This window comes from Zingiber officinale, chromosome 6B (assembly GCF_018446385.1).
Source record: "Zingiber officinale cultivar Zhangliang chromosome 6B, Zo_v1.1, whole genome shotgun sequence".
NCBI lineage: Eukaryota > Viridiplantae > Streptophyta > Magnoliopsida > Zingiberales > Zingiberaceae > Zingiber > Zingiber officinale.
Genome location: NC_055996.1, coordinates 125,450,095 through 125,522,183, shown reverse-complemented (window position 1 = coordinate 125,522,183; position 72,089 = coordinate 125,450,095). Strand labels below are relative to the sequence as shown.

General features: G+C 37.5%; 3 protein-coding genes across 12 annotated transcripts in view; all 3 read left to right on the top strand.

The window, feature by feature from the left end:
- Positions 1 to 3,177, top strand: part of LOC121989371 (bax inhibitor 1-like) — a 3,761-nt gene extending 584 nt beyond the window's left edge. Inside the window, exons 1-8 of one of the 3 annotated variants that reach the window (XM_042543378.1) lie at positions 1 to 192; positions 393 to 536; positions 618 to 709; positions 1,606 to 1,797; positions 1,902 to 2,122; positions 2,211 to 2,270; positions 2,370 to 2,437; positions 2,889 to 3,177. The exon at positions 1 to 192 is cut by the window's left edge and continues 584 nt beyond it. In XM_042543378.1, the coding sequence (XP_042399312.1) occupies positions 1 to 192; positions 393 to 536; positions 618 to 709; positions 1,606 to 1,797; positions 1,902 to 1,929 (648 nt within the window). In that variant the 3' untranslated portion in view covers positions 1,930 to 2,122; positions 2,211 to 2,270; positions 2,370 to 2,437; positions 2,889 to 3,177. Of the gene's footprint in view, positions 193 to 392; positions 537 to 617; positions 710 to 1,605; positions 1,798 to 1,901; positions 2,137 to 2,210; positions 2,438 to 2,888 lie in introns of all 3 variants that reach the window. The other 2 variants (XM_042543377.1, XM_042543376.1) reach the window with 2 other exon arrangements.
- Positions 3,178 to 48,726: 45,549 nt separating this feature from the next.
- Positions 48,727 to 58,926, top strand: LOC121989370 (probable phospholipid-transporting ATPase 4). 6 transcript variants are annotated; one of them, XM_042543373.1, is made up of 12 exons: positions 52,727 to 53,021; positions 53,107 to 53,218; positions 53,832 to 55,794; positions 55,892 to 56,002; positions 56,177 to 56,453; positions 56,529 to 56,617; positions 56,712 to 56,796; positions 56,885 to 57,106; positions 57,196 to 57,321; positions 57,450 to 57,548; positions 57,631 to 57,822; positions 58,080 to 58,926. In XM_042543373.1, exons 3-12 carry the CDS (start codon positions 53,978 to 53,980, stop codon positions 58,743 to 58,745), a joined length of 3,684 nt encoding a protein of 1,227 aa, XP_042399307.1. In that variant the 5' UTR covers positions 52,727 to 53,021; positions 53,107 to 53,218; positions 53,832 to 53,977; the 3' UTR covers positions 58,746 to 58,926. The 6 variants fall into 6 exon arrangements, with proteins under 6 accessions (XP_042399309.1, XP_042399307.1, XP_042399304.1 ...); XM_042543370.1 differs by having other exon boundaries at positions 52,741 to 53,021; positions 53,107 to 53,263; XM_042543374.1 differs by having other exon boundaries at positions 52,743 to 53,021; positions 53,107 to 53,232.
- A 2,764-nt stretch (positions 58,927 to 61,690) lies between these two features.
- LOC121989368 (protein indeterminate-domain 7-like) lies at positions 61,691 to 64,710 on the top strand. Of its 3 annotated transcripts, none has more exons than XM_042543367.1 (5): positions 61,691 to 61,781; positions 62,234 to 62,428; positions 62,524 to 62,923; positions 63,041 to 63,811; positions 64,360 to 64,710. In XM_042543367.1, exons 2-4 carry the CDS (start codon positions 62,251 to 62,253, stop codon positions 63,792 to 63,794), a joined length of 1,332 nt encoding a protein of 443 aa, XP_042399301.1. In that variant the 5' UTR covers positions 61,691 to 61,781; positions 62,234 to 62,250; the 3' UTR covers positions 63,795 to 63,811; positions 64,360 to 64,710. The 3 variants fall into 3 exon arrangements, with proteins under 3 accessions (XP_042399301.1, XP_042399302.1, XP_042399300.1); XM_042543368.1 differs by having other exon boundaries at positions 61,717 to 61,949; positions 63,041 to 63,802; XM_042543366.1 differs by having other exon boundaries at positions 61,717 to 61,949.
- Positions 64,711 to 72,089: the final 7,379 nt, after the last annotated feature.

Genomic DNA, 72,089 nt, shown 5'->3' with positions numbered 1-72,089 from the left:
AGGGAGAACACGCCTTCTCTCCTCGCCCGGAGACTTCGATCTGTTTTCATTGTTCGCCGAGAGAGAGATAGAGAAGAGAGAGAGATGGATGCGTTCTTCCAATCCCGATCTCAGTCCCATGGCGGATGGACTCGGAATTCCTTCAAAAATTTCGGTCAGATCCCTTTGAATGTTCAAAATCATATGATGCTGGTACGGATCGACGCCTTTTCCCCTCTTTGTCCCCCTTATTTGATAGTTGTCTTAAAGATCGGTTGTGTGTCTTTCGATATCGAATTAATTTGGTGATTTTCCCCTTTTTTCCCCCCTTTTCTAGTTTCTTAGGGTTTGCTCTAGTTCTTGTGGGAAATTATGATCTGTTTTCTGACTTCTCGATTGGGGTTGTGATCCAGGTTTACTTGACGCTATGTTGCGTGCTTGCGGCATCAGCGGCTGGAGCTTATCTCCACATTTTGATGAACATTGGCGGATTTTTGACGATGATGGGTTGCTTTGGTAGCATCATGTGTCTGCTTTCCATGCCTCCATATGAAGAGGTGAGCTCTTCTTCGTGATCTTCTGAAGAGAAGATAAAATTTTTTTTTTTCCTTTTGTTCATCTGTTCTCTCTTGCAACAGAAGAAGAGGTTTGGGCTTCTGATGGCCGCATCTGCTTTCGAGGGGGCTTCCATTGGCCCTTTGATTGAGCTTGCCATGGAGTTCGACTCCAGGTATTTTTTTTATTTGTTAGTGTATGTAGCCTGATTATTTATTTATTTATTTCCTTTCAAGAAATCCTTTGCTTTGTATGCAGCAAGTTTACTTATATCTGATAAGTTGCTAGACCCGCTCAAGATATCTGATTAGTTGTAAATTATGTGAGTTGTATAAGTTGCTACAGGTTAAATAATGGGTAAAGACATTCAAATGGATTTACCTTCCCTCTTTTTCTTTTTTGGTGCTGTATTACTTGAATGTGGTACATGCAAAGAGTGCCTACTATAATGTTCAAGTTCCCAAAACTGTGTTTGTGCTCATTAGAAGTTTGATAATTTGTAGTAACATTGTTATTATTTGGCTGAATTTAAGTGGTTCACTGATTAAAATTTGGTATTATTGTCCTTGTACCAGACATCTTCAATTCGTCTTTATAGTAGATCCATACAAAAGTTATGTCCTATAAGATTGTACAGAGTAACATTGAACTCCAGTTACCGTTAGCTTGTACTTGAAAAAATTACCAAAGAAAAAAAGGGAAAAAGATTATTTAAAACAAAGAATTATTTGAAATATATATATATATATATATATATGTGTGCCCAAGTTACTGAGGATTCTCGACTTGCACCTTATTAGAATTTTGTAATATATAGTCTATGCTAAGGCTATCTTTTTTGTTTGATACTTGTTCCGAATTGGATAGGGTTGTTGTCTTCTATTACAGAATTTTGGTTTCTTATTCTTAGCATCAACAGTCACACTGTAACTATTTGTCAATGATTGTTATGTTTTATACATATAGAATTCTTCTGAAACCTTTAACAGCAAGTGATTTAGTAGCAACATCTTGAGTTGGGAAAGCCACTGCTAGATTGATACTCATGTTGATATTTCTATTAAACTGTAGGTTGATTATGCTTGCACCCCTGAAGAGGTTCAACAGCATTTTCAGTCGTGTGGTACTGTTAACAGAGTCACCATTCTCACTGACAGAAACGGTCAGCCAAAGGGTTTTGCTTATGTCGAATTCTTGGAAGTTGAGGCAGTCCAAGAAGCCTTTTGGTTGCATGAGTCTGAGCTTCATGGTCGCCCAATCAAGGTTTGTCTATTTAATCTCAAGTATTTTTCTTACCAGCACACTTTTAAATTCTTATTAACAACAACGTTGGTTTTTCTAACAACAAGATGAATGCTTTGTTTCAGGTTGCCGCCAAACGAACCAATGTTCTAGGGCTGAAGCAGTTCCGTCCTCTGCGACATAATCCCTACCCGATGTATTCATATAGCAGGCCTCACATGCCATCCTGATGTTGAGTTTGTGGACAAAGAAGCAGTCGCAGTTACCAGTGTGTCTCGGAAGGCAACTTTCTACAATGGACCAAGCTCTACGGACTTCATAAATGTCCATGACATTTTTCTTGAATGTGATCATGATTCAGTAAGCTTCCATAAGATAATATAGTGTTGTTTGATCAAAGATTTTGATGCATTACTTTTACTGCCTTTGTTTAGATCATATACCTTGGGAAGTCTATTGAACCAACAATATATGATCTTTTGGGTGATCAAGAGGTTTGTAATCTGGACTTTTCTGAAAACTTTGTAATATCTTCTTTCTGCTATGCTTCTTGGTTATTTTGGAATCTTTCTGCCACAATTTTGCAATGCAAGGTTGAAATCTGCTTGTTGAAAAATGGAAAACCATCATGGACGAAGAAGTTTCTTTGCTCCAAAGTCAGGTCTGTCTTCATTGCTGTCACATACAACTCATGCAGAAGTGTGAATTAATTTTTTTTATATTGTGGTTGATATAATTTTCCTGTTCATGTTGGGTTAGGTTATATTTTTCTTTGCCAACCATTTTTTGGACCTCAGAGATATATTGTATATTTTCTATAACAATCTTGCCAAAAGATAAGGGTCCTGGTATAATGAAGCTTGATGTCAATGGGTATTTAGCCAATAAATTAAAAATGTCATAAGATTCAATTCACTTTAAATTTATGCTTGTGTATGGTTGACTCTGATGAGATTTAGCAAATTGATGACTTTTTAAATATCTTTGATATCAGCAGTTTGGTATAACAGCAGTTTAACAATTATACTGCTTGTTTTGGGTGGTATAACAACTTATCGATGTATAGTTGCCTTGATGCATCCTTACTATCTTGATTATATTTGGTTTGTCAGGTTGTTGTGTCTTAAGACTGGCTCGAGGTGACAAAATATGCTGGATTGGTCTGTGCTTAGGCCCGTCAAGAATTAATTCAAGATATGTTAAGGTCTGGCAAGATTCTCAGCAAGAAACTCTTACTGGTGGCATGATAAAGTATGAAAATGCAATCCTACATGACATGAACCACCATCACAAGTTTCTAGTCTTTTGGCTATTGTTCATTAGTTGCAAATGGAGTTTATTTGTTTATTTGTATTGGGATAAATTTTATTTGAATATGAGACATGTTTTTTCTTTTGTGATTGTAATTCTTGTATAAGTAACATTTTGAATGATATTGATGTGGGGAATATTCTTTCTTGATTATGATTCTTTATTATATATTTAAATTGAAATTTGATATATTGGTATTAAAAGATAATAATTCAAAAGACAACAGTTTAAAATTGTTATTGTTGTCTATCACACTCAAAGACAACGGTTAAAAACCGTTGTCGTAGCTCCAAAACCGATTGTAACTGCAGTAAAAATGCTCTAAATAACAACGGTTTTAAACCGTTGTCTTTTCATTCAAAGACAACGGTTTAAAATCGTTGCAAAACTGTTGTCTTTTCACTCAAAGACAACGGTTTAAAACCGTTGTCGTAGCCCCCCACTTTTAACAACACTGCCAATTACAACGGTTTTAAAGGGTCTACGACGACGGTTTTTAACCGTTGTCTTTTAATATTTTTGTTGTAGTGTATGATGCGGAATAGAATTACTAGTTATACCTTTCTTTGTAAGCAACAACCTCTTGATATTCTATCGTATTCCTCTTCTTATCTCGAACATCGTGTGGGCGACGATCTATCAAGATGAGAACCACCCAAGCTTCCTTCTTCTCCAAGCAAGTTTCGGCCACCACAAGAACTCCAAGACAAGATGAGGTTCAGCCACCACCACCAAGCTCCAAGGGATGCTAGAAACAAAGTCTCCTATCTCTCCTTCTTCCTCTAACAAAATCCGGCCACCAACCAAAACCCTTGAGATGAAGATGCCGCCGGCCAAGGAAGAAGAATAGGAGATGGAGAGGAAGAGAGGGGTAGGCCACCAACCAAGGAAGAGAGGAACCAAAGAAGATATCTTGTTATGAGGTGAGACACCTCTACCCTCTCTTTTATATTCCTTGGTCTTGGCAAATAAGAAAAATTTTATTAAAAAAACTTCCTTATTCTCTTTGCCAATGAAAGGAAAGTTTAATAAAATTTCCTTTCAAACTATATATGGCCGGCCACCTTAATCCCTCCAAACAAGGAAAGTTTTAAACACAAAATTAAAACTTCCTAATTTGTTTCCGGAAATTTTTAAATAAAAATTTCTCTTTAAAAAATTCCCTTCATGGTTGGTCATAAAAGGGAACTTTTATAAATTAAAACCTCTCTATTAAAACATGTGGATGATTTACAAAAAGGAAAGTTTTCTCTAAAATTAAAATCTTCCTTTCAATCTACAAATAAGGAAAGATATCAAATCTTTTCTTAATCTTTTGTAGAAACTATAAAAGGAAAGATTTAATTTTAAAACTCTCTTTTAAATCATGAGGATAATTACAAAAAAGGAAAGTTTGATCAAAAATTAAAATCTTCCTTTTAACTACAAATAAGGAAAGATATCAAACCTTTTACTTAATCTTTTGTAGAAAGCTATAAAAGGAAAGATTTAAATGTTAAACTCTCTTTTAAAACCATGGCTTCCACATAAGAAAGATTTTAAAAATTAAAATCCTTTTTAATTTAATGTGGCCGGCCACACCAAACTTGGGTTCAAGGTAGGGCCGACCACCTAATGAAACTAACTCACCTTGGTTTGGCCGGCCCTAGCTTGGACTCCAAGCTAGGCTTGGCTGACCACCTTAAGGTGGGTACGAAGGTGGGTATGGGTGAGTATAATACTTTATAAATAAGAGGTTACGATAGGGATCAAGAGGAGGAATTAGTTTTGGTCTCTTGATGAAATTAACCTTCCCGTGTTCGCCCTGAACACCCAACTAATTTCATCAATAATAATTCATATCACTAAAGATTTATTATTGAACTACCGCACCAATCCCAAATTACATTTTGGGCTCCTTCTTATCATGAGTGTGTTAATCTCCCTGTGTTTAAGATATCGAATGTCCACTAATTAAATGAATTACTGACAACTCACTTAATTAATATCTAGCTCCAAGAGTAGTACCACTCAACCTTATCGTCATGTCGGACTAAGTCCACCTGCAGGGTTTACATGACAATCCTTATGAGCTCCTCTTAGGGACATTATCAACCTAGATTACTAGGACACAGTTTCCTTCTATAATCAACAACACACACTATAAATAATATCATTTCCCAACTTATCGGGCCTCTTGATTTATCGAACTAAATCTCACTCATTGATAAGTCAAAGAAATAAATACTAGATATATGTGTTTGTTATTATATCCAGATTAAGAGCACACACTTCCATAATATCAAAAGGTCTTGTTCTTTTATTCAGTCAGTATAAAAAGAACTTATCTTAAATGGTCCTGCTCAATGCACTCAAAGTGTACTAGTATAATTTTATAGTTAAGATAAACTAATACCAAATTACACTACGACTATTCCAATGGTTTGTTCCTTTCCATCTTAGTCGTGAGCTACTGTTTATAATTTATAAGGAATTGATAACATGATCTTCTGTGTGTGACACCATACACCATGTTATCTACAATATAAAGTAATTGAACAACTACTCTTAGCATACAAATATAGACATTTGACCAATGTGATTTTTTATTTCAAAATAAATATTTACAAAAAGCTAGGTTTTTGTATACACTCTAACAATAAGGACAATATCCTTTTCTTACGATCCCTTATTACTTTGATCCCAAGAATATGTCCATATTCTCCCAAGTCCTTCATATCAAAACACTTGGACAACCATACCCTTACGTCTGACAACACTTTGACATTGTTGCCAATGAGCAAAATGTCATCTACGTATAGTACAAGAAATACCACCAAGTTTCTGTTACTCCTCTTGTATACAAAAGACTCATCCAGTCACAGAATAAATCTATAAGACTGGATTACTTCCATAAATTGGGTGTTCCAAGATCTCTTGCTACATCATATGTCCAGGGATCAAGTTCATGTTCACCAGGGATCAAGTCCAAAGACTCCCCCAAAAACAACCCTCCCACTATGATGAAACATTACTTGTAATTGTACATCATTTGTGACACGTGTTGCAGTTTCTTGTGTTATCTCATCTTGTACCATTGGTACTAAAATAGACGTGTCTTCTCTAATTTCATCAAGAACAATTTTACTCAAGGGCTTGTGGTTTATTATATAGTCCTCTTCTAAAAATCAGGCATTGGTGCTAACAATGACCTTCTGATTTTTTAAGACTATAAAATAAATTTTCTTTCATTCTTTTAGGATAGCCCACAAACAGGTGTACTTCTGTATATGATTCCAACTTATCAGTGTCTCCCTTTAGCACATGTGCTAGATTACCCCATATCTGAATATGTTTCAGACTAGGCTTACGCCCATTCCACAATTCTGTGGGAGTAAAGGGTACTGACTTAGAAGGTACTAAGTTCAGAATGTACACTGTCATTTCCAGAGCATATCCCTAAATCAAATTTTGTTGTATCATGGGAGTTATTGGATTTAGAGTACACAAATTGTCAACCAACGTACCAGAATAGATAACTACTCTATTTTCTTTACTAAAAGAAACAAAATATCCATCCATAATTTTAGAAACTCAAATCAAATTCTTTCTAAAACTTGGTACATAAAGATAATTTCTCAAAAAAAAAATATTTTATTCCTAAATAAACATCTCCCACTGCAACAGCCGCCACTTTCGTAGCATTGCCCATGTAGACGGTAATCTCCCCTTCAAGTAGTCATCGAGTTTCCTGGAACCCCTACAATGATTTGCAGACATGATCAGTGGCTTCCGTATCTACACACCAGGTACCGGTAGATAACACCACTCAACATATTTTCAACTACTAGAGAATAAGATATACCTTTATTGTTCTTCTTTCTAAGAGGACAACCCACCTTCCAATGTCCAAACTACTTGCATGTAAAGCACTTGCCCTTCGGCTTCTTCACACCTGCTTTTGGTCTAGTCCCTAGAGATCGATTCACTTTCTTTGCTTGTTTCTTCTTCTTCTTGCCTTTCAGTTTAGAAGGAGAAACATTCTCAGCAATGTGAATTTGAGAACTTTGACGAAATAGCCCTTCCGCTGCTTGAAGTTCTGTCAGAAGTTCCGTCATCGAATAAACCCTTTTGTTCATGTTATAGTTCAAGCAGAACTGCTCAAAACTTTTAGCCAGTGTTTGGAGAATGATATCGACCTGGGTTTCCCCATCGATTTTTGCTCCAAGGGTTTCTATCTCATTCAAAAGAGCCATCATTTTGAGGATATGATCCCTTACGGGTGTCCCCTCAGACATGGTGATTGTCATTAAATTTCTCATAGCCTCTTGCCTAGCAGCCCGATTCTAGTGTCTGAAGAGTTCCTTGAGATTATATATCATGTTATAGGTAGTAGGCATGGCCTGATGCTGATGTTGCAGCACATTTGACATAGAAGCCAAAATGCAACACTACATCATCTCATCTGCCTTGACCCATTTCTAATGACACTCAATCTCCTCTTCACTAGAATTGCTATTAGGCAAGCTTGGACACACCTCATAAAGCACGAACTTGTATCCTTCAGCAGTTAAGACAATGTCCAGGTTTCATTTCCAATCAATGTAATTGGGACTAGTTCTCTTTCAATATAACAGCAATGAAGGTCATCCTAAGAATCATAAAATATTTGGTTAAGACTTTAGAATTTAATATAATATTGATTCCTCAAACAATATCATTTAAATTCACCAACATCTCAAACATCGTGAATTTTGTATGCCATGTTAGTGTGGACGTATACAAAAACAAACATTTGTAAGAGGAGGGTTTTACCCATTAATTATCTTGTCAACATAACTTTATGACAAATAAAATTACCTCAAACACCGTGAATTTTGTATGTCACGTTAGTGTGGACGTATACAAATTCAAACATTTGTAAGAGGAGGTTTTACCCATTAATTTTATTATCTTGTCAACCTAACTTTATGACAAATTAATAGTTGATTTTTTTTCGGTCACACAAATAATTGCAGTGACTCCGATGGGGAGGATACTATTAAATGTACCTAAGTGTATACCATTACTTGATACTTAGTCCATTAAATAGGATTGTGCCCCTTCAGTTGGAGAAGATCACACACTCCTAAATAATTTCCTATAACCATCCAGTAAGGAAGTTTGATCTAGTGATCCGCAAACAAACTCATCCATTGTGGAGGAAGGCACTCAGAGCCAACACGCAAGTTTGAATGCATCACTTATAAACCAGTAATGGAGACCATGAAATTTAAATAAAATTCCTCTCCCACTTAGTTATTTAGAGACGAGGAATTTTAACATGCACACAAGCACATAAACTCAGCACATCATAACATAAAAGGCAATAAATAAGAAAAATAATTTTCCAACTATTATGGCCTCATCCAATGCTGCCCTCCGTATGCCACCAACCCTAGCCACCGCAAAAGGGTTTACGTCGTCGCATCCATCATGCTTCCTTTTCCGCTGCGCCTCCGGTGCTCAATTAGTACCACACCTCGCAAGGATACGATCCGCAACAAAAATAAAATTTTACATTTATCGATCCTATATTCCATGAAGGAATGCACATGTAATCTAGATCGAACAGAATGTAAAATCCTAATAACTAATACAGCTCCTGCTATATTTAATAATTACAATCATGCACACATATAAAATACCATCGACATGTCCGAGGGTCCAATCACACACAATCACAATAGGCCATAATAGTTGGAGCCTGCAACCATAGAGTTAATCTATTTGCACATCCTACTATTATTCTGCCTAAACTTATGTATAAAAAGTACATAATTAACTGAAAACCAAACACACAGAGGCATAAACTTAGCTCTGATACCAATTGTTGGTTGCTACTCGGAACACCGTTCTGTTTCCCCTGTACAAAAATTTGTACAAGCACAAAATTTAACCTAGCTACCCATGTGCTCTACTAAAGTTAAACTTGGGTTGCAAACAATGCTTAACATTATTAATCCAAGTTGCTCTTCAGAAGTCAAACTTGGATTGGAAATGATACTTAACATTTTTACTCCAAGTTTAACCGATGTGATCTTCCTAAGTTAAACCATATTACAGAAGTTGATTAAATATCTATTTCAAAGATTAGATTCCAGGTTAAACATGGCGAGGTACTAGGCCTTCTTGGTTATGGGATCATCCACTACTTCCTAGACAAAGTCTTTCAAAGAAATTGGATATTTAACTTCTTACAGTAACCTTATGTTTAACTACAGAGACCACAATAGAAACACAAGATCGAAACGCAAAATCGAAATACAAAATCGATAGCACAAAATCGAAATATAAAATCGTTAGCCTCTTATGTTGGTGTTTTAAAATCCATGCAAAGAAAACTAACTAATTAATTCGAAGCGGAAACCATTAATTAGTTATACCTTTCTTTGTAGCTAATGACCTCTTGATCTTCTATTGTATTTCTCTCCTCCTCTTGGACGTCGTGTGGGCGACGATCTACCAAGATAACTCCACCCGAACCATTTCTTTGCCTCCAAGAAACTTGAGCCACCAAGGGATGCCAAAATAGGAAATTTCCTTCTTCTTCTTCTTCTTCTTCCCCTCTAAACAACCGGCCACCAAGGATCTCTTCTTTTCTTTTCAAGTTTCAGCCACCAAGATAAGATAGGTGCCGACCTTAGAAAGAAGAAAGGGAAGAGAAGAAGATGGTGCCGCTGGCCTAAGAGAAGAAACAAAGTGAGAAGAGGAAGAGAGAGGGCCGACAACAAGGAAGAGAAGAGAGGAGGCAAGGCTTAGGTTGTGTATCTCATGAGACACCCTCTCCTTCTCTTTTATAATCCTTGGTCATGGCAAAAAAGGAAAGTTTTAAACATAAATAAAACTTCCTTATTTATGGCCTCCCATTAAAAAAGGAAATTTTAACAACAATTAAAATCTTTCTCTTTTAAATTTCCTATTGTACATGGAAATAAAAGAAAAGTTTTAAAATTAATCTCTCTTTTAAAACATGTAGACAACTACAAAAAAGGAAAGATTAATTAAAACTTCTCTTTTTAAATCATGGTTAAAAAAGGAAAGTTTTATCAAAAATTAAAATCTCTCTTTTAAATAACTACAAATAAGGAAAGATTTTAACAAAATTAAAATTTCTCTTTAATCCTTTATAGATAGTTAAAAGAAAAGATTTTAAAATTTTAAAACTCTCTTTTAAAACCATGAGGATGGCTATAAAAGGAAATTTTTAACACAAAATTAAAAACTCCTTTTATTCTTCATGTGGCCGCTAAAAAGGAAAGTTTTAAACAAAAAATAAAACTTCCTTTTAACTTATGTGGTCGGCCACATCTTGGACACCAAGATGTGCTTGGGGCCAGCCACCTCTTGGGCTCCAAATAATGCTTGGCCGACCCCCCTTGCTCCAAGCAAGGATGCGTCTAGCCCATTACTTGGGTAAAAAGTGGACTTTGTGGATACAAGGCTTTATAGAGGCTACAACAGGGGTCGAGAGGAGAAATTGGTTTTGGTCTCCCGATGAGCTTGAGCTTCCTGTGTTCACTCCGAATACCCAAGTCAAGTTCATCAATAATAACTCATACCACTAAAGAGTTATTATTGAACTATCGCACCAATCCCAAATTACATTATGGGCTCCTTCTTATCATGAGTGCATTAATCTCCCTGTGTTTAAGATATCGAATGTCTACTAATTAAATGAGTTACTAACAACTCACTTAATTAATATCTAGCTCCAAGAGTAGTACCACTCAACTTTATTATCATGTAGGACTAAGTCCACCTGCAGGATTTACATGATAATCCTTATGAGCTCCTCAAAGGGACATCATCAACCTAGATTACTAGGACATAATTTGCGAAGGATCGGGAGGAAGGGGCAGCAATGGTCGGCTGGTAATCGAAACAAGAAGGGCTTGCGGTGACACGAAGTAACCCCAAAGCTAGGGCATGACTCCGGATCAGGCGAGAGCTAGCCTTCTTCCCTGTCGAAGCCACAACTAGAGTCGGTGGGCGTGGAGATCAGTGGTGGCACAGAGAGGATCAGCCAAACCGGGGCAGTGTCTCGCTGGATCGGGAGAAGGTCTCAGTCGTTGGCTCATCGCAATCGGCGGTGATGCGACGTCTTTGGTGCTGGCATGAGGAGAGCCGGCGGCTATGGCTCGAGGGAGAAGAGGAGAGTCGGTGGCTGCTGGGGTGCGCGCGCGCAAGGAAGAGAGCAGATCGTGAAAGGAAGAGGGCTCGGGGAAAGAGAGGTCGGCGTGGGAAGGAGATTAGGGCACGGTAAAATTTTCTTTTATAACTTAAGGATTTGTAAATTGAAACCTAGATCAATTCGTCAATCAACTCCCACCTCCGGGTATTCTAAACAGGCTTTTCTCGAGTCCAAAAGTGTATCCACTCTAAATATGTCGTACGAGCTCCAATTAATTCCAGAAAATTTTCTAAAAATTCCTAAAAATTCCAATAAGAATATTTTCCTAAATAACCTTATTATTTTATTACTATTTTGTTCAGTATTTTACACAATTTCCTTCTATAATCAACAACACACCATATAAATAATATCATTTCTCAACTTATTGGGCCTATTGATTTAACAAACTAAATTTCACCCATTGATAAATCAAAAAAAATAAATACTAAGTATACGTGCTTGTCATTATATCGAGATTAAGAGTACATACATCCATAATAACAGAGGTTTTGTTCTTTTATGTAGTCAGTATAAAATGAAACAACCTCAAATGGTCCTGCTCAATACACACATAGTGTACTAGTGTAATTTTATAGTTAAGATAAACTAATACCAAATTACACTATAACCACTCCAATGATTTGTCCCATTCCATCTTGGTTGTGAGCTACTATTTATAATTTATAAGGAACCGATAACATGATCTTCTGTGTCACACCAAACACCATGTTATCTACAATATAAATTAAATGGACAACTACATCTAACATAAATGTAGACATTTGACCAATGTGATTCTTATTTCAAAATAAATGTTTACAAAAAGCTAGGCTTTTAGTATACATCCTAACACTCTTCACCCACCCGATAAGATTGTAGCTTTGATTCTAATTGGCCTACTTTGCCTCTGAGATCGTCTTACTCTATTTTAGCCTACTCCAAATCCTTGGTAAGGAAATCTACCTGAGAGTCTTGAACTTTTAACTTCTCTTGTAATTGTAATAAACCAAAGTCTCAAGAGGCTAATTCTTGAGCTACGTCCGAAGATTTTGAATAAGAAGTTTGAAAATTTTCCAGCAAAGAAGATCTGAGAGTGGCATCTGCAATAGCCTTATCCTTTAGGATTGCTTCAATGTTCAATTTAGAATTCAAATCCTTTATCTATAATTCCAGTGTCCTCTTTTCTCCTTCTTGGACTTGTAGTAGCTGACGATGATTTTGTATATCTTTCTCCAAAAGGACCACATGTTGAGCTTGCGAGCTCATCTACTCTCGTAGTTGAATGGTCTCGTTGCTGGGGGAGGGGGAGATGCCCTTAAAGCTATTATTTGATTCTTCAAGGCATTGTTTTCCCTCTCTAATTCAGCGGCCAGGTGACCCATATGTAGGCTTGAGGCAAAAAAACTAAATATGATAATAATACATTTATAGTCTAAAACCACTAGCTGAGAAAATTAAGAAAAATAAGAAAACACATTCTGAATACTTACAACGGCGGCTTGACGATTGTGGTCATCAGCTCGATTAATAATGTCTTTTCCTTTCATAAAAGCCTGACATTGTAGCCAAGACTCAACTAAGGGACCTTTCAATTGGAGGAGCCCATAAGAAATAGGAGTAGGATATGGTTATCCTAACAAAGAAGGTAATCCTTGAGCTTGTTTAAAAAGAACATGAGGAGGGACAGAGGTTGAAGGCCTCACAGAAGGGGTAGACAAAGGTTCAAGAAGAGGGGGTGAGGTCCTAACACTAGATGTAGTAGGAATATTATGTACAGGAGGAGTAGGGATTGGAGGTGATAAAGCAGGAGGTAGGAAGCCAGGATTTGGTTTAATAGAAATACCCTGGGAAGTAGATGTTGGAGTGTATACTGAAAGCCTAAGCTTTTGTAAACATTTGTTTTGAATAAAGAATCACATTTGGTCAAATTATCTACATTTGTTCAATTAATTTATATTGTAGATAACATAGCATTTGGTGTCACATGCAGAAGATAATGTTATCAGTACCTTATAAATTATAAACAGTAGCTCACGACCAAAATGGAAAGGAACAAATCATTAGAAGGTCATAGTGTAATTAGGTATCAGTTTATCTTGACTGTATAATTACACTAGTACACTTAGAGTGTATTGAGTAGGACCATTTGAGGTCGTTTCTTTTATACTGACTTTATAAAGGAACAAAAACCTCAGTTATTATGGAAGTGTGTGCTTTTAATCCTAATATAATAACAAGCATATATATTTGATATTTATTTCTTTAATTTATCAATGGGTGAGATTTAGTTCGATGAATCAATAAGCCCGATAAGTTGGGAAATGATATCACTTATAGTGTGTGTTATTGATTATAGAAGAAAACTGTGTCCTATACATACTAGGTTGATAATGTCCCCAAGAGGAGCTCATAAGGATTGTCATGTTAAACCCTGCAGGTGGACTTAGTCCGACATGACGATAAGGTTGAGTGGTACTACTCTTGGACTTAGATATTAATTAAATGAGTTGTCAGTAACTCACTTAATTAGTGGACATTCGATATCTTAAACACAGGGAGACTAACACGCTCATAATAAGAAGGAGCCCAAAAATGTAATTTGGGATTGGTGCGGTAGTTCAATAATAGTTCTCTAGTGGAATGAATTATTATTGATAAAATTAAGTTGTGTGTCGGGGCGAACACGGGATGCTTAATTTTATCGGGAGACCAAAACCAATTCCTCCTCTCGGTCCCTATCGTAGCCTCTTATTTATAGAGTTCTATACCCACCTATACCCACCTTCTATACCCACCAATAGGGGGTCGGCCAAGCTAGCTTGGGAACCAAGCTAGGGCCGGCCTAGGTATAAATTGGGGTGGCCGGCCCTAGCTTGAACCCAAGCTAGTGGGGGCCGGCCAAATTAAATTAAAAAGGGATTTTAATTTTAATTTTTATTATGTGGAAGAAATAATTTATTAAGGAGAATTAAAATTAAAATATCTCTCTTGTAAAAGATCTACAAAAGATTAAAGAAAGAGATTAGATCTCTTTCCTTATTTGTAGATTGGTGAGATATTTTATTTTCTCTTTAAAATTATCCACATGTTGATAAAATTAAAATTATAGAAATTTCCTTTTATCAACCATGAAGAGATTTTTAAAGAGAAATTTTATTTTTAAAATTTCCGGAAACAAATTAGGAAGTTTTAATTGTTGATTAAAACTTGTCTAATTTTTTCCTTCATTGATGTGGCCGGCCATTGGAGTTTGATTTGGAAAATTTTATTTTATTTTTCTCAATTAAATCATGTCAAGGAAATTAAGGAAATTTTATTGTAATTAAATTTCCTAATTTGCCTAGGCCAAGGAATATAAAAGAAGGGGTAGGGGTGCCTTCATGAGATACAACCTCTATTATTTTCTCTCCCTCTTTTGTTCCTTGGTGTGGCCGGCCATCATCTCCCTCTCTTCCTCTTGTGGTGGCCGAACCTCTCTCAAAGGCTTGGAGCTCTTGTGGTGGCCGGATACTACTTGGAGAAGAAGAAGAAGAAGGAGAGGAAGCTAGCATCTCTTGGAGCTTGGTTAGTGTTTTGATTTTCTTCCTTGGTGAAGCTTCTTTCTTTGTGGCTGAACCTAGCTAGGAGGAGAAGAAGGTGGTTGGTGATTTCTCATCTCGGAAGATCGTTGCCCATACAACGTCCGAGGTTAGAAGAGGAATATGATAGAAGATCAAGAGGTTTTTCTACAAGGTATAACTAGTAATTTTTCTTTCCGCATCATGCTAGTTATTTATGGAAATAATACCAAATACAAGAGGCTTACATTCTAGAATTTCGAATATGTTTTTCGATGTTGTGTTCTTTTATTTTTTTCTTTTCCTTGTGATTTGATTGTTCTTTTTGGTTAACCTAAAGTTATTTTAGGAAATTAAATATTAGATTTCTGTAAAAGGTTTTGTCTAGTCGGTGGTGGTTGCTCCCATATCCAAGAAGGTCGTGTGCCTCGCCACGTCAGTACTGGGAACCAATTATGGAAATTAATATTTAATGGAATTAATAACTTAAGGTGATTTGGGTCGAACGTATTAAGTTCCGCAGGAGATCCAAGTCAAAACCTAAAAGAACAAATAGATTAAGTTTTGGATCAAACGTGTTAAGTTCCGCAGGCGATCCAAAATTTAATTTAAAAGAACACATAGTAGCTAGGAAAAGGTTCAGATCTTTGTACAAAATTTTTGTACAGTGGAACCTCTAGGTTTTCCGAGTAGCAACCAACAATTGGTATCAGAGCTAGGGTTTTGCCTCTGTGTATTTGGTATTAGGTTAATTATGCACATGTCATACATAATTTAGGCAGGTTAATAGTAGGATGTGCTAACTTTGTGGATGCAGGATCTAACTATTATGGCTTTTAGTTATTATGTGTGTGATTGGACCCTTGGACATGTCAAGGGCATTTATATGTGTGTGCATGATTGTATTAAAATACAGGAGTCGTATTTAGTTTTATTAGGATTTTATTTTTGATCTAGATACATGTACATTCCTTTTATGGAATATAGGATCAAAATGTAAAATTCTATTTATGTCGCGGATCGAATCTTGCAAAGCGTGGAACCTTCTAAGGACCAGAGGCGCAGCGGAACAAGGAGCAAGATGGATGCGACAGCTAGACCCGGTGGCGGTGGCCAAATATGGCAGCAGCTTGGGATGACAACACACGGAGGACAACTAGAGATAAAAGCCATAATAGTTGAAATTAGATTTTCTATTTATTGCTTTTATATTGTGCTGTGTGTGCATGTTAGTTTACAAGTTTAGTAGGCTAGCATAGTTAAAATTCCTCATTTATAAATAACTAAGTGGGAGAGGGATTTTTAAATAAATCCCATGGTCTCCATTACTGGTTTGTAAGTGATGCAAACAAGCTTGCGCGTTGGCTCTGAGTGCCTTCCTCCATAACGGATGAGCTTGTTTGTGGATCACTAGAACAGACTTCCATTTTTGGATGACTATAGGAAGTTAATTAAGAGCGTGTGATCTTCCCCAACGGAAGGGGCATAATCTTATTAATGGACTTAGTGTCAAGTAATGGTATACACTTAGACACATCTAATAGTATCCTTCCCATCGGAGTCACTGCTATTATTTGTGTGACCAAATGATACCAACTATTAATTTTATTTGTCAAAAAGTTAGGTTGACAAGATAATAAAATTAATGGGTTAAAACCCTCCTTTTACAAATGTTGAATTTGTATACGTCCACACTAACGTGGCATACAAAATTCACGGTGTTATGAGGTGTTGGTTAATTTAAAATAGTATTGTTTGAGGAATCAATATTATTTTAAATTTAGAGTTCTGACCAAAAGTTATTTGTGATTCTTAGGATGACTTTCAACCCACTGTCCATCATACTTCAACAGAATAGACTTACTGGACCTAATTACATAGATTGGAAAAGAAACCTAGACATTGTTCTTACTGCTGAAAGCTATAAATTTGTACTGGCCCTGAAGCACCTACTTGTGAATCTACCCAAGAGGAGATTGAATATCATAGGAAATGGGTAAAAGTAGATGAGATGGCGCGGTGTTACATTTTGACTTCAATGTCAAATGTATTGCAACATTAGCATCAAGATTTACCAACAACCTATGATATTATGAACAATCTCAAGGAACTCTTTGGTCATCAGGATAGGGCTTCTAGGCAAGAAGCCATGAGAAAGATAATGACAGCCACCATGCAAGAGGGTACTCCTGTGAGGGATCATATCCTAAAGATGATGGCTTATCTGAACGAGATACAGATCCTTGGAGGAGAAATTGATGGGGAAACCCAGATCGATATGATCCTCCAAACGCTACCTAGAAGTTTTGAGCAGTTCCGCCTGAACTATAATATGAATAAGAGGATTTATTCATTAGAGGAACTACTGACAGAACTTCAAGCAGCAGAAGGATTATTTCGTTACAATGCTCAAATTCACTATGCTGAAAATAGTTCTACTTCTAAACCGAGAGGAAAGAAGAAGAAGAAACAAGCTGGTTCAGCAAAGAAAGTGAATAAATCTCAGAGTACGGGATTTAAAGCTGGAGTGAAGAAGCCGAAGGGCAAGTGCTTCATCTGCAAGCAGGCAGGACATTGGAAGGCGGACTGTCCTCGTAAGAACCAAAACAAAGGTATATCTCATGCTCTAGTTGTTGAAACATGTTTAGCGGTGTTATCTACCAGCACCTGGTGTGTAGATACGGGAGCCACTGATCATGTCTGCAATTCCTTGCAGGGGTTCCAGGAAACCCGACGACTATCTGAAGGAGAGATTACCGTCTACATGGGCAATGCTACTAAGGTGGCAGCTGTTGCAGTGGGAGACGTCTACTTATCTTTTAGTAGAAATAGAAATTTGATTTTAAGAAATTATCTTTATGTACCCAGTTTTAGAAAGAATTTAATTTCAGTTTCTAAACTATTTTTAGATGGATATTCAGTTTCCTTTAGTAACGATGTAGTTATTAAAAGAAATAAAGTGATTATCTGTTCTGGTGCATTAGTTGGCAATTTGTATACTTTAAATCCAATTTCTTCCACAAAGCAAAACATGGAAATTTATAACTCATCTTCTAATTCTAATAAGAGAAAAGAACCTTCGGAAATGAACCAAGCATATCTTTGGCATCTAAGGCTTGGTCATATTAACTTAAGTAGGATTCAGAGGCTTATAGCCGATGGACTTTTGAGTTCATTAGAGTTGGAAAATTTTCCAACTTGTGAATCTTGCTTAGAAGGTAAAATGACCAAGAGGTCGTTCAAGGCAAAGGGGTATAGAGCCAAAGAAGTGTTAGAATTGGTTCATTCTGATTTGTGTGGTCCTATGTCTGTCCAAGCAAGAGGTGGTTTTGAATATTTTGTCTCTTTTATAGATGATTATTCAAGATACGGATACATTTACCTAATGCGCCGTAAGTCCGAGTGCTTTGATAAGTTCAAAGAATACAAGGCTGATGTGGAGAAACGACTAGGTAAAAGTATCAAGACACTACGGTCTGATCGTGGTGGCGAATACCTCTTAGGAGAGTTTATGAATTACTTATCAGAGGCCGGGATTCAATCCCAATTGTCTGCACCTGGAACACCCCAACAGAATGGTGTAGCAGAACGAAGGAACATGACTCTTATGGAGATGGTTAGATCGATGATGAGTTATTCAGAATTACCAAATTCGTTTTGGGGATATGCTCTGGAAATAGCAGTATACGTTCTGAACTTAGTACCTTCTAAATCAGTTTCTTCTACTCCCAAAGAATTGTGGAATGGGCGAAAACCCAGTCTAAGACATATTCGGATTTGGGGTAGTCCAGCACATGTGCTGAAACCAGATGCTGATAAGTTAGAATCCCGTACAGAAGTTCGCGTGTTTGTAGGATATCCCAAAGGAACGAAAGGTGGTTTATTTTATAGTCCTAAAGACCAGAAGGTCATTGTTAGCACCAATGCCCAGTTTTTAGAAGAAAACTATATAATGGATCACAAGCCCAGTAGCAAAGTTGTTTTAGAAGAACTTAGAGAGGACACGTCTACTTCAGTACCAACAGTACAAGATGAAGTACCACAAGAGACTGCAACACGTGTCACACATGATACACAACCACAGACAGTGCCTCGTCGTAGTGGGAGGGTTGTAAGACAGCCTGAAAGATTCATGTTTTTAGGAGAGTCTTCGGACTTGATCTCGGATAAACATGAACCTGATCCACGAACATATGACGAAGCACTCCAAGATATAGATGCAACATCTTGGCAAAAGGCAATGAATTCTGAAATAGAGTCTATGTACTCTAATAAGGTCTGGGAGCTTGTAGAATCACCTGATGGTGTAAAAGCCGTTGGATGCAAGTGGATCTACAAAAGGAAAAGAGGGACAGACGGGAAGGTAGAAACCTTCAAAGCTAGGCTTGTTGCGAAAGGGTACACTCAGAAAGAGGGAATCGATTATGAGGAGACCTTTTCACCGGTGGCCATGCTTAAGTCTATCCGGATACTCTTATCCATTGCTGCTCATATGGATTATGAGATTTGACAAATGGATGTCAAGACAGCTTTCCTTAATGGAAGTCTTGAAGAGAACATCCATATGAAGCAACCAGAAGGGTTCATTGAAAAAGGCAAAGAGCATCTAGTGTGCAAGCTCAATCGGTCCATTTATGGACTAAAGCAAGCTTCAAGATCTTGGAACATCCGGTTTAATGAAGTAATCCATATGGATTTATTCAAAGTCCGGATGAGTCTTGTGTATATAAGAAGTGTAACGGAAATGTGGTGGTATTTCTTGTACTATACGTAGATGATATTTTGTTAATTGGCAACAATGTCAAGGTATTATCATACGTAAGGGTATGGTTGTCCAAACAATTTAATATGAAGGACTTAGGAGATTGTGCACACATTCTTGGGATCAAAGTTATAAGGGATCGTAAGAAAAGAATGTTGTGTCTGTCCCAAGCTTCATATATAGATACAATCCTTGCTCGTTTTAGCATGCAGGATTCCAAGAAAGGTTTCTTACCTTTTAGACATGGAGTAGCTCTATCTAAAGAGATGTCTCCAAAGACATCGAAAGAGATAGAGGACATGAAAGCAGTTCCTTATGCTTCGGCTGTAGGAAGCCTAATGTATGCAATGCTATGTACGAGACCTGATATCTGTTTTGTCGTGGGCATGGTCAGCAGATATCAGAGTAACCCTGGACAAGGACATTGGACTGCGGTAAAGCATATATTAAAGTACCTGAGAAGGACTAGAGATTATATGCTAGTTTACTAAGCGACGATCCTGCTCCATGGGTTACACTTGATTGATTTCCAATCGATAGGGATAACAGAAGTCTACATCAGCTATGTGTTTACTTTAGAGGTGGAGCCATTTCATGGAGGAGTGTTAAGCGAAAATCGTTTCGGACTCAACCATGGAAGTCGAGTATATAGCAGCCTAAGAAGCAGTATGACTCGGGAACTTTCTAATGGACTTAGATGTGATTCTGGTTTGCCCAAAATCATCACAATTTATTGTGATAATAGCGCTTGCAAACTCGAAGGAACCACGAGCTCATAAGGCAAGTAAACATATAGAGCGCAAGTACCACCTGATACGAGATATCGTGAAGCGAGGAGAAGTTGTCATCGCCAAGATTGCATCAGCAGATAACCTGGCAGATCCTTTCACTAAGGCCCTTCCGGTAAAAGCTTTTGATCGGCATGTGGAGAGAATGGGAATCAGATGTATGGTAGAAGATATGGCAGCTTAGTCATTAGTATAAGTGGGAGATTGTTGGAGTGTATACTGAAAGCCTAAACTTTTGTAAACATTTGTTTTGAATAAAGAATCACATTTGGTCAAATTATCTACATTTGTTCAATTAATTTATATTGTAGATAACATAGCATGTGGTGTCACATGCAGAAAATAATGTTATCAGTACCTTATAAATTATAAACAGTAGCTCACGACCAAAATGGAAAGGAACAAATCATTAGAAGGTCGTAGTGTAATTAGGTATCAGTTTATCTTGACTGTATAATTACACTAGTACACTTAGAGTGTATTGAGTAGGACCATTTGAGGTCGTTTCTTTTATACTGACTTTATAAAGGAATAAAAACCTCAGTTATTATGGAAGTGTGTGCTTTTAATCCTAATATAATAACAAGCATATATATTTGATATTTATTTCTTTAATTTATCAATGGGTGAGATTTAGTTCGATGAATCAATAAGCCCAATAAGTTGGGAAATGATATCACTTATAGTGTGTGTTGTTGATTATAGAAGGAAACTGTGTCCTAGAGATACTAGGTTGATAATGTCCCCAAGAGGAGCTCATAAGGATTGCCATGTTAAACCCTGCAGGTGGACTTAGTCCGACATGACGATAAGGTTGAGTGGTACTACTCTTGGACTTAGATATTAATTAAATGAGTTGTCAGTAACTCACTTAATTAGTGGGCATTCGATATCTTAAACACAAGGAGACTAACACGCTCATAATAAGAAGGAGCCCAAAAATGTAATTTGGGATTGGTGCGGTAGTTCAATAATAGTTCTCTAGTGGAATGAATTATTATTGATAAAATTAAGTTGTGTGTTCGGGGCGAACACGAGATGCTTAATTTTATCGGGAGACCAAAACCAATTCCTCCTCTCGGTCCCTATCGTAGCCTCTTATTTATAGAGTTCTATACCCACCTATATCCACCTTCTATATCCACCAATTGGGGGCCGGCCAAGCTAGCTTGGGAACCAAGCTAGGGCCGACCTAGGTATAAAATTAGGTGGCCGGCCCTAGATTGAACCCAAGCTAGTAGGGGCCGGCCAAATTAAATTAAAAAGGGATTTTAATTTTAATTTTTATTATGTGGAAGAAATAATTTATTAAGGAGAATTAAAATTAAAATATCTATCTTGTAAAAGATCTACAAAAGATTAAAGAAAGAGATTAGATCTCTTTCCTTATTTGTAGATTGGTGAGATATTTTATTTTCTCTTTAAAATTATCCACATGTTGTTAAAATTAAAATTATAGAAATTTCTTTTATCAACCATGAAGAGATTTTTAAAGAAAAATTTTATTTTTAAAATTTCCGGAAACAAATTAGGAAGTTTTAATTGTTGATTAAAACTTGTCTAATTTTTTCCTTCATTGATGTGGCCGGCCATTGGAGTTTGATTTGGAAAATTTTATTTTATTTTTCTCAATTAAATCATGTCAAGAAAATTAAGGAAATTTTATTGTAATTAAATTTCCTAATTTGTCTAGGCCAAGGAATATAAAAGAAGGGATAGGGGTGCCTTCATGAGATACAACCTCTATTATTTTCTCTCCCTCTTTTGTTCCTTGGTGTGGTCGGCCATCATCATTATCTCCCTCTCTTCCTCTTGTGGTGGCCGAACCTCTCTCAAAGGTTTGGAGCTCTTGTGGTGGCCGGATACTACTTGGAGAAGAAGAAGAAGAAGGAGAGGAAGCTAGCATCTCTTGGAGCTTGATTAGTGTTTTGATTTTCTTCCTTGGTGAAGCTTCTTTCTTTGTGGCCGAACCTAGCTAGGAGGAGAAGAAGGTGGTTGGTGATTTCTCATCTCGGAAGATCGTTGCCCACACAACATCCGAGGTTAGAAGAGGAATACGATAGAAGATCAAGAGGTTTTTTTACAAGGTATAACTAGTAATTTTTCTTTCCGCATCATGCTAGTTATTTATGGAAATAATACCAAATACAAGAGGCTTACATTCTAGAATTTCGAATATGTTTTTCGATGTTGTGTTCTTTTATTTTTTTCTTTTCCTTGTGATTTGATTGTTCTTTTTGGTTAACCTAAAGTTATTTTAGGAAATTAAATATTAGATTTCTATAAAAGGTTTTGTCTAGTTGGTGGTGGTTACTCCCATATCCAAGAAGGCCGTGTGCCTCGCCACGTCAGTACTGGGAACCAATTATGGAAATTAATATTTAATGGAATTAATAACTTAAAGTGATTTGGGTCGAACGTGTTAAGTTCTGCAGGAGATCCTAGTCAAAACCTAAAAGAACAAATAGATTAAGTTTTGGATCAAACGTGTTAAGTTTCGCAGGCGATCCAAAATTTAATTTAAAAGAACACATGGTAGCTAGGAAAAGGTTCAGATCTTTATACAAAATTTTTGTACAGTGGAACCTCTAGGTTTTCCGAGTAGCAACCAACAGTAGAGCCAGAAGATCTCCTAAAAAGGGGTTCTCTTAGCTCTTGCTCTGGAAGAAGAAGAGGGAAGAGCTTTGGAAAGTGGGGAGGAACGAGCACATTCGAAATCGTCCCAAGAGTAGGGATAACTGGGAGAACGATAGAAATAAGTAAGCCGGATTGCATCATATTAAGGGATAAATTATAACAAATGTGAGTATAAGGTATAGGCTCCTTATCTCTCTCATAAGAAATCTCAGAAGGGACAATGGGGATTTGTTCAAGTGTGGGGATGGTAAGCTCAAGAGGAGTGTGTTTGTCAATATTTGGTCTTTTCCTCTGGGTGATGAAGGGGCAGTTTTCCTCAGAAGATTCAGAATTCTCTGCAGACACTTCATTAGGAGGAAGTAGTCCAAGGGTGGAAGGAACACGATTAAGGCGACGATTTTTTAACAAGTCCTCTCCCAACTTCGTCAGAAATGATCTATTCAATTTTGCATTTTTGTACATGAGGTCTGGGAGAACGACGTCAGTTGAAAGAAGCAAAAAATCATGAATTTATGAAAGAACCAATTAAACATGAGAAAAAACATTTAACTTACTGAAAGAAACATCTAATTCTGTATCAACAGAACTTATTCCAAAGGCAAATAGTAGACCTTCAGCAATTAACGCCAGTAAACTAAATTTGGCACCCTTTAGTTTTAACATTGAAGCATGGAAGGTCGGATCAGTAGATATATCTTTTGGATTAGGGAGGGTAGGAAGATCTCGTTGTTAGGTTATAGGATATGGAGGAGGGGAAGGAAGACGTAAAAAGAAGAATTTATGTCTTCATTTTTCTTGTGTTGGGATTCTATTAAACAAAATAGCCTTAGGACAACTCTGAAATTTGAAAAGACTATCTTCCACTTGGCGAAGAGTGAAAAAATGGTAGAATAAGTGAGGACACAATGGAAAGTTTAGCAATCAAGAGACAACAATGAAACTAGCTAGGATAGAGAAAGATTGAGGGATAAGCTGATTTAGAGGTATGTTGAAATACACGCTAACCTTAACAATAAAGGGATGAAGAGGGAACTGGAAGCCAGACAAATCTTGTTCCCAGAAAATAGCAACACTTCCTGGAGGCGGAAGATGAGGATGATCCGCTAGGGTAGGAAGAGCCAAGTATGAAGGGAAGCCATAGTTTTGTCGAAGTTCATAAGCTTTCGGTTCGTTGAAGTCAGAGGAGTAACAAGTGAACCATTCGATAGAGAAGGAAGAAGCCATTATGAGGAGGAGGGTTAAGAGAAGAGGAAGAATCGCGAATCGAACAGGGAGAAGAAAAATCTCTAAGAGCAAGAAGACGATAAAGTAAAACCCCTAGTTGCCCCTTTTTCCCTTTTTCTAAAACCCTTACACGATTATTGAGGAAGATAACATAGAAGATGACGTTCCCGAGGAAGGAGTTAAGTTCAAAAAAAAAAATTAAGGAATCCTGAGGAGGAGGATCATCACAAACTCTCAATAAAACCCGGTCAGCCAAACCCGATAAACCGAGTATATAGAATAAAGAAGGCGTACGGGTATCAGTAAGCACACTCGGATATTGAAGACTGAGTGAGTATATAACACAAAGGAATTCTGCTTGGCTTTTGTGGACCAAGCAGATGTACATATAAAAGAAATAAATTTGGCCGGTTACTATTAGAGGAATAAATTCGATTGGTCATTAAGGGCCGAACGAATATTTAGCTCATACGAGAGTACAGAAAATTCTCAGGTGATTAAGGATCGAGAGAGCATATAACTCAAGGTAACTCTGCTCGACCCTTATGGATCGAAGGGATATTTAGGTTAGATGAATAAACCCCACCAATCAATATAAATAAATCAAATACTTAGACCTTACAAAAATACATGACCGACTCGATCAACCCAGTCAGGTCGACCGAACAAGTTCGCCCTCTCTGCATAGGTTGGTCGAGCATAAAAAAAAATAGACTAATTAAATAATTAAGCTTGTTCTAAGGGTATAAATTAAGCGAACAATGTTGCATAATAAGCACACCCAAGCCTCATAAGTAAGAGGAATATCTAAAAAGAACTAAAACATATATATATATATATATATATATATATATATATATATATATATATATATATATATATATATATATATATATATATATATATATATATATATATATATAAGCGCCAAGTCGTCCAGCCATCATAGACTGAATGAATACTCGCATTATATAGAGATTGGTGAAGTGACCGATCGGTCATTATAAACCAAGCAGGTAACTTGAACTATGTGAAGATCCATAGTAATTCATTCAACTCTTATAAAGTGGATACATGTATATAGGGAAAGCAAGAAAAACATATATATATATATTCACTTGCTTATTTTGAAGCAAATAACTATTGAAGAAAAGTAGAAGTATAAAATAGAGTTACCTATTCTTTATAGACTGCTCAAGCAATCAGAGTTAACGTAAAAAATATATAAGGAAAACATAATTAATGACAGGTCGAGTCATGTAAAGTCGAGAAGGGATGAACATAAATTCCTCACAAATAGTTACAGTAACAACACCGAGTCTAAAAAACACCAATTTATTCTTGATTATGGTAGCTTAGGGAATAGATCCGGGGGTCGATTTTTCATTAGTTTCCTCCAGTCAGGAAAGCTAGCTGGAGGATCAGAAAACAATAATTCTAACTCCTTTAGTTGTTCCGCCCCACCATCAACTCCATAATTAAGAGCCTACAAGAAAGAATGCGCCATAGGATTATGAAAAGTGGGAGATTCAAGGTATGCCTTTTTTTGTTGCTCAAAACAGGCATCCTCGTTAGCTTTATAATCCACTAGTTCTTCTTGAGAAGCTTTTAAAGCAACCTCTTTAAGGTTCAGAGTCGATAGTTGGTCTGCTAATTCAGTTGCATGAGTATCTTTCAGTGATTGCAATCAGGAAGACAATTGATTGATCTAAGAAGCTTGCTTCTCCAATTTAGAGGATAACTCATTATTGCGGGCATTTTCTGACTATAAAAAAGATTGAAGGCTTTCTATATTAGCCTTATATTGGTTCGATTGCTCAGTCTTAGCTTGTAGTGATTAACGAGCTTCTTGTAGTTGGGCAGATAGACTATCTATTTTTCCAGTAGCCTGGGCAGAGGATAACTCTGAAATTTGCCTCCTTAATGCCCCATTCTCTTGGACTAAATTATACAATAATTGAGCTATGCTCATATTATTTATCCAACGCTGCAGAAACAACAATAATTAAAAAGACACTCAAGGAAAGATAAATATAAACATAAATGGGTTTACCTTAGTCTCATCAATAGAAAATCTATCGACTAGTTCAGAAGGATTAAGCCCCTCAATTAATTGACGGGTTTCTTCCCAAGATGTGGTAAAAGACCCCCCCCCCCCCCCCCCTCAACAATATAGGAAGGGTAGGAGTGGAGGAAGAAGTAGAAGATGTTGGTGCGGGAAGCATCCAATGATCGAACCCGAGTTTTGATAATGACAAAGGATTCAAAGTTAAGTTATTTTGTTATCTGATATGTTGATTGAGATTGCAGGTAAGTCCTAAGGTCACTTAGGCAAAAGCCCTAGCTACGGTTAGGCAAAGAAAAATCCTAGGGGGTAGTAACCCTAGGCGGAAAGTCTTAACGGGTCGGAGCTTTAGGCAAAATCTTAGGGGGAGGTAACCCTAGGTTGAAATCCTGGTATCGCAAACCAGGTAGAAGTTTGGACTGGTCGTGGACCGGACGTCCAACATGAAGACTGGAAGCATCGGGCGCTGAGCAAAAGTCCAGTCGATCTGGAGGATAGAATTGGCAAAAGGTAACTTCTCCTGAGTGGAGTAGGTAAGGACGCGTTCCCCGGAAGAGGGAACAGTAGGCGTTGGTTCGACCTAGGGTTTCCGGACGAAAATCCAAAGTCAGAACCGAACAGTTCGAAGACTATCAAACTTAAGTTTCTAATATATTTTGTTTAGTTCTAACTCTGTTTTGCAGGAAACTAACAGTTTTATGCAGGGGTAGAATTGACCGGGATCGGTCGACCGAACGTATGGATCGATCGACCGAACCCCCAAGCCAGCAGATCAGATTTCTAGAGATTAGACCAGGCTCGACCAGAGGATCGGTCAACCAAACCAAGGATCAATGACGACTGGATAAGGCCAGGTTGATTGGGTCTGAGAGGCGGATCGGTTGATCGAACAGCGGGATCAGTCGACTGAACCGGGAATAAGGCTTGACTAGATCGAAGCGGAGCGAGCGAATCGGGTGGATCGGATGAGGAGGAGATCGCTTGATCGGTCGACCGAACCGGGGATCGATCGACCGATCCGCCTTGGGTCAAAGCTGATCTCGGACTTCAAGGATCTGGATCAGATCCATAAAAGCTATAAAAGGGGCCTTGGGCTGTAGCTTCAAGACAACTCTCAAACCAGAACTCAAGTGATCTTCCAAAGCTGTGCACTGCTTCGAAGCATCTCGACACTCCGACGGACAACAACTCGCTTCTACATCTTTTTGTACTGTCGGTATAAGTTTATTATTCAATACTTGTATTGCATAATTGTAAAAAGATTTTTCGGATTGATAGTGATTGCCCACCGAAAGCGATCTACGATCGCGGGCCTTGTAGTAAGAGTCGCCCTAGGCTCCGAACCAAGTAAAACCTTAGTGTCCTTTGTGTGTGCTTATTTCGTTTATCATTTCCGCTGCTTTAACTCGAACTATTTACAAATACGAAAATTGTGAAAGCCACGAGCGCTATTCACCGCCCCCCCTCTAGCGCATCTCGATCCAAGAATTGGTATCAGAGCAAGGTCGCTTCGATTTGGTGCAACCACCAGTCAAGCAATTTTTCCGTGGTTTTTCCAATTTTACGGAGTCGATCTGAATTAGTATAATTGCTATATTTCAATCAGTTTTCTCGTTCGAATCAATTTTTTCTCGAAATCGGTCCAACACCACTCGAGAACGCAATTTATTCTTATTTCCACACCGCACTGCTAATCCAAGACCAAGTCTTGGAATAGATTTTTTTTTTCCTCTCTTTGTGTGCAGGTTTTAAAATGGCCCTTCAAGAAGGTTATAGCACCGCTCGACCACCGCTCTTCACCAGAGACGATTTCGGGTACTGGAAGGGTCGGATGGAGGCATATCTCCAGACTCATTTTGAAGTCTGGATGATCGTCAAAACCAGACTCCAACTACCAACTGACGGCGCCGGCAAGCAACTACCATACGAGGACTGGGACACAACACTAATCAAGAAAGTGGAAGCAAATGCCAGAGCAACTTGCACCCTCTAGTGTGGTCTATCGAAGGAGGAACTGAACCGTGTCGGCCCCTTCACCAACGCTAAGGAGTTATGGGAGAAGCTAATCGAACTTCATGAAGGAAAATCTGGCACCAAAGTAAGTAAAAGGGACCTAATATTTAATAAATTATATAACATTAAGTTGCAGGATGGTGAGACGGCTACACAACTCCACGCCCGGATACAAGATCTACTCAACGGGCTTCATGCGATCGGGCAGAAGGTAAATAACCGGGACATCATCAGGTATTCCTTGAATGCCTTTCCGAGGAATACCTTGTGGGCATCCATAGTAGATGCCTACAAGGTTTCTAAGGATCTTTCTTCTATTAAATTAGATGAGTTGTTTATTGAGTTCGAGCTTCATGAATAGATTAACTCACGTCCGATCGAGAAAGGTTTAGCTTTGATTGCAGGTACAACCAGAACCAGGGAAGCTAAAGAACAGCGCAAAACCAAACCCAAGTCCAAAGACGAATTGGACTCAGAGGATGACGACGAGATTGTTACCGAGCTATTAAGGCTCGTACGAAAGATCTGCAGAAACAAAAAAACAACTCAAACAAACACGAAAGACAAGACTAGAGTCACCTGCTACGGCTGTAACCAGAAAGGGCACTACAAGCCAGATTGTCCAAATAAGAAGCAACAAAGAAAGAAAGCATTGAAGGCAACTTGGTCCGAGTCGTCAGATGAATCCAAGTCAGACAAAGAAGAACCGGCAAGCTTCCTCGCGTTACCAGTGCAAGCAAACATCATCGAAACCGATTCCGAGTTCGAGTTTGAAAGCGAGAGTGAGTCAGAAATCGAGTCCGAGCGAAGCCACGGATCTGCATCTGTTTCCGAAGGACCGAACCCCACTGTAAGTTCTCTACTCGCCGAAACTCAATTAGATGAATTAAAGAATTTAGTTCCTTATTTATTAAAGAAGTTGGCTAAATCCAACGTCCGGGTCAAGTCACTCCTAAAGGAGGTAACGACCCTTAAGGAAGCGACTGACTCGAGTTCCTTAATTGAGCCAGTTCAAATTGGAAACTCAACTCAAGTCCAACAACTTGAGGAAGAGAATTCTAATTTGAAAACTCAAATTAAAGAATTCAAGGACACATTGGAACGGTTCACCCTGGGTTCCAAGAATCTTGATCTAATTCTTGGAGAACAGCGAGCTGTTTTCAACAAATCCGAACTTGGGTTTAAAACCAAAACAAAATACAAAGCATATTTATCCTTAGTAAATAGAAAAAATAGAAACATAGTTCAAGCATGGGTCCCCAAGTCAAACTTGGTTAATCAAGTTGGACTTTGACTATATTGGGACCCCAAGAATCAGATCTACTACCTTGATAGACCATATCGAGGCTATGATCCAGGGGGAGCCAATAGAAAAACTATTTTAATAAATAGATAAAATTAATTGATGATTGTTTATTTATTTTCCTTGTATTATGCATGTTTAGATTAGGATAGATTAAGGACCTATGCGTAATTTACACTTGTTTAGTTAAACCTAGGGTTTTCAAAAAGAAAATTAAATATATAATTTCCTTGAGTAGTTCTGTCTAGGAAGTGGTGGATGATCCCATACCCAAGAAGGTCAAGTGCATCGCCATGACCTGGAACCAATATTTGAAATACATATTTAATTGACTAATTGGAAAACCTAAGTTTAACTCAAATGTAAATTAATCCTTAGAAATAACCTAAATTAAAGATATCATCTCACAAAAATTAATTAAGATTACCTGATTGATAACGTAGAATCGGGTGAGATGGGTCTAAGTTGAACTTAGTCTAAATATAAAATAGATTTAAATCAAATTAACTCTATAATCAAATGATTTTTTAGTTCTTTAAGAAAAATTATTTAAAATTCTTGGAAAATTCTTGAAAAATTCTTTAAAATTCTTTAAAAATTCTTTTAAAATTATTTAAAAATTAGTTGAAAAATTCTTTAAAAATTATTTGAAAAATTCTTTAAAAATTATTTAAAAATTCTTTTAAAATACTTTAAAAATTAGTTGAAAAATTCTTTAAAAATTATTTGAAAAATTCTTGAAAGATTATTTGAAAATTTCTTTAAAAATTCTTGAAAAATTATTTAAAATTCTTTAAAAATTATTTGAAAATTTCATTAAAAATTATTTGAAAATTTCATTAAAAATTATTTTAAAAATTCTTTAAAAAATTATTTGAAAATTCTTTAAAAATTATTTGAAGAATTATTTGAAAAATTCTTTAAAAAATTATTGAAAAATTATTTAAAAATTATTTGAAAAATTATTTAAAAATTATTTGAAAAATTATTCTTTAAAATCAATTTAAAAATTATTTTAAAAATCTTTAAAAAATATTTTAAAAATCCTTTGGATTGATTTGAAAATTAATTTAAAAATTATTTTAAAAATTCTTTGAAAATCAATTTAAAAAACTATTTTAAAAATCCTTTGAAAATAAATTTAAAAATTATTTTAAAAATCATTTGAAAGTCATACTTAAACTTATGTAAAATATCAATTTAAAATAAAGATAATTTCATCTCACACTTACTCATAAGTTGAACATGCTTGATAACCTAAAATGGGTGAGATGGAAAATTAGGAAAATATAAAATACCTATTATGTTTTTATATATTACATACTTGGACTCTAGGACCCTAGGGATTTATTTTGGCATTAGTTAAGGGGGAGTCAGTGGAGTCAAGCCAAGTTTTTTTTGATTTAACAATTAAACTCTTTGAAAAGTTAAACCAAATATAATTATTCTTATCCAGAAAAATAAATTTTTAAGTTTTAAACTGTTTATTATCTTAACTAAATTTTTATCAATATCTTTTTAAAGCCAAGTTGTCTTTCAAATTTAACTAAGTATTTCAAAAAGGCTCTTTCAAAATTTAGCTAAGTATTTTTTCAAAAAGGCTTCTTCGAATTTAACTAAGTTTTTCTTCAAAATTTACTAAGTATCTCTTCAAAAACCTGTCAAAGTTTACTAAGTAATTTTTCAAAACTATTTCAAAATTAGCTAAGTTACTCTTCAAAATCAAAAATAGTTTTTCTTAATCCTTTTTCAACAATTTTTCCCTTTACACATGTAATGAATCTTCTAATTTAAAAGTTTATTTTCTAAACTTTTCATCTATCTTGTTAAAGTTGTTATGGATAAAAATTATTATTTCTCAAAACAAGCTAAGCCTTATACTCAACTTATCTTTTACTCTTTCGTTTATTTTTTATATATGGCAAAGGGGGAGAGTATAAAAAATTCAAAGAAAGTCAAAGAAAATTTAAGATTTGAAATTTTTTAATTCAAGGGGAGTCTTTATTAAGGAGGAGTTTTGTAAGCTTCTTTTAAAGGGGGAGCTTTTTACAAAATTTATGAATTTATGCTTATGCTAAGTAACATTTCTTTATGGTATCCTTCTTTTGCTTAACTTTGAATTTTGGTTGTCATAATCAAAAAGGGGAAGATTGTTGGTGTGGGAAGCATCCGACGATCGAACCCGAGTTTTGATAATGGCAAAGGATTCAAAGTTAAGTTGTTTTGTTATCTGATATGTTGATTGAGATTGCAAGTAAGTCCTAAGGTCACTTAGGCAAAAGCTCTAGCTGCAGTTAGGCAAAGGAAAATCCTAGGGGGTGGTAACCCTAGGCGAAAAGTCTTAGCCAGATGGAGCTTCGGGCAAAATCCAAGGGGGAGGTAACCCTAGGTTAAAATCCTAGTATCGCAAACCGGGTAGAAGTCTGGACGGGTCGTGGACCGGACGTCCAACATGAAGACCGGAAGCATCGAGCGCTGAGCAAAAGTTCAGTCAGTCTGGAGGATCGAACTGGCAAAAGGTAACTTCTCCTGAGTGGAATAGGTGAGGGCGCGTTCCCCGGAAGAGGGAATAGTAGGCGTCGGTTCGACCAAGGGTTTCCGGACGAAAATCCAAAGTCAGAACTGAACAGTTCGAAGACTATCAAACTTAAGTTTCTAATATATTTTGTTTAGTTCTAACTCTGTTTTGTAGGAAACTAACAGTTTTGTGCAAGGGTAGAATTGACCGGGATCGGTCGATCGAACGTCTAGATCGGTCGACCGAACCCCCAAGCCAGCAGATCAGATTTCCAAAGATTGGACCAGGCTCGACTAGAGGATCGGTCGACCGAACATTGGGATCGGTCGACCGAACAAAGGATCAACGATGATTGGATAAGGCCAGGTTGATCGGGTCAGAGAAGTGGATCGGTCGACCGAACGGCGGGATCAGTCGACCGAACAGGGAATAAGGCTTAACCACATCGAAGCGGAGTGAGCGGATCGGGCGGATCGGATGAGGAGGAGATCGCCTGATCGGTCGATCGAACCGGGGATCGGTCGACTGATCCGCCTCGGGTTAAAGCTAATCCCGGACTTCGGGGAGCTGGATCAGATCCATAAAAGCTATAAAAGGGGTCTCGGGCTGTAGCTTCAAGACAACTCTTAAACCAGAACTCAAGTGATCTTCCAAAGTTGTGCACTGTGCCGAAGCATCTCGATACTCCGACGGACAACAACTCGCTTCTACATCTTTTTGTACTATCGGTATAAGTTTATTATTCAATACTTGTATTGCATAATTGTAAAAAGATTTTTCGGATTGATAGTGATTGCCCACTGAAAGCGATCTACGATCCTGGGCCTTGGAGTAGGAGTCGCCCTAGGCTCCGAACCAAGTAAAACCTTGCTGTCCTTTGTGTGTGCTTATTTTGTTTATCATTTCTGCTGCTTTAACTCGAACTATTTATGAATACGAAAATTGTGAAAGCCACGAGCGCTATTCACCCCCCCTCTAGCGTATCTCGATCCAACAGAAGATAAAGTAGTTTGGGTTGAAGGGGGGCAAAAAATCAAAAAGGGTGAGTCCTGGCCTTTTTCTCCTCGAGCAGATAAGACCATTTGTTAAGAGAACGTCATAACAAAAGCAGTGGGAGAGCTGTCACTACAAGTAGGCAAGTTCGTGGAGGAAGAAGAAGTAGGAGTAGGATAAAGAGTAGAGAGAGAAATATCAGGAGAAGTAAGAATAATACCCATAAGATGGGTGTCTTCAGAGAAGGAGATAGTTTTTTTCTTAGGGGAGGGGGCAAGAGTTAATTTGCGTCGTTTCTTAGTAGGGTCCTCCTCAGAGGATTTCTCCGAACCTACTGGAGAGGTAAGCTCGATGATTGGAGGAAGATCAATGAAAGTTCCTTCTGGGGTTGCCTCATGGGAACTGGAGGCAACCCCTGTGGAAACAAGAACTTCCACTAAAGAAGGTTCTCCCAATTCAGCACGAAGTTCCTTCTCCTTGGCACGAATTTCCTCCTCTTCCAAACATAGCTTCTCATCAATTGCAGCCTCAAACAGAGCATCCACTACATAAAACAAAAAATATTTTAGTTAATAAAAAAGGATTTAAATAGATAAACTATAACTTACCAAGAGAGCCGTGAAGCTCTATCTTAACAGGGCTCAAACCAAAAAGATAGAGAAGGTCATTGCATATTCATTTATGGATAAATAGGTGGCAACCTGATAATCTTTTTGAATAAGTAGTGAAAGAAGAATGTCGATGTAGTTCTTTTACATCTGGAAGAGTAGGAAGGGAGGATTGCCAGGAAGAAGACCAAGGGACAGACGCAGGAAATTTCATAAAAAAGAAATGTGATTTCCAGCCCTTGATGGAAGTGACCATTTCTTCAAAAAAAGGTCATCTTAGGCCTAGATTGAAATAGAAAGACACCAGGGTCCAACCTCTTAGGGTATAAAAATATGAAGAAATTTTAGGGAGTTGGGGGGATGTCAAAAAGGTGAAATATCATGAACAAACCACATAGATAACGGAATACATTAGGAGTGAATTGTTACAAGGGAATATTGAAGTATCTGCTTATTTCTATCAAAAAAGGGGGAATGGAAAAATGTAGGTCAGCTATTAGTTGATCTTTGAAAAAAGTAACATAAGCGTCAGGGGGAAGATGAGGGCGAGCATCAGAAGTAGGAATCACAATGCTATATTCTTTAGAAATCCCATATTACGAACGAAGGGAGGTCCTATCGATCTTACGAAAAGTGGAAGGTGTTTGAGCATACCAGCGGTAAAAGACTCTTCAGCCATGGAATAATGTAAGAACACAAGAGAGACGACTTACTGAAGCCTTAGAAAGGGTGAACGAAAAGAGGAAGCTAGGAAAGAAGAAGGGTTAGCAAAGGATGAAGAACGTTAGACAACAACACCAACAAAGAGCACAAGGGAGAAGATGAAAAAGGTAAGAAGATAAAGGGTTTAGGGTATTTTGAAGAATATTATTGATAGTGATAGCCGTTGGATATGGAGAACCCTCACAAGGGGAGTCGTTGATTTGTTAAGAGAAAAGTGTGATAGGACGTTACTAAGAAAGCGTGCGAACCATTACGTCAGAAAGAAGAAAGAGGCAACACGTGTCAGGAATCCATAAATGGGCATTTATGATAGACATAACAGATTAAATCATGCTCGGGTTAGCACTGTAGTATCGTACACCTCCAACATTCTCTTTTTGTTGAAGAATCAATCAACAACGAGAAAGGTGTTCGATTTCCTAGGTGCAATAAAGGGAAGAATGAGGAGAAAATATAAAATGACAATAATAAATTATGGTTGGGTCTAGCTCAAAGTATTCGGATCAACCATAATCCTAATTGGATTTGCAGATAGAACGGAGCCCAGAAACCTAACTGGGTTAATATTCGCTTAAGCCTATGCATAAAATCTTTTGCTCAATTACTTCTTGCATAGTCGGTCGCCTATTTTTATATATATCCTTCTCAAACATAAACATGGAATTCTAACATCAATATCAATAATTTTACAACCATAACTCTCGAGCTTCCATAAACAGATACAACAAATAAACCTAGAGACACTAGATCACTCTATTCCTCTCAAGTAAGAGAGCAAGATAGAATAACAACCTGGACAAAGTTTGAAACAAAGAGAACAAACAAGCTGACTCATTATCACGTTCTGTGGGATGAAAACAAATTTTACCCGGTATTATTACCGATCAGAAAATCTATCATCCAACGGAATTCAATTCTTATTTGGAACCACCCGATTGTTCATCCCACCCTAAATGGGGGCAGGTAATAGAGGGATAGCCCAAACAAAAGGGGGAGGCTCGTCCTGTCCTCTAGTGCTTGTATGATTCCCCCTCACAACCATGTGATTGAAAGGTCATCTCTGACCTAATCTGATCCAACTCGTCTTGTAGAAGATCCACCTTAGCCTTCTGCTGGTTAAGGCTTGTTGTTGTTAAGATATTAATAAACTATCTACATGAACTTTTCTGGTTAGAATGGTTATGTCTGAAGTATGTTGGGTTCTTACATCATCTAACTCCTCAGTCTTTTGCTTCAACTTTGAATAGGCTTTGTTCCTCAAAGACACTTCTAATTGGACCTACGATTGAGCTGCTAATAGACGTATCTCTAGTTCTCTTTGGTGTGAACGATGTATATCCAAAGCTCGCATGGCCTCAACTAAAGATTTTTCCTTCTCATGTAGCAATTGATCCCAGGAAGGAAGATCTGAAGTCATGACTATTGATAAAATCTTTAGAGAGGAAGTAGCACAAGAAGGAACAAAGTTGGATGTTGTATAAGGTGGGATCACACACTTATTTAAATTACTAGAGTTATCACGAGATCATTGTAGTAGGGGTCACAGGATCATTATATTAGGAATCACAGGAGCATTGTAGCAGGGGTCACGAGATCACTGTCATTAATATAAAGAATTCAGGAAAAATCAATATTTAGCAAAAAGATAAAAATAAACTTAGGTCTAGTCAGTCGGACACACCATCTTCGACTAGAATTGAGGGAGAGGCTAGTGATATGGGTTATAAGGAGTGAATCCCGTACAATAATGTGAAAGGGGATATAAGTATAAGAGAAAAGAAGTAGAGAAACACGGGTGAGGTAAATGCGCTCAGTCAGAAAACCTCGGCCAAGAATGTAGGACCGACCGGGGTACAACTGACTGAGTGCACGGCGCAGGTAGATATGCTTGGCAGGCAAAGCTCGGCCGAGTATATAGCGTCGGACGAACCAAAATGAGTGAAATATTAACACGCACCTACGCCCGGTAGGAAAGCTTCGGTCGAGCAGGAAATCACGACCGATAATATAAGCTCGACCAAGAATACAAAGTCCGGCCAAGCTTAAAGGCGTGCATTCCTAAGCTATCTCTACAGCTAGTCAAATGAAGACCGATTGCATATCATAAGGCTCAATACGACTCAATATATGAAGCCCGATTGGACATAAACACAATATAAGTATAGTATGCTTGATAGTAGAAGCCCGGTCGAGCATAACCCGCTCGGTAATATAATCTCGGGTGATCAAGCAGACATACAAACTAAGATTGTCAGAAGGGGCTCAGCTTGGAAATATCCGGTCAAACATAGGCATAATATGATCGGTAGTAGAAGCCCGGTCGAGCATGAACATAACCCACTCGTTAATATAATCTCATGCGATCAAGCAGACATACAAACTAAGATTGTCAGAAGGGGTTCGGCTTGGAAATATCCGGTCAAACGTAGGCATAATATGCTCGGTAGCAGAAGCCCGGTCAAGCATGAACATAACCCGCTCGGTAATATAATCTCGGGCGATCAAGCAGATATATAAACTAAGATTGTCAGAAGGGGCTCAGCTTGAAAATATCCAGTTAAACATAGGCATAATATGCTTAGTAATATAATCCCAGGCAGGTATATAAACACACACTTTTATAAGGCTATTAGTATAAGATCGACCTGACAAAATCTGGTCGGGCATAAAGACACTTACACTTACTAAATCTCGTAAATATAGCCAATAGGGATTAGTATAACTAAATATATGGGATATATGAACAATATGAGAATAATAGATGACCGTATGGCAATTTGGTTACATTAGCAGGAAACAGTTTCCAGAAACTTCTGTAGGTGTGCTAGATGATAAAGAAGGTGAATCTGGGGTACAAAAAAGATTCCTTAAACTATTATTGTAGGTGCTTACGTCATCTCATAACAAACTCTAACAAATTGGGGTCTACCTCATGATCGCGGAGGTTATATAAGGTGGTATAAAAAGGGGAATCCTCTCTGTTGGTAAGGTACGTGCAACATCACCACTGAAACCCTAGTTCCACTTCAGTTTTATTGAACTTCTTCTTCTTCCCGGCGAGAATAGAAGAGACAAACTTAAGCGTCGGAGGGCCTAGACGGGAATTCTCACCCCAGTCTTAAATCACTAACGCTTTGTTGGTTGGTTTCATAGTGCGCAAGAGGGAAAACATCGGAGGCATTCTTCATCGAAGTCCTCGTAGATCTTCTTGTTAGGATGTATACTAAAAGCCTAGCTTTTGGTATAAACATTTATCTAGAAATAAGAATCACATTGGTCAAATGTCTACATTTATGATAAATGTAATTGTTCAATTAATTTATATTGTAGATAACATGGTGTGTGGTGTCACACACAGAAGATCATGTTATCGGTTCCTTATAAATTATAAATAGTAGCTCACGACCAAGATGGAAAGGAACAAACCATTGGAAGGTCGTAGTGTAATTAGGTATTAGTTTATCTTAACTATATAATTACACTAGTACACTTAGAGTGTATTGAGTAGGATCATTTGAGGTCGTTTCTTTTATACTGACTTTATAAAGGAACAAAGACCTCAGTTATTATAGAAGTGTGTGCTCTTAATCCTAATATAATAACAAGCACATATATTTGATATTTATTTCTTTAATTTATCAATGGGTGAGATTTAGTTCGATAAATCAATAAGCCCGATAAGTTGGGAAATGATATCACTTATAGTGTGTGTTGTTGATTATAAAAGGAAACTGTGTCCTAGTGATCTAGGTTGAGAATGTCCCCAAGAGAAGCTCATAAGGATTGTCATGTTAAACCCTACAGGTGGACTTAGTCCGACATGACGATGAAGTTGAGTGGTACTACTCTTGGAGCTAGATATTAATTAAGTGAGTTGTCAGTAACTTACTTAATTAATGAGCATTCGACATCTTAAACACAGGGAGACTAACACACTCATAATAAGAAGGAGCCCAAAATATAATTTGGGATTGGTGCGGTAGTTCAATAATAGTTCTCTAGTGAAATGAATTATTATTGATAAAATTAAGTTGTGTGTTAAGGGTGAATACGGGATGCTTAATTTTATCGGGAGACCAAAACCAATTCCTCCTCTTGGTCCCTATCGTAGCCTCTTAATTATAGAGTACTATACCCACCTTCTTACCCATCCCATAGGGGCCGGCCAAGCTAGCTTGGAGACCAAGCTAGGGCCGGCCAAAGTTTGGTTCATGGGTGCTTCAAGGTGGCCGGCCCTAGCTTGGGTTCAAGCTTGGTGTGGCCGGCCCAAATTTAAATAAAAGGATTTTTATTTTTTAAATTTTTCTTATGTGGATAACATGATTTAAAAGAGAGTTTAAAAAATTTAAATCTTTCCTTTTATAAGATTCTACAAAAGATTAAGAGAAGAGCTAAATCTTTTTCTTTATTTGTAGAATAAAAGGTTGATTTTAATTTTGGTAAAAACTTTCCTATTAATCATGTTTATTATTTAAAAGAAAGTTTAAAAATTAAAAATTCTCTTTTATTAGTTTCTACAAAAGATTAAGAAAAGATTTAATATCTTTCCTTATTTGTAGATTAAAAGAGATTTTAATTTTTAGAGATAACTTTCTTTTTATCCACATGTTAAAAGAGAGATTTTAATTTATAAAATTTCCTTTTTATTAACCAATCATGAAGGGAAAAATTATTGGAGAAATTTTTTATAATTTCCGGAAGCAAATAAGGAAGTTTTAATTTGTGTTTAAAATTTTATTTGCTTGGAAATTTTATGGTGTGGCCGGCCATTGTAAATTGAAAAGAAAAATTATTTTTAATTAAATAAATTTTCCTTTTCAATGGCAAAAGAATTAAGGAAGTTTTTATTAAATTTTCCTTATTTGCCAAGACCAAGGATTATAAAAGAGGGTGTAGAGAAGGCTTCATGGCGAACAACTCTATTATATTTCCTCCCTCTTTTTCTTCCTTGGTGTGGCCGGCCATCCTCTCCTCCTCTCTTCTCTTTGATGGCCGAACCTCATCCTTCTTGTGGAGACTCAGATGGTGGTCGGATCAAGTTTAGAGAAGAAGAAGAAGAAGGAGAGAAAGAAAGTTTTGTTTCTAGCATCCCTTGGAGCATGGTGGTGGTGGCCGAACCTCTTCATCCTAGGAGAAGTTTTGATGGCCGAAACTTGTAAGGAAGAAGAAGGTGCTTGGTGGTTCTCATCTCGGAATATCGTTGCCCACACAACGTCCGAGGTTAGAAGAGGAATACGGTAGAAGATCAAGAGGTCTTTCTAAAAGGTATAACTAGTATTTTTCCTTTCCGCATCATACTAGTTATTTTTGGAAATAATACCAAATACAAGAGGCATGCGATTCTAGTATTTCGAATTTGTTTTCGATGTTGTGTTCTTTTTTTTTCTTTTCCTTGTGATTTGATTGTTCTTTTCGGTTGACCTAAAGTTATTTAAGGAAATTAAATATTAACTTTCCTTAAAGGCTTTGTCTAGTCGGTGGTGGTTGTTACCATATCCAAGAAGGTCATGTGCCTCGCCACGTTAGTACTAGAAGCCAATTTTGGAAACTAATATTTAATGAAATTAATAACTTAGGTGATTTGGATCGAACGTGTTAAGTTCCGCAGGAGATCCGAGTCTAAACCTAAAAGAACAAATAGATTAAACTTTGGATCAAACGTGTTAAGTTCCGCAGGCAATCCAAGTTTAATTTAAAAGAACACATGGTAGCTAGGAAAAGGTTCAGACCTTTGTACAAAATTTTTTGTACAGTGGGACCCTTAAGTTTTCCGAGTAGCAACCAACAATTGGTATCAGAGCTAGGGTTTTGCCTCTGTGTATTTGGTATTAGTTTAATTATGCACATGTCATACATAATTTAGGCAGGTTAATAGTAGGATGTGCTAACTTTGTGGATGCAGGATCCAACTATTATGGCTTATAGTTATTATGTGTGTGATTGGACCCTTGGACATGTCAAGGGCATTTTTATTGTGTGTGCATGATTGTATTATAAAATACAGCAGGAGCTGTATTTAGTTTTATTAGGATTTTATTTTTTGATCTAGTTACATGTACATTCCTTTTATGGAATATAGGATCGATTGATGTAAATTTTATTTTATGTTCGATCTAGTTTACATGTACATTCCTTCGAGGAATATACAATCGAAAAATGTAAAATTCTATTTATGTCGCGGATCGAATCTTGCAAGGTGTGGAACCTTTTGAGGATCAGAGGCGCAGCGGAACATGGAGCAAGATGGATGCGACAACTAGACCCGGTGGCGGTGGCCAAAGATGGCAGTAGCTAGGGTTGCCGACACAGGGAGGACAGCAATAGATAAAAGCCATAATAGTTGAAAATTAGTTTTTCTATTTATTGCTTTTTATGCTGTGTTGTGTGTGTTTGTTAGTATACATGCTAAGTAGGCTAGCATAGTCAAAATTCCTCACTTTAAATAACTAAGTGGGAGAGGGATTTATTTTAAATAAATTCCACGGTCTCCATTACTGGTTTATAAGTGATGCAACAAGCTTGCACGTTGGCTCTGAGTGCCTTCCTCCATATCGGATGAGCTTGTTTGCGGATCACTAGCTTAAACTTCCATTTTGGATGACTATAGGAAGTTAATTAAGAGCGTGTGATCTTCCCCATCGGAAGGGACACAATCTTATTAACGGACTTAGTGTCAAGTAATGGTGTACACTTAGGCACGTCTAATAGTATCCTCCCCAACGAAGTCACTGCTATTATTTGTGTGACCGAAGAAAACCAACTATTGATTTGTCAAATAAATAAGTTGACAAGATAATAAAATTAAAAACCCCTCTTACAAATGTTTGATTTTGTATACGTCCACACTATCGTGGCATACAAAATTCACGGTGTTTGAGGTAATTTTATTTGTCATAAAGATTTATTGACAAGATAATTAATGGGTAAACCCCTCCTCTTACAAATGTTTAAATTTTGTATACGTCCACACTATCGTGGCATGCAAAATTCACGGTGTTTGAGGTGTTGATGAATTTAAATAATATTGTTTGAGGAATCAATGTTATTTTAAATTCAAAAAGTTTTGACCAAATATTTGATCAAAGACAGATCAACTATTAATTTTATTCGTCATAAAGTAAAGTTGACGAGATAATAAAATTAATGGATAAAATCTCTTTTTTGATTTTGTATACGTCCACACTATCGTGGCATACAAAATTCATAGGGATTTTAAAAGAATTGATCTTGATCAAATATTTTTGTGATTCTTAGGATTTAAAATGTTTGTCAATCCCCTAGTTGTTATACTATAGAAAAGACTTAGTAGTCCCAATTGTAATGATTGGAAATAGGACTTGGACATTAAGGAAGACTGTCTTCTTAGAACTAAGAATAATTTAGGTGTATTTAATTCATTAGTTAAAACATGTCTAGTAGTGTTATCTACCAGAACCTGGAGTGTAGATACAGATGCCATTAATCATGACTGCAATTCATTGCAGGGTTCCAAGAAACCCGACAACTAAATGAAAATAAAAACACCGTCCACATGGGCATTACTGTAAAAATAGCAGCTGTTGCAGTGGGAGAGGTTTATTCTCTAATAGGAATAAAATATGGATTATTAGAAATTGTCTTTACATACTAAGTTTAGAAAGAACCTGATTTCAGTTTCTAAACTATTATAGAATAGATATTGTGTCTATTTTGATAACAAAGTTGTTATCAAGAAAAATAGGGAAGTTATCTATTCTGGTATGTTGGTTGACAATTTATAATCCAATAACTCCTACGATGCAACAAATGGAAATTAGTAACACATCTTCTAACTTTAAGAGAAAGCAACCTTCGGAAATGAACCAATTATATCTTTGGCATCTAAAGCTAGGTTATATTAACTTAAGTAGGATTCATTGGTAGCTGATGAACTTTTGGGTTCATTAGTAGTGGAAATCTTTCCAACCTGCGAGTCTTACTTGGAAGGAAAAATAACCAAGAAGCTTTTAAGTCAAAGGGGTATGGAGCCAAAGATATGTTGGAGTTAGTTCATTCTGATTTGTGTGATCCTATGACTATCCAGGTAAGAGGTAGTATCAGATATTTCATCTATTTTATAGATAACTATTCAAGATACAAATACATTTACTTAATGTGCCGCAAGACTAAGTACTTTGATTAGTTCAAAGAGTACAAGGCTGATGCGGAGAAACGTCAAAGTAAAAGTATCAAGACACTACGGTGAGATCGTAGTGGCAAGTACCTCTTGGGAGAATTTAGGAGTCACTTATCAAAAGTAGGGATTCAATCCCAACTAACTGCACCTAGTACACTCCAACAGAATGGTGTAGAAAAATGAAGGTATAGGACTCTTATAGAAATAAGTAGATTGATGATGAGTTATTTGAAAAATTACCAAATTCATTTTAAGGATGTACTCTGGAAACGGAAGTGAACATAGTACCTTCCAAAGTCAGAACTTTCTACTCATATAGAATTGTTGAATAAGCGTAAGCCTATTTTGAAGCATATTTGGATTCGGGTAGTCCAGCACATATGCTGAAGAGAGATAATGATAAGTTGGACAGGAATTCACTTGTTTGTGGGTTATCCTAGAGAAATGAAAGTAGGATTATAGTCTTAAAAATCAGAAGGTCATTGTTAGCATCAATGACCGATTTTTAGAAAAGGACTATGTAATAAATCACGTGTCCATAAGTAAATTTGTTCTTAAGGAAATAATAAAGGATATGTCTAACCTAGTACCAACTGTACAAGATAAAATATCACAAGAAACTACAACATGTATCACAAATGATACACAATTGCAGAAAGTGCCTCGTCGTAGTGGGAGTGTTGTTAGGCAACCTAAAAAGATTCATGTTTTGGGAGAGTTTTTGGACTCGATCCCTGGAGGACATGAACCTGATCTCCGGACATATGACAAAGCACTCCAAGATAAAGATGCAGCATCTTGGCAAAGAGTAATGAATAACAAAATTAGAATATATGTATTCTAATAAAATCTGGAAGCTTGTAGAACCACCAAATGGTGTAAAAGCCTTTGGGTATAAAAAGGTCTATAATAGGAAAAGAGGGATAGACAGGAAGGTAGAAACTTTCAAAGCAAGGCTTGATGAAAAAGGAAACTTTTTCATTGGTAGTCATGCTTAAGTCTATCTGGATTCTTTTATCTATTTGGCAAGGGGATGTCAAGACAGCATTCCTTAATGGAAGTCTTGAAGAAAGCATCCATATAAAGCAACCAGAAGGGTTCATTGCAAAGGGCTAAGAGCATCTTGTGTGCAAGCTCAATCAGTCTATGGACTGAGACAAAGCTTCAAAGGTCTTGGAACATCCGGTTTATCAAAGTTATCCAGACCTATGGATTTGTTTAGTAACCGGATAAGTCTTGTGTATACAAAAGGTGTGATGGAAACGTGGTGGTATTTCTTGTACTATACGTAGATTACATTTTTGATAGTTGGAAACAATATCAAGGTGTTATCGGAAGTAAGGGTATGGTTGTCCAAGCAATTCGTTATAAAGGACTTAGGAAAATAAGCACATATTCTTGGGAACAAGGTTCACAAGAAAAGAATGTTGTGCTTATCTCAAGCTTTATATAACAAGCTCATTTTAGCATGCAAAACTCCAAGACAGGTTTTCTACCTTTTAAGCATGGAGTGTCTTTATCTAAAGAGATGTCTCCGATGACATCAAAGGAGATTGAGGACATGTAGGCAGTTCATTATGCTTCGAAAGATAGATAGCCTAATGTATGCTATACACGAGATCAGAAACCTGTTTTGCCAAGGGCATAGTTAACAGATATCAAAGTAACCCTAGACAAGGACATTGGACTGCAGTAAAGCATATATTAAAGTACCTTAGAGGCACTAGAGATTATATGTTAGCTTACAAGGCAGTTAATTTGGTCCCTGTGGGTTGCACGAATTTTGACTTCAAATCAGATAGGGACAATAATAAGTCAACCTCGGGGTTTTGTGTTTACTTTAGGAGGAAAAGTCATAACTATGGAAGAGTGATAAGCATAGGTGTTTTTCTGGACTCCACCATAGAAGCTGAGTATATGGCAAGCCTCTGAGATAGCCATAAAAGCTAAATGACTCAATAACCTCAAGATGGACTTAGATATGATTTCTGGTTTGTCCAAAGATTATTACAATTCATTGTAATGATATTGGTGCAGTAACAAACTCGAATAAACCATAAGTCTATAAGGCAGGTAAACACAATAGAGTGCAAGTACCACCCAATACGAGAAATCGTATAAACGAGGAGAAGTTGTTGCTGCCTAGATTACATTAGATGATGACCTATAGATCTTTTCACTAAGGCCTTTAAGGCAAGAGCTTTTGATGAGCATGTTGAAGAGTTGGGAATCAGATGTATGGCAGCAGATATAGCAGCTTAGTCTTTTAGTATAAGTGGGAGATTGTTAGGATGTATACTAAAAGCCTAGCTTTTGGTATAAATATTTATCTATAAATAAGAATCACATTGGTCAAATGTCTACATTTATGATAAATGTAATTGTTCAATTAATTTATATTGTAGATAACATGGTGTGTGGTGTCACACACAGAAGATCATGTTATCGGTTCCTTATAAATTATAAACAGTAGCTCACGACCAAGATGGAAAGGAACAAACCATTGGAAGGTCGTAGTGTAATTAGGTATTAGTTTATCTTAACTATATAATTACACTAGTACACTTAGAGTGTATTGAGTAGGACCATTTGAGGTCGTTTCTTTTATACTGACTTTATAAAGGAATAAAGACCTCAGTTATTATGGAAGTGTGTGCTCTTAATCCTAATATAATAACAAGCACATATATTTGATATTTATTTCTTTAATTTATCAATGGGTGAGATTTAGTTCGATAAATCAATAAGCCCGATAAGTTGGGAAATGATATCACTTATAGTGTGTGCTGTTGATTATAGAAGGAAACTGTGTCCTAGTGATCTAGGTTGAGAATGTCCTCAAGAGGAACTCATAAGGATTGTCATGTTAAACCCTGCAGGTGGACTTAGTCCGACATGACGATGAAGTTGAGTGGTACTACTCTTGGAGCTAGATATTAATTAAGTGAGTTGTCAGTAACTTACTTAAGTAGTGGGCATTCGACATCTTAAACACAGGGAGACTAACACACTCATAATAAGAAGGAGCCCAAAATATAATTTGGGATTGGTGCGGTAGTTCAATAATAGTTCTCTAGTGGAATGAATTATTATTGATAAAATTAAGTTGTGTGTTCGGGGCGAACATGGGATGTTTAATTTTATCGGGAGACCAAAACTAATTCCTCCTCTCGGTCCCTATCGTAGCCTCTTAATTATAGAGTACTATACCCACCTATACCCACCTTCTTACCCATCCCATAGGGGCCGGCCAAGCTAGCTTGGAGACCAAGCTAGGGCCGGCCAAAGTTTGGTTCATGGGTGCTTTAAGGTGGCCAGCCCTAGCTTGGGTTCAAGCTTGGTGTGGCCGGCCCAAATTTAAATAAAAGGATTTTTATTTTTAAAATTTTTCTTATGTGGATAACATGATTTAAAAGAGAGTTTAAAAAATTTAAATCTTTCCTTTTATAAGATTCTACAAAAGATTAAGAGAAGAGCTAAATCTTTTTCCTTATTTGTAGATTAAAAGGTTGATTTTAATTTTGGTAAAAACTTTCCTATTAATCATGTTTATTATTTAAAAGAAAGTTTAAAAATTAAAAATTCTCTTTTATTAGTTTCTACAAAAGATTAAGAAAAGATTTAATATCTTTCCTTATTTGTAGATTAAAAGAGATTTTAATTTTTAGAGATAACTTTCTTTTTATCCACATGTTAAAAGAGAGATTTTAATTTATAAAATTTCCCTTTTATTAACCAATCATGAAGGGAAAAATTATTGGAGAAATATTTTATAAATTTCCGGAAGCAAATAAGGAAGTTTTAATTTGTGTTTAAAATTTTATTTGCTTGGAAATTTTATGGTGTGGCCGGCCATTGTAAATTGAAAAGAAAAATTATTTTTAATTAAATAAATTTTCCTTTTCAATGGCAAAAGAATTAAGGAAGTTTTTATTAAATTTTTCTTATTTGCCAAGACCAAGGATTATAAAAGAGGGGGTAGAGAAGGCTTCATGGCGAACAACTCTATTCTATTTTCTCCCTCTTTTTCTTCCTTGGTGTGGCCGACCATCCTCTCCTCCTCTATTCTCTTTGATGGTCAAACCTCATCCTTCTTGTGGAGACTCAGATGGTGGCCGGATCAAGTTTAGAGAAGAAGAAGAAGAAGGAGAGAAAGAAAGTTTTGTTTCTAGCATCCCTTGGAGCATGGTGGTGGTGGCCGAACCTCTTCATCCTAGGAGAAGTTTTGATGGCCGAAACTTGTAAGGAAGAAGAAGGTGCTTGGTGGTTCTCATCTCGGAAGATCGTTGCCCACACAACGTCCGAGGTTAGAAGAGGAATACGGTAGAAGATCAAGAGGTCTTTCTAAAAGGTATAACTAGTATTTTTCCTTTCTGCATCATACTAGTTATTTTTGGAAATAATACCAAATACAAGAAGCATGCGATTCTAGTATTTCGAATTTATTTTCGATGTTGTGTTCTTTTGTTTTTTTTTCTTTTCCTTGTGATTTGATTGTTCTTTTCGGTTGACCTAAAGTTATTTAAGGAAATTAATATTAACTTTCCTTAAAAGGCTTTGTCTAGTCGGTGGTGGTTGTTCTCATATCCAAGAAGGTCATGTGCCTCGCCACGTCAGTACTGGAAGCCAATTTTGGAAACTAATATTTAATGAAATTAATAACTTAGGTGATTTATCGAACGTGTTAAGTTCTGCAGGAGATCCGAGTCTAAACCTAAAAGAACAAATAGATTAAACTTTGGATCAAACGTGTTAAGTTCCGCAGGCGATCCAAGTTTAATTTAAAAGAACACATGGTAGCTAGGAAAAGGTTCAGACCTTTGTAAAAAAATTTTTGTACAGTGGAACCGTTAGGTTTTCCGAGTAGCAACCAACACTTCTTTGGTCTTCTCAGATCTAGCTTCAACCTGCTATTTTCTTCATTGGGAGGTATTCTTTACTGGGCTTCTTTAGGATCTACTTTGGTTTTCTCAGATCCCTCATTATTCATCTTCCCCGGAGTCATCACCTATCTTTTCCCCGAAGTCATCGCCTGTCGTTCCCAGCTCTTCATCTCGTCAAGCTTTCAAACATGATCAGATGACTTGAAGTTGACCACCATGGCACTATAGTTAGTAGATCACTCTTGTAGATACCCAATGGATATCATTGAGGATGTGCTGGTGGAAGTAAAGAACTTTATTGTCTCTACGGACTTTGTGATCTTAGATATGGAAGAAGACCCAAAGATTCCTATTATTCTAGGAAGGTCTTTCCTTGCTATAGCGGGAGCTGTCATAGATGTTGAAAATCATAAACTTTTGTTGGTAATTGGCGAGGAGAAACTAGAGTTTGATTTATCTAAGGCCACTAATTCTTTTTTAGCTGTTAAAATTATTTATTTCAGGTTGGACAAAGTCCAACGAGAAGAAAGTAAACCTCACCCTGACAAGAGACTATTGGACATAGCACTAACTCTTGCAAGCAAGGAGACGAGACCCAGAAAGAAAAATAATAAATATATCATCCTAGCACGAGCCCGGATGAGGGAAGGGTCAAAGGCAACTTGCCATGTTAGAGGGGAACATCTCCCCTTTAAGGCAAATGATTCAAGTTAAGATAGATCAGGGGTCAAGCTCGTGACCTTAAATGAGAGCTTCTTGGGAAGCAACCCAAGGATTTATTATTTTCTTTTTAGTTGTTGTTTTCATTATCTTATTCTATTTCTTATTTAGTTTTATTTTTGCAATTTCTAGGGTTGCTAACCTCTGCAAGTTGACCATGGTCATTACCACGGACATGGAGCATTTTCGAAGAAGGAAGGAAGGTAGGCCATGTCTTTTGACACGATTGTGTCTCATTGGGAGCAGAGGATGTGACAACCAGTGCCAAAGGCAGATTAGATTATGGTACGACCGTGTCTTTTGATACAATTGTGCTAGAATCACTTAGCAAAATATGCTGAGGTCGTGTTAAATGACAAGGTTGTATCTCTACCCTAGAATATTTTATGTCATGGCCATGTCAAAAGACACAGTCGTGCCCCTCTTTAGCCACAAAAAAATATGGCACATAAAGGATTATTCCCAGGCTGTGTTGAAAGACATGACCATGTGGCATCACGACCAGGGGCAATTAAATGCCCTAGACATAATCTTATTCCCCATCTACATGGCTTTGTCTTTCTCTCTTCTCCCCTCTTCTTTACCAATTCTCCTTCTTCCTTAAAAATTTCCACCTCTTCTCTTTGGATCTCCTCTTCAAAACTTAAATTTATCCTTCTACTCTCCCAAAGCAAGATCCCTTCCTTCTCCTTCTCAATTATCCCCAAGAAGAAATTCTTCTCCTTTCCCCTCTTTCATTTCTCAAATCAATCTTCAAGAACTCTTCTTGATCTAGATCCAACTTGGATCCAAGATCCCTCTTCTTCCTCGAGATTTCTTTCTTCTTTTGTCCTCAATTTCTCTTCTTAACTGATTTCTCAACTCCTACTTGAGATGTTGCAATATGCTGAAGAGATTGCAAAAATTGGACGGATCTAGAGGAGGCGACGACTTTGACAAAGGGAAGGGGAAGACTCCCGACAAAGGGAAGGGGAAGGCTACCGACAAGGGCAAACATCAAGCATGCGACGAGGGTAACGAAACCTATCTTGGAATTATTTTTAGAAATGATGAATAAAAATCTACATTTGATATTCTTGTTGCCTGAAAATTAATTTGTACAAGATATCTTGACCCTCATAATATGAATGCTTTAGGAATTAGAGATGATATTGATTGGTTAATTAGAAACTTAGATTAGAATGACTTAATGTATATGAATCATCCAACCTATCACTGCATTACCCTTGAATTCTTAAGTTTGTTAGAGACTTGTTTTCTTCGGATGATGATCATGATAGTAAGATTAGCTTTCGTTTGATGAATCATGATTACAAATGGTCTCTTTACAACTTTAATAATTGCTTTGGTTTGCCCACTAGGAGATCTCGTAGGTTTGATTACTCTTTCAATAACAATTTCTTTGAAATGAAATAACCGATCTAAATGAACCTTATGACCCATCTCATTCCAAAGCTTCCTCTCTTTAAAATCTTATCGCTATCTCTACTGTGTCATAAGTAAGACCATTTTTGGTTAAGGTAAGAGTGACGGGATGGTTAGAAAAGTTAAGCTTTATTATTTTTGGGCTACGTTGAACAAATTTGAATTTGATTCGGGGGTCCACTTCCTTCAAACCCTAGCAAGATCTGACAAGACTACTACGAATATAATTATTTTTGATGGGTTAATCATCAAATTACTAAACACTTAGAGTATGAATTATTTAGTTTAGATATTATTCACGGTTGATTTCATAATCCTCATTTGTTGTTCATGTAGGTGACAATCTCAATTTATCCGACGTGATCTTTTGGAACTATGCCAGTGTATCCGTCCTAACACGACGGCTTCAATATTGAAGAATCGCTTTCTTACGAAGGCTCCTGTCACGAGATGTCTCACAGTTTTTGAGTTATCTTCCTTATTGTGTGACATCATATTGAGATGCACCCATTAAGTTCTATGAAAGGCTAGAGAATCTTCATGGTAACCCGGCCTACTTTCGTGGCTAACCCCTCACGTCTCAGTATTCTATGAGTCAGAGGATTGAGATCACCTTTCGATCCTTCTCCGCATCCCATGGGATACAAAATCATGCTTTTGGGTCAAGTTCGTGTAAGCACAATAGAACCAGACCACAAAAAATCAATTCACATAATACTAAATGCAAATAAATAATGGAAAATTTCATCTACATATCAAAAGAGCTACTCCTTAGTCCTAGAATCAATTGTATTACTCCATGGATATGAATTTATAGAAAGAGGACATGTTTAAGTAAGCTTTTACAACTCCAAAATCAAAGATAAAGAGACAAAAACTTATTCATAGAAGTGAAGGACGGCTTCTCCAACTCCAAACATGGACGAGAATTCCCCATGCTCCTTGGAACAACTCTTCTAGGGCTTCTTGTCACTAGCCGACTCCTCTCCCCTTGGCTACGAGACTTGGGGATCCTTTTAAAGCCTTCCATCTTCTTCAGATTTGGAATTAACTTCCAAAAAATAATGAAGTTAGCAATTCTGCGTTAGTGCGTCATGGCTGTGTGGATTTGCAAAGCCTGGCTATGCGAAAATTTAAGCTCTTGTTGAGATGGTGCACGACCATGTGAAAACACATGACTGGGCCATGTAAATCTATGTGATCTCCAGGAGAATTGGCACACGACCATGTGAAAACACACGATTAGGCCATGTGAGGTTTTGTGATCTCCGTGGCTTCTCTGTTTCCGTTCTTCTTTATCTTAAGGAATACGCCCATGTCTTGGAACATGGCAAAAGCATATTCCTTGCTTAATGTCTTCGTTCCAAGGTTCTTTTAACTTCGTTTTAGCTCCTATTCTTTGTCCTATCAATGAAAAAGCACAAGAACATACATTCAAACAATACTAAAATAGAATAAATCATACAAAATATGCTTTTAGAATATCACAAAATGAGTGCAAAATACTACTAACAACTCTATATGAAATACAATAATTAAATACTAAGTAAAATCTCAAAATTGAGCATGTGAAGTCATGTTTGAATCAATGTTTTCACTAGGTATTCAAAAGATGGGCATGAGATCAAGATGAGAAGTGATCGGAACTATTCACCTTCCGCTAACTCGTACGGATTCTAACCGTTACCTCATGCTAGATGACATTTATGCCTTTTGGACCTTCATTCTCATAGTCTCTTCATCTCTATCGTTATTTACCTAGCATCTAGCTTTCTTAACCCGTTGTAACTTTCATCTTATCAAGATCTTTCTTGAACTCCATGTTTAACATATGACCTCCCTACCCTATTAGGATTTCCATACCTAACATTTGCTTCTTGGCTAACTAGGATTTTTATCCTGTCCAGTTTTTTTTTTTTTTTTCTAAACTTCTATGCTTAGTATTTAGCTTCCCTACCTATCGAGCTATTTGCATTTGCATGTTTAACATATCATATCAAATTACTATAAAATTCTTAATTTAACTTACCGTTCAAATATCAAAACTCTTACAATTTCAGATACTCGATTGTGATTACATTCAAAGTCGTTCCATCAAATAATTTAAACAAATTAAATTTAAATTATATCAACTTATTTAAAGATAGATCTAAATGAGTCAATCCACTTGGGTCGTAATTCACACGGATTAGCTTGGGGCGGACTTGGATTGGCCTGCAAATCAAGAAAAAAATAATTATATGCATATTATCCTGAAATTGTGATCTAGAAAGCATTAATAATAAATTAACTAGTACGTGAATTAGGAAAAATCATGAAAAAAAATTTGAGTTTGCACCTAATTTAATAAATACGATTTATACAGTGAGTAAACATTTAGAATATAAAGCTAAAATAAAGAAGTAAATGCTCGACTAATTTTCATTTCTAGAATCAACTCGTCTATAAAATCGGATAGTAAGTATAATTAGATTTTCAAATTCGAGATTGAAAGTAACTTAAAATCAAAGGTACATAAAAGAAAATAAATTTCTCATTTGAACATATTTGGTTGGATTTAAAATAATTAGATTTTAATCTTTTATATATATATTTTTTATTTCTTTAGTGGGTTTCTAGATTAGATCCGTCTAATTCGTAACACCTTTGAGTTAGATTGGATTGATAATTTTCTAATCAACGGATCGAGTAGTCCCGTCCCACCAAATGGATGGCTCCCACCACGGATAGAACTATTTGATAGGTCTAATTGCATTGATAGAAAGTTTATTTTTTTTTTTAAATAATTTGATAGATGGTAAGAGCTGTCCAGTAGCTTTAGAAGTTTTCAAAAACAGAAACAAAGAATAATCACGAGCCCATATTCCCCAAGTTAAAGATTAACTATACACTTTTGATCCATAATCAATACATGCCGCTCGAACTCAATCAGCACCCGATACAATTTGACCAAAGTGAGCGCAATTCTGGCCGAGCTACTACATTGGCGGAAAGAAGAAATAATTCAATTAAAACAAACATGGGCAATGAGATTATTTGCCACGCCATTTATAATATTTTAACCGGGGTTCAAAATTCAGTTTGGTGGCGAGAAACAACAATATGTTGGCATTTGTACGACTAAGACTTGCCAATTAATCATTTTGCCTACGAGAAGAACCCAAGATTCTCACCTGCAACGCAAAGTAAGTACCATGTCTTAGACTCTTGCGATGTGGATTACACGTGGACTACGGCACAGAATCCAGTTCTCCCTTCCTGGACTTTTCTCTGACTCCAAAAGTATTTCCATCACGATACGCGAGGAAAGGAGTGCCCAGCCTGGACCCTGCTGGAGACCAGACATGTAATCGTGGAGTCCTAGAGGTGTCCCGTTTACTTCTAGTGGCCGGTCAAATTAGAACTTAATTAGGGTTTCCAAATTCACTGATACGTTTTTGTAACTGAACAGCAACCGGCTGTGAATGGTCTCGACGTCCCGTTGCCGTCGCGTTGGAGTGCTTGGGGAATGCGATTCGTGCCTTGACTCCGATCTCCGTCTCTCGCCATTGTTAGTCGCTGGAGTAGGTTCCGACGCGTACGCCCTTTTCTCCTTTTCCAGCCTAAAGGTGCTGCTTTTTGCGCTCGATTGCAGATGCTTTACTTCGCCCTTTTCTTCGAGCTGAATCCGTTTGCCTTTAGTCGGTTTCCTTCCGTGGCGATCGGGCTTTGCTTCTTGGAAGTTTCGCCTTTTTCTGTTTGCTTTTAGTTTTTTTGGCCGAATGGGAAAGTACTGTACAGAGCCGATATTTTGAGCCCGTGTATCTGAGATCTTGTTGAACCTTTTTCTGCTTGTTGAGCGTCGTTCTCCCTGACCTAGAATGGAGCTGATTCTATTGTACTTCCGCGAAATCTTTTAGATTTTTAGCTGTAACGCTCAGCCCTTTCAGTTTTACTTATTTTTTCTGCTTTCCGCCTGTTCCATCTTGTTTTGGAGTTTATGGGAGTAGAATTATTGGTAGGTGTCGCCTGATCGACATTGTATAAGTCTCTCTTTCTCTGCCATTTTTCGTCGTCGGCATCAGTCGCTTTGAATGCATATTTGTGAGTTAAATTTGAGGTCAAGTTCTTTCCTTTTGCATTTACAATGTTCCAAATTTCATCATAGTGAATATCGTGATGCGCTTTAATTTACAGCCAGATTTCTGATAGCGAGAACATTCTATAAGAGTGGTGGACAGCGCCAAAGTTTACAGTTGGGAAATAAAAGAGAAAACAATTAACCTTAGATGACGGAAACCTTTTATGTTTAATTGGGAAATAATAACCCTAGCCAAAAAGAGATGGCAAGGGGAGGAGGGAGGCAGGATAAGCTTCGATGGAGCAAGCTCTACACTTTTTCTTGTATCCGTCCCCAAGTATTGTTAGACGATGAGCAATCTCATTCCCTTCAAGGTCCTGGATACTCCCGAGTTGTTCATTGTAACCAGCCCAAGTTACACCGAAAGAAACCTCTGAGGTACCCTACTAACCATATCAGCACTACCAAGTACAACATCATCAGTTTCCTCCCAAAAGCCATCTTTGAGCAATTCCGTCGTGTTGCCAATCTCTACTTTCTCCTTGCTGCTATCCTCTCTCTCACCCCTGTGACACCCTTCTCTGCTGTGAGTATGATTGCTCCATTAGCATTTGTTGTTGGGCTCAGTATGGCTAAGGAGGCATTAGAAGATTGGCGAAGGTTTATGCAGGATGTGAAGATCAATAGCCGTAAGGTCAACATCCATAGGGGAGAGGGGCATTTTGGTTACAGACATTGGCAGAAGCTTTGTGTTGGAGATATTGTGAAGGTAGAGAAGGATCAGTTCTTCCCTGCTGACTTGCTCCTGTTGTCTTCGAGCTATGAAGATGGAATATGCTATGTGGAGACTATGAATTTGGATGGGGAAACAAACTTGAAGGTTAAAAGATCATTAGAAGCAACTCTGCCTCTAGATGATGATTTGGTTTTCAAGAACTTTTCAGCCAAGATTCGGTGTGAGGACCCAAATCCTAATCTCTACACCTTTGTAGGTAACTTCGAGTACAAGCAGCAGGTCTATGCACTTGACCCTAGTCAGATCCTTCTCAGAGATTCAAAGCTTAGGAATACAACTTATGTCTATGGGGTGGTTATCTTTACTGGTCATGATAGCAAAGTTATGCAGAATGCAACACGTTCGCCATCAAAGAGAAGTAAAATTGAAAAGAAAATGGATAAAATTATCTATATTCTCTTTACCTTTCTTCTATTGATTTCATTGTTCAGTTCAGTTGGCTATGCTGCCAAGACAAAAATTGGGATGCCACACTGGTGGTATTTGCAACCCAATAAGACTTCGTATATCTACAATGCTTCAAAGCCTGCTTTATCTGGTTTCTACCATCTCGTCACTGCTCTTATTCTTTATGGATACTTGATACCTATCTCCCTTTATGTTTCAATAGAGGTTGTGAAGGTCTTGCAGGCAAAATTCATTAACCATGATGTTCACATGTGTGATGAGGAGACAGGGAAACCAGCACAAGCACGGACATCAAATTTGAATGAAGAGCTAGGGCAAGTTGACACTATTTTATCAGATAAAACTGGCACCTTAACTTGCAATCAGATGGAATTTTTGAAGTGTTCCATTGCTGGAGTGTCATATGGTGTTGGTTCTAGTGAAGTGGAAATTGCTGCTGCAAAGCACTTTGCATCAGAGGCATCAGTTACGTCTGAGCAGCACATGAATGCCCAAGATTTTTGGGAGGATACTTGGGGTGGTTTTGGTTCTTCAGAAATTGAATTGGAGGATGGGAGGAGCTGCTGGGTTAAGAAGCAAAGAAGGCCTGCAATCAAAGGTTTTAGCTTTGAGGATGATCGTTTAATGCATGGAAATTGGGTAAAGGAGCCTAATGTGAGTACTGTTCACATATTTTTCCGTATACTTGCTATCTGTCACACAGCAATACCCGAGTCAAATGAAAAAACTGGTGGTTTTACATATGAAGCCGAATCACCAGATGAAGCAGCTTTCCTTGTTGCAGCCAGAGAATTTGGATTGGAATTCTGTAAGAGGACTCAATCAAGTGTCTTCGTAAGGGAGAAATATTCTTCTTTTGAGGATCCCATAGAAAGGTACCTTAATCTTTGTGTTATCAACTTGTTATTATTTCTGTCATCTGTGCTCAAGTAATTAAAAAAAAATTCCTTTACTTTTCTCTGGTTATCTCAGGGAATTCAAAATTTTGAATCTGATGGAGTTTAATAGCAAAAGGAAAAGAATGTCAATTATTGTACGGGATGAAACTGGGCAGATTATTCTCTTATGCAAAGGTGCTGACAGGTACAATTAGATAATTCTCTTATTCAACATAAATATTTCTTTTGCATTCCATTTTCTTTGCCACTCTCTCATGTTCAATTATCTGCTAATGTTCTAAGTTCATCTAGTGTGCACTATTGTGCCTGCAAATTCAATTTTGTCGATTTTAAAAGATTTTCATTTTGTACCAAACAGTGTTATTTTGGATAGACTGTCAAAGAATGGAAGAATGTTTGAAACAGATACAATAAAACATCTAAATGAATATGGGGAAGCAGGCCTACGGACATTGGCATTGGCCTTCCGGTTTCTTGAGGAATCTGAATATTCTGCATGGAACGCTGAGTTTCTCAGAGCAAAAACTTCCATGGGTAATGATAGGGAAGCTGAACTGGAGAGGGTTTCAGACATTATTGAGCAGGATTTGATTCTTGTTGGTGCAACTGCTGTAGAAGACAAATTACAGAAAGGAGTAAGCTTGCAATTTTCCACTTTTTCTGTTGACCTTTGTATGTTTCAGTCCTTCGAACATAAATTGTTTTCACAGGTTCCTCAATGCATAGACAAATTAGCACAAGCTGGTCTCAAGATATGGGTTCTTACAGGTGATAAGATGGAGACTGCAATCAACATAGGGTATGATCATCTGGTTACTAGTGATCATTTGAATACAAAAACTATAGATCATTCACTTGACCTATGCACAATAAACCTTCAATTTCTGTTGCAGATTTGCTTGTAGTTTACTTAGACAAGGCATGAAACAGATCTGTTTATCCCTTGTAAGCCATGGCATGCCCTCACGAGATTCAACAGTATACTTTCATCTTATCATATGTTGCTGTATTTTCCCCCCTCATGCTCTGTAGTTTGTTGACTTAGGCACCTTTGCATATCTGTTAGATAACTGCTCAGGCTGCAAAGGACAATATTTTGATGCAAATAACTGATGCTGCCCAACTGATCGAGCTAGAGAAGGATCCTAATGCAGCATTTGCTTTAATTGTTGATGGAAAAACTTTGACGTATTGTCTAGAGGATGACCTGAAGAACCCATTTTTGAGTTTAGCAGTTGATTGTGCTTCTGTTATATGCTGCCGAGTCTCACCAAAACAGAAGGCAATGGTAGAGTTTTAGCATTTAACATTGACCTTATCATGTAATATAATATCAGTTGGGAGTATCAGTTTTGTGTTTCTTACCTCTTATTTCAGTTAACTCGGTTGGTTAAAGAAGGTACACGTCAAACTACTCTAGCAATAGGAGATGGTGCAAATGATGTGGGCATGATTCAAGAAGCTGATATTGGCATTGGAATTAGTGGTGTAGAGGGAATGCAGGTGTGTTTTGTTATGGCATGATGCTTGTATGACATGTTAAAACTTACCTTAGCACTTTTTTAATAATCTAAGCTGGGCAGAGGATGACATCTTGTGTGTAAAATTAATAAATGTTGGTTTTTTTGCAGGCTGTCATGGCTAGTGATTTTTCCATTTCTCAGTTTCGTTTCCTTGAACGACTTCTTGTTGTCCATGGTCATTGGTGCTATAAAAGGATAGCTCAGATGGTTAGTATTGATAACTTATCCATGTTTTGCAAATCATATATTGTTGTCTAAACTCACTCTCTTGTATTATATATTTGTTCAGATATGTTTTTTCTTCTATAAGAACATAGCCTTTGGCCTTACAATTTTCTATTTCGAGGCATATACTGGCTTCTCTGGGCAATCTGTATACGATGACTGGTACATGATACTATTTAATGTCATTTTAACCTCATTGCCAGTGATATCACTAGGAGTCTTTGAGCAGGATGTTTCTTCAGAAATATGCTTACAGGTATTATTTTTTATATTATAGTTTATTATTTTATTTTTAGGATGATATATGCTTGGTGGTATTTTTTATTATTGCATAATAACAGCGTAGAATTGTTATTCTTTTTCACACCTTTTGAAATATTTGTTTGTATGGTTTATGCCATCACTATACGACCCAATGATGATCATGTGTGTTTTTGGATCCTTAGACTTCTGTTTAGCTCTTTAGTTTCTGGACATGGAGCTTGTTTCATATCTTGGCTTGCCTTCCTGCAGTTCCCAGCATTATACCAGCAAGGGCCAAGGAACCTTTTCTTTGACTGGTACAGGATTTTTGGTTGGATGGGAAATGGCATCTACTCATCCATTATCATATATTTCCTAAACATACACATATTCTACAATCAAGCATTCTGCTCTGATGGTCATACAGCTGACATGGTTGCTGTTGGAACAGCCATGTTCACCTGCATTATCTGGGCTGTGAACTTGCAAATTGCTCTAACAATGAGTCACTTCACGTGGATCCAACACCTCTTTGTTTGGGGCAGCGTTGCCACTTGGTACATTTTTCTAGTGGCATACGGCATGTCGTCCTTGCATTTAATATCCGGAAATTCCTACCAGATACTTCTGGAAGCCCTTGGTCCTGCTCCAATGTATTGGGCTGCAACACTTTTGGTCACCCTTGCCTGCAATATTCCTTACCTGGCACATATATCCTTTCAAAGAGCCTTAAATCCACTCGATCATCATGTGATCCAGGAGATCAAGTACTACAAAAAGGATGTGGAGGACCAGCATATGTGGAAGAGGGAGAGGTCGAGAGCAAGGCAGAAGACTAAAATTGGTCTTACAGTACGGGTAGATGCCAAGATCAGGCAGCTAAGAGAGAAGCTGCAGAAGAAAATGCCATCTTTGGGCAACCAAACTCAATCATAATCCTGTTTGTACTGAGTCTGAATGTTTTTATCTTTTATGAGGATAGTTTATAGGTTAGCTTCTGTATCATATCTATACCAATTTACGAATTGGAGTCAGAGCTCTGTGGAAATAGAGACATGTAGATATAGCTAAAATTTTGTTTCATTTCTGGTTGCTATCGAGATGTCTTCTTTGTAAAGATTGATATTCTGTCAAAGTGAGTATGTCTTCGATCAAACTAGTGTAGTCGGACAGGAATTCAAAATCCGTGTACGAGCAAAATGTGTTGTTATTGAAGTTGCTTGATAGTTGTAGGCAAGAATTCTAGCTTTTCTACCGCACCTATAGTTCTTTAAAGACATCAACATTAAGTGGCATTACAAGCCTTTTCTGGCCATGTGTTTTAAACGCCAAGGCAGTTTATCTTAGATTTGTTGATAGTTTTAAAGAGAGTGAGATTGTATGAGGAAAATTATAGTAAAATGTTTTTATTTTATCTAATAAGAAAAAGATATATTCTACATAACAAATGAAGCACTCTATATATCAAGGTCAATCAAAGCATGACAAGTTTGATATAATATTAAGGATTGGATGTAGCTGATCTACAACATCAGATTGCTCATGTTTTATCTTCTCATGGTAATATTTTGATCGTTTTATGGGACTATTTTATTTTGATAAAAACAACTTGATTGTGACTCGTGAATATCTAATAAGTGGTCCTTTCCAAAAACTTCTTAAGACAAGAACTGACGGACATCTCCGATTTCTCAATTATTTTTGCTGTTGTTTTTTCTATTGATAGAAGGAATCTCCTGATTTTCTGTTTTTCTATACAAATCCAAGCAAAATTATAGAAGGAATTCAAGATCCTTGAGGTTTATGATTCCCAGTCCACCGAAAGTGGTTGGGTAGCAGACAAATCGTGTCGAGATTGCCAAAGTTATTGAGTTCCTGGATAAACCAACCATGAATTAGATACACCTATAAGAGATAGATAATCATAGAGCACAGTTGTCAAACAGGTCGATCGGTGATGAGACGGGTCTCTCTGTGATGGCGCAGGTTGTCTCGTCAAAAACTCATGACCCGGTGGGACGGGCTCTGTGATGGGGCGCATTGGCTCATTAACAACCCATTAATATGGGTTGAGGATTAGATGCCCAACCCAATAAAAAATAAAATAATAAAAAGTTTCTATAATTCATATATATTAATAAAATTTCAATTCAATCCGTTTAAATTATTTGATCCATCTAAATTGACGGATCTATCATAACTCACTATTAATTAGAAACTTCAAACTTCCAGCTTTTAGAAATAACTTTTGCTAAGCAGCAATAACCAAATATCTTTGCTAAGGCCTCTCCTTTGAGTAAGTGGATTCGTTATAATTGATTTTGAACCCGGTGAAGGAGGAGAAGGCTTTTAAGATGATCTAACTCAACTCTGAAGAAGAGAGAAGAGAAGAGAATTGTCTTGTATTCTAGTCTTTGTAAAGAAACTTTCTCTCATGTATTTTTTGAGTGTTCTCGTGCAAGTTTATTGGTCTTTCATTAGAGGCCTCGATCATACTCTTGGATGGATTCTCTTTCTGCTAGATTATGTTGGACTCTTATTCTTTTCATCAAAGGATGATTGCTCTTTCATTCAGAAAGCTTGGTATGCTTGCATCTTCTGATATTTTCCAATTCGCAATGTTGAAATTCTCTTGGCTCTGTATATTGTTTCCACCAGCCAATCATGAGTGAAGTTGTTCTTGCCTTTGTTGCTTGCTATACTTTCTCATACTCGTCTTGTTTCGTTCCTCTTCAATAATGCATCATAATTAGCCAAATAAAAGTTTTATAAGAGTTAGAACACTTCCAAGAATCCACATACGTATATAGGCAAGAAGTTTATTATTACTACAGAGGAGGATCATAGATTGATTCAGTATGAGACAGGAGATGAACACCTACACGAGGATAGCCCAAATATTCAAGCAACAGTATAAGTATTGTGGCACATAACTTTTGACAAAAGCACGACACGTTAATATGCCTAGTACACATGGTTGGCTAGAAATCATAATCTTTTTTGAAAGGGAGAGATCGAATTAAAAGATATTTATAGAAAGATACAGATACATTTCTATAGAATTTTGAATATAAATTCAGATTTGATACTTCATCGAATATGATAACATATTTAAAGCTAGCGTTGTACATTTTTTTAGCTAATTATATGCATATTTTTTATATATAAAAAGTATTACTAGTGAAAAGAAAAGTAAGACATATCTTTATCAAGGATTTTATTTAAAGAGAAGTGGTCTTTTTTTTTTAATGTTTTGTTTTCCTCTTATATAGTATTATCAATGTTGATATATGGTCACTATCAAGTAACAGAAGTGTATGAAGAGAGGAAGGCTTGGGTCTTAAGAAAATTGATAATTAAGAGATAATTATGCATGCTTGTCCATGTGAATTCACTCAATTGCCCAATCATTAATTCTAATGTAAATCTAAAAAGCAGCTGGTGCCTAATTGCTTTCCCCACACACTACTCCCAATTCTTTCGCTTTGACAAATTTAATCAAGAGCCCATCATTCTTCCCAAATCATGCATTCCTTTCATCTTACTTTTCCCCTTTTAGGACAAAGTTCAAGTCATTAACTTAATACCACGCACACAAAAAAGCTACATATATAGCACGCACGTACGAAGGAATCTTCTCCACAAAATTAACTTAAGGAGTTGTGCCATGCCAGTGTTGTTGTATTAATATATTAGTTAATTTTACCATAGTAAATAGTAAATACAATAAAAATCAATTTGTTTCTTACAGAGTATAAGTTGGTAAAAAGGAGCTGTGCTTGTCTAAGTGTCCCCTCAATCCGTCTCATAATGAATAGGAGAGGAGATAAATTATGAATAACTGCTAACTCTTGAAATAATGACGGTCTTATAGATTATAGTTCGTACAAGAAAGAGAGATAAAGGCATGCAAAGACAGCAGCAAGTGCGACGCCAGAGCTTGTTCTGTACATTGTGGGTATGTAGTGAATGGTGAGGATTAATTGCAACATTCATTTGCTTCCCTCATTCGCTTTTCTCTCTCCCTGCAAGAGGACTGCTTTCTCGATCACTTCAACGGTTCAACCTTTAGCTGTTGTCCATATGAATTGCAGAATTTTGAAGCAGTTTTTGGTCTCTGATCATATCAGTTAGCTTTTGGTAGTATTCTCAAGCTTTTTGTTCTTAGTGTCTGAGCCTTCGCCAGGGTTGTCTCTTCTCCTGTTGACAGTTTCAACTGGTTGTACATGTATATACATATAAAAAAAAAGAGAGAATTGTTTGGTTCTTTGGAATGGATCGTAGGGTGTTAGAATTTGCTCTAGGTTCTTTGAAGAAAGAATAATTCAGATCATGCATGTGTTCCCTAGCTAGATCTGCATCCTCGCTGTCTTGCTCTAGCTATCTAGTCCTTTGCTGATCTAATAATTCACGAAATTTAACAGTATAGTGTCGAAAGGAGATGATCTCAATCCAGCAGCAGCAGCAGCAAGAGGAGGTGGTGGTGGTGGACGAGAGCATGTCGAACCTCACCTCTGCCTCCGGGGAAGCAAGTGTCTCCTGTAACCAGCAATCCAACTCCTTCGCCTCCCCCAACCCAAACCCTACCAGGAAAAAGAGAAACCAACCAGGAAATCCAGGTGAATTATACGTCTAATTATTAGCATATGCATGATGCATATATACATAGTTTGTTTCTTTCCCAATTTTTTGATCGTGGTCGCTCTGTACGTAGATCCAGAGGCTGAGGTAATGGCGCTGTCGCCGAAGACGCTGATGACCACCAACCGGTTCGTGTGCGAGATCTGCGGCAAGGGATTCCAGCGGGACCAGAACCTTCAGCTCCACCGGCGGGGGCACAACCTGCCGTGGAAGCTAAAGCAGCGGAGCAGCAAAGAGGCGGTGCGCAAGAAAGTGTACGTCTGCCCGGAGGCCAGCTGCGTCCACCACGACCCCGCCCGTGCCCTCGGCGACCTCACCGGCATCAAGAAGCACTTCAGCCGCAAGCACGGGGAGAAGAAGTGGAAGTGCGACAAGTGCTCCAAGAAGTACGCCGTCCAGTCCGACTGGAAGGCGCACTCCAAGGTCTGCGGCACCAGAGAATACAGATTCGACTGCGGCACCCTCTTCTCAAGGTATCATCATCAGTAACTAATTAATTAAACAACAGATGTTCATTCTCAAATCAATTTTGGTTTTTGGTTTTTGGTTTCTTGTTTCTTGTTTCTCGATCGATGGACGCATGGTTGCAGAAGGGATAGCTTTATCACGCACAGAGCCTTCTGTGACGCTTTGGCAGAGGAAAGCGCGAGGGCAACAGCAGCAGCAGTCAATCACCAAAACCCAGTGCTGCTCTTCCCACAATCTATACCTCTTTATGACGAGCAACAGCCCTCTAATATCCTTTCTCACACTGATCAAACTCATAATCACATCATCCCACCGTGGTTGAGTGCCACCTCTCCGAATCAGTACTTGATATCAAGCCAGCCGCAATGCCCTCTGCCTCCTCCTCCTCCTCCATTAATCTTCAGCGCAGCTGGATTGGAAGAGCATCCAGTTGCTCCGCCCTTCCAAGCCACTGCGCACATGTCAGCCACTGCGCTGTTGCAGAAGGCGGCAGAGATGGGTGCAAACATGAGAACTAGGCCTCCTGTCCACTTAGGTCTCATGGCAGCTGCAGCTGCAGCTACTGCTTCTTCAATAAGTACTCTTCCTCATCTTCCTCTCGTGCAAGAATACATGGCTACTACGACCACAAATGCTCTCTTGTCAAGCACTGTGATGCAGGGATCGAAGAAACAGCCAAGTAGTCTTGGAATGGCTGAACAACAAGGAAGCAGAAATGGTGATGGGATGACAACTAGAGACTTCTTAGGATTGAAGGCGGCGCCGTTCCCCCATCGAGATATTCATAACTTGGCGGAATTGGATCCAAATTGCTTGAGCTCCTCCTGCACTTATGATCAGTACCAACAAAGAAGGATGAAGCCATGGCATGACTAGCTAGTAAGGTAATTAAGGTAGGTAAAATACATATTTCTAAGTTAATTTTTTCTTCTTAGATTTAATGATCGATCGTCAGTAATAATTCTGATTATATATCTAAATTGATTTGCATTGAGTTATAAGACTCATCTTACATAGTCAATTAATTAAAAAGTGTTTTTCTGCCTTTCTACATATTTTTATGTTTTTTAAGATATAGATGTTTATAAAATGTAATACTGTTTTTAAAGAAAAATTAGAGTACAGTTAATTACCATTATGGTAATTATCTTTTAGTTAAACATTAATTAACATGAATGCCCTATTGATAAATTAATTAATCAATGCATTAGCTAAAGACTAGCTATGTTTTTCATGATTGTCAAGGTAATTAAGTAAGCTAAATCAAAATACTTAGAGGGATAGATGAATTATTTAGTAACTTTTACAATGATAATTATAAACATTTGAGTTTGTTACTATTTCTCACAAATCTCGCAACTTAATTGAAAAAAATATATATGCGATTTTACACTTTTTATATCTTGTTTATGGATAACATATTTGCCATCTAATTAATCAGGTTGCTTAAATGAGAACCATCCCAGCCAAAATGCATGAAAGACAACTGTTGATGATTAGAAAAGTGCACTCAAAAGGACGAACCAAAAATGAGGTGAGTACTGTAACTCTGTACATGTATTGAGGACGGACTGAGTCTCCTGCATGGAAATTCATGCGACTCGTGTAGATCGATCGATCATGGAATGAGCATGTTAATTTATAAGTGTATATGAAGAGCAGAGTACGGATATGATAAATTCCTTCGGAGGCATTTCAATAAATATCGACTATTTATTCGATATTAGCTATCCATTGTTTTTTTTTTTTTCCAGAAGGTGACTATTACAATTAACATTTTCTTCTTCTCTCAGTTACCTTCTTGTCATTTAAATGATTTTATCTTCCATTAATTGGTTCATAATCTGTCACTTATATTGTTGAAATGGTCCATGGTTAACAATGGTATCGATCATATATATATATACAACATGCAGGCTGCTTTACTTGGAGATTAACTGATCATCAACGTTTTTTTTTCTTCTGAGAACTGAAGATTAATATTAACTATTGACTTACTGAAGTTATATATAACACCATATTTTAATGTTATTATCTGTGTAGGCATTTGTCACTAGCTATTTATAAGATTGTTAGATGGCCATAGCAATATATTATCTTTGCTTTTACTATATATAACTACACTTTGAGTTTATTAATAAAATACAAGGATGAAACAACCAAAAACAATTTGGAAGCACTGTTGTGAGACAGAATTTGATATTGGATCTTAAAGAAGGTTAGAGCAATTAGAGTAGAATTTGGCATCAAAAGTGTACGAGTTTGTGTTGCATGTAATAATTTGCCCTCGTTTTTAAAAAATGAATGATAAGATAGAAGTTAATTTTTATTTTTTATATTTTGTTGGTAGAAAAAAATTAAAATAAAATATCTCTCTTGCCCCAACACAGAGAAGTGTTAGCGTGTCATACTTAGATCGAGCACAACACAAATCCAATTTAACACTTAATTCTTTAATTGTTGCTAATCAACATGTCATACTGAGATCGAGCACAACACAAATCCAATTTAACACTTAATTTTTTAATTGTTGCAAACCAACATGTCATACTTAGATCGAGCTAGCGCAACCCAAATCCAATTTAACACTTAAATTTTTAACGGTTGCTAACCAAACACTGCTTCAATGCAAGTAATGCTAGCAATGGTCATAAACTCCACCTAATTAGCATGGCTTAAGTGGGGCTGTAAATGAACCAAACATTCGTGAACAAGCTTGATGTTCGACTTGGTAAGAGATTGTTTATGTTTGTTCAATATACATAAAATTAATTAAACAAACAAGCTTGAACAGCTCGTTAAGCTAAACAAACAAGCTTGAACACATGTGTTCAGCTCGTTAAAATTCGTGAACAACGTTTGTGAACAATATTCATGAACAATGTTCACGAACCGTATTCATTAATAAAACTATTTTCAATATGCTAAATAAATAATAAAATAAAATAAATAAATAAATTTAAATTATCAAGCTCAATAATCAATCAAACAAATAAAAGTTTCCAACAATCAAACAATCTTGAATTGAGAGCTTAATAATATCTAAACGAACCAAACTCGAATCAAGCTCAAGTCAAGCTCGAACCAAGCTCAAGCCAAGCTTGAATTGAGAGCTTGATAACATCTAAATGAACCAAGCTCAAGCCAAGCTTTAAACAAGCTCAAGTTTATAAAAAATAAACCAAGTCAAGCTTGAACACTCATTTCAAAAGCTTGGTTCATTTTAAGCTCGACTCGGCTCGGCTTGGCTTGGCTTGGTTACCTTATCAAACAAGCTTGAATACCCCAAAGCTCGGCTCAGCTCGGCTCGGCTCGGCTCGGTTTGTTTACAACCCGCTTAAGTGATGGTTCCGACTAAAAATATCTTGGATGGTTAAACCATGAGTCAATGAATGAGTTGATCTGTGTGCTCTCCGGAGATCGCACGTCAATGATAAGGATGAGGAGTACTTATTCGGATCAAAATAATTCACATATCTCTACAATGGTATAATATTGTCCACTTTAGACCTGAGTCCTTGTGAATTTATTTTTGGACTCTATTCAAAAGGTCTCATATTAATGAAGATATATTTTATCTTTTAAACTCATAATCTTTTCTATGTATTTCTAAGACTTTTTCACCATCTAGGATTCACTCTCCAGGATTTTTGGTTAATCTTGACCTTCTTGGACTTGTCATCAACTAGGGTTCACTCCCCTAGGATTTGTGCCAAGTATTCGGTCACCCTTGACCTGTTTGAACTTTTCAACGCCTAGAGTTCACTCCCCTAGGTTTTCCACCAAGCATCCAGTCATTTGCTTCGTTCAATGTCATACTCACATAACTTGATTTGGACCATGACACTAATACCACTTGTTAGGACCAAAAGAATTCATATATCTCCATAATGGTATGATTTGTCCACTTTGAATTTAAACCCTCATGAATTTATTTTTGAGCTTTAGCCAAAAGACCTCATATCAATGGAGATATTTTTCATCTTTTAAATTCATGATATTTTTCATATATTTTCAATATAGGACTTTGATTGTATTCCTAACAAGGAGGACCTGAAACGCTCTCCAACAGAGTTTAAATAACATCGGAGAGAGATCTTGGTAGGTCACTCTAATGCTTAAATTAGAGTTTGTTTGAGGAATGAAGCTAACAGAAAAGAAAGTGCAAGAGTTTGAGGTAGCCGAAAAGAGCACTTACCTTGTTTAGGATTTATATAGCTGTCAAAAAAGCATCTCCATGACAGACGATGCATTCTCCTTCATCATCTCATATGAGCTAATGAGAGGACTAGATCGGAGAGTCGTTAGTTGTCTCTCCATTCACTAATTGCCACATATTTGAAGGAGGACATCTAGGAGACCAAATATGACAATCACATAATCATTCTCTATTTACACTATGCCACATATTTTGGAATATTCCCAGTTGTTGTCAGTGGGCAACGTAGTGCATGATCCATGGATACGGAAATGAGGTCAACGTTAAGTAACCTTAATTATAGATGAAGTCGGCGACTAAGGTCAAAACCGAGAGAATGCAGGGATCTGAGACCGAGTCATGGATGTAGTCGGTGGTTGGGATCAAGTTCGGGATAAGTTGGCAATTGAGGTTAGCTGGGACAATATCGGTGATTGAGGTCAAGCCAGGTGCGATGCTAGGATCTGATATTGAGGTGTGAAGGATGTCAGCGACAGAGACCGAGCCATGGGGGATGTTGGTAACTGAAGCATAGGGAGGATGTCAGGAATTGAGATTAAGACATGAATAATGTCAACGACTAAGGCTAAGATAGAAGTGATGCTAGGGACTGAGACTGAGGCATGGAAGACGTCAAGATCTAAGGTCAAGATATGGATGATGTCGGTGACTAATTAAGGGTGAGACAGGGGTGATGCTGATGACTGAAACATAGGCTAGATGATGTCGGGATATGAGATCGAGGCCTAGGTGATGTTAGGATCCGATGCTGAGATAGGGACGATGGTGGTGATTGAGATTAATGCATGATTGATGTTAGAATTCGAGATTGAGACATGAATGATGTCGGCGACTAAGGTTGAAATAGGAATGATGTCGATGACTGAAGCTAAGTCTGAGTAGTTGTCTTATCTACAAATAAATTGTATTCCTTGGGATGAGTATGATTCAACCAAACCCTTTATCTCATCTGGGCTAATTAAGTCCGATTTCTTTTGGTCAAGTTTGATCCACCATAATTTTAATTTTGAGTGACAATTCAATATGACTTCTAACTATATGGGTTGTGGCTGCAGGATTTCGCCGTATCAGTGACCCTTGGCCAAGCTTAAACACATAAGCTTGATAATTTAAAATATATATAATTTAATAACTTAAAATATTAATTCAATTCTAAAAATTAATAAGAACCACCCTGTCTCTTCTCTATTTCTCTCTTAAAAGAACACTTGTATTTAAGTGTATATATTCTTGTTTCTGCATCTCTAATTTCTGAACCTTGCGAATGGATTAATAAATGCTGTAAAAATGTAAATTAAGATTCTCATTTCCATCAATGCTTTGCTTCAACTATTAAAAAGATCGATTTACGCCAAAACATGAAGTACTTTAGTATTTATAAAAGCTCCTTTCTTGCGAATATATAAACATGCCTGAGTGCACGGTTGACGGGGGACGGCAACCTGTGCTGCAATTAATTAAGTTGAAAAAGGACAAATGACCGATCCTAGTCCTCGTTTGTGGATATGACGGGGCTGGCATGGCAACAACTAGACGAGGACACTTTTCAGTCGAGACAGAGAGAGCATATATAAAGAGAGAAGAGGTTTTCGATAATGTGGATGATTATGTCTGGAAATTAAGTTAGATGGGAAGACCGATTATGTGAAAGGGTTGGAGGGTTCTGTTTAGAAATGAGAAGATTATGTAATCTAGCTCTAAGTGTAAGTAAATGAAATAAAAAATTGATAGACCTAGTGATCTGCTCTGTTATATTCTATCTGGTAGATTGGTCGGTTGGGCCAAGAAAATTAATTGGCTTGATTCGACCAAGAAAATTAGTTGGTCGGATGCTCTATTCTGTCAGGAAAATTGGTTGAACCTGGCTTGGAAGATTGCTAGAGTAGGCCCGGAAGATTGACAGGTCAGATACTCTGCTTTGCCGAGAAGATTGACAGGACCTGACTTGAAAGACTACTGGACTCGACATGGAACACTGGCCGGTCAGCTCTGGCCTGGCCTGCCTATGAAGGCTGATCTTGGTTGGCTCAATCGAGAAGAAATGATCATTGACCTCTCTTGACTTTGATTATTTTTTAATCCTTTGGCAGTTTTAGTATTCATTGTATCACACATCTCCTATTTAAATTTAGTCGAAAGAAGCACGAGTCCAATTGCTTAGACAGCTTATTCTTCAACTAAATCGTTCTCGACTAATTGGACTAAGTTTATCGTAAGATTGATTACCCCCGACGACAGGGAAAGGGAGCCGATGCTTGCGGGGCTATCCTTCTTTTAATTAGACAATTTTTCCAATTTGATTGGAAAAATGCCGTCGGAATTCTCGCACGGGAGTGTCTGTCGATCAGATTGTTGTTGATTGAAGTTTGACTGGTAGAGGACCTGCTGTTCGGAATTAGATGTTTAGCCGATAGGAAACTGAGTTATTGGAATTGGCAATTAATTCTGATTGGAATTTGACTAAATTTTGCCGACCGGCTGAAATTTTATTTTGAGCTGAATTGGAAGTTTCTCTTGGACTATTTTTGAATTGGTTTGACAAATTTTCTTACTTGAAATTGCTCAGATTGGTAGATCGACGTTGTGTTTATTAGAGCCGCCGAGCCGCTTGAAAAGCTTGTGTCAAGCGGACGACAGTCTGTTGAGCAAGTAATAGATGTCGGCTGAGTGGTGTGCCGGCTGAGCGGTTGAACGGTGCTGGCTGAGCGGCTGAGTCGTGCCAAATGAGCGATGAGTTCGAGCGATCGAAGATTTGAGATAAATGCTGAGGAATCGGATATTTGCTGGCGATGCCGAGCGGACGACGATATGCGAGTAATGTCGAGTGAGTGACAATTTTGACATGTGTCGAGTAGAGCGGTGAATGAGATGACTGTCGAGGGAGCAGCGAGCGAGACGAGTGTCGGGCTGAGCGGCTATTGAGATAAGAACAAGGCAGAGTAGCTGTTTAGATAAGATAAGAGCAGGACAGAGCAACTGTTAAGATAACAGCCGGGCAGAGCGGCTGTTTAGATAAGATAAGAATCGAGCAAAGCGGTTGTTGAGATAAGAATCGACCAGAGAGGTTGTTTAGATAAGATAAGAGCCGAGCAATGCGGTTGTTGAGATAAGAGTTGGCAGAACAGCTATGGAGATAGGAGCTGGGTAGAACGACTGTTGAGATGGGAGCCGGGCAAAGTAGCTACTAGATACCTGTCCAGGGATTTAACTTGATAGAGTAATCTTTGGGGCGTGTGAGTCGTGTACGCATATAACTCATCTCTAGAATAAGTGTTTGGGACCTGACCGAGCGACCGTTGGGTGTGTGAGTCGTGCACACTTATAACTCACACGGGGACAAGAGTTTGGAAGGCGCGTGAGCCATGCACACTTATAACTCATCGTTGGGATGAAAGTCTAGAACCCTACTGAATGGTCGTTGGACGTGTGGGTCGTGCACGCTTATAACTGGCACTGGGACGAGAGTCTGGGAGATGTGTAAGCCATGCACACTTATAACTCATCGTTGGGATGAGAGTTTGGGACCATACCAGATGGTCGTTGGATGTGTGAGCCATGTACGCTTATAACTCACACTAGGATAAGAGTTTGGGAGGCGCATGTGTTGGTCCCTTTGGAGGCCGACAAGAGGGGAGGGGTGAATTGCCCTACAAAAAAAAAATAATAAAAAACCCTTCTCGGATATTCAACTAATTTAAAAGAACTTGTAATTAAAAAGGAAGAGACTAATTAAAACATAAAATAGACACAGAGGAATTACTTGGTTTGCAATCAGAGGATTGCTAATCCAAGACAAAGAAAGCGCACTAATTGATTCTCCTCTGGGCGGAGTAGCCTCTTACAGCGTTGAAAGCACAGAAAGAAATAACACAAATGAAAGCACTGGATTACAAGTAGTTGTTCTGAATTGATGATTGTTTCTGGACCAAGGCTATATTTATAGCCTTGGTCGGGGCGCCTGGAAGCGTTCCGGGCGCCCTGGGGGGATAAAACTTTATCCCCCAACGTTCAGATCGAGTTTGACTCGATCTGGTCAAAAACCTCATTCCGGGCGCCCCGGAGGGTTCCGGGCGCCCCGGAGGGTTCCGGGCGCCCCGGATGGTTCCGGCCGCCCCGGACCCCAAAAGTCAACTCTGGTTGACTTTTCCCGTCCGGTCGCTCCGGTTCGGTTCAGCTCGTCTCGGTCCGGGTCTTCTGTTCCGGCTCCACTAGCTTGGGTGATCTCGGCCATCCGGAATAGGGCTCACCCGAACCCATGTTCCGGCCTTCTCCTCGAGCAGCCTTCCTTCCCGGTTTCTCGTCCCTCGAACGCCGCGCACGTTCTTCTCGTCCACCGGTGTACTCTTCCGCGGACACCTCGTCCCTCGGACGCACCGAGCCCGTCGGCTCTCTCCCGTGCCGTCCTTCTCGCTAGCCGCGTCTTCCGCTCGACTTCCTGTGTTCCTAAGTTCCTGCACACTTAGACACAAGGGTTAAACAACGCAAGATCTAGCTTAACTTGTTTGATCACATCAAAACACCTCGGGGTTCCAACAATCTCCCCCTTTTTGATGTGAGCAACCCAAGTTAAGCTAGGGAAAAACAGATGCAATAAAAACAATTTATTTGCAATTAAGTCCAAAGATATTTCATAAAAAAAAATTTATATACCTCCCCCTAGACTTAACATTCTTCTCCCCCTTTGATCACATTAAAAATAAGGGTTCTTTAAACAAGTCTAAGTCAAAAGAGAAAATCTAGTTTAATTAAAAAAAATACTAAGTCAATTTTTAAGTTATTTTTCATAAAAGATTTCTAAGGCAATTTTCAAAGGAAAAATGTCTAAGACAATATTCATAGAAAAATTTCTAAGTTAATTAAAAAAAATATTTAAATTTTTTTTTTAAATTATAAATTAATTTTAAATATTTTCTAACACAAATTGAATAACTCTTTTAAAGCATTAGGTAAAT

What these genes read in the sequence shown, in the direction of transcription:
- LOC121989368 (XM_042543367.1), top strand. Translation starts at nt 62,251, where the DNA reads ATGATCTCAATCCAGCAGCAGCAGCAGCAAGAGGAGGTGGTGGTGGTG. An exon ending in AAACCAACCAGGAAATCCAG is followed by an intron (nt 62,429 to 62,523) that starts GTGAATTATACG and finishes CTCTGTACGTAG; the next exon opens with ATCCAGAGGCTGAGGTAATG. An exon ending in TGCGGCACCCTCTTCTCAAG is followed by an intron (nt 62,924 to 63,040) that starts GTATCATCATCA and finishes GCATGGTTGCAG; the next exon opens with AAGGGATAGCTTTATCACGC.
- LOC121989370 (XM_042543375.1), top strand. Translation starts at nt 53,978, where the DNA reads ATGGCAAGGGGAGGAGGGAGGCAGGATAAGCTTCGATGGAGCAAGCTC. An exon ending in AAGACAAATTACAGAAAGGA is followed by an intron (nt 56,454 to 56,528) that starts GTAAGCTTGCAA and finishes TTGTTTTCACAG; the next exon opens with GTTCCTCAATGCATAGACAA. An exon ending in GTGGTGTAGAGGGAATGCAG is followed by an intron (nt 57,322 to 57,449) that starts GTGTGTTTTGTT and finishes GTTTTTTTGCAG; the next exon opens with GCTGTCATGGCTAGTGATTT.